The sequence below is a fragment of the Hordeum vulgare genome, chromosome 6H (genome assembly GCF_904849725.1).
Source record: "Hordeum vulgare subsp. vulgare chromosome 6H, MorexV3_pseudomolecules_assembly, whole genome shotgun sequence".
In the NCBI taxonomy this organism is placed as follows: domain Eukaryota; kingdom Viridiplantae; phylum Streptophyta; class Magnoliopsida; order Poales; family Poaceae; genus Hordeum; species Hordeum vulgare.
Window position 1 is genome coordinate 241,684,738 of NC_058523.1, and position 72,089 is coordinate 241,756,826.

The following is a 72,089-nucleotide window of genomic DNA, read 5'->3' on the forward strand; positions in this document are numbered from 1 at the left end:
ACGCAAGATATATCGCTAAGGTAAGACAAGACTAGCAGGACCTCCCGTCGTGTCGACGACCCCGATAAGAGCCGCGTATCTCAGTCTCAGGACACGACGGATGAGCGATGGTTACCACGCCAAAACACCGAGTTGCCCTGGGAGCGTAATAAGTTGCTCTGGGTTGGACCAACACTCATGAGGAGCACTGGCCCGGGTTGTTGATTAATTCTTCGGGGTAGCTATTCCCTATGCAGATTATTATTAAGTGATTAGCAGATTAAAACCAATGTTGGGTCCTGCCGGACAAGTCTTAACACTATACGATTTATCAAGGGGGTCCCCATAACAACCCCGGACGTGTTAGGAGCGAACAGTTATGGAATCAAACACCGGTAGCCGGAAACTATGGCGGCAATAACGGAACAAAACACCCGGCAAAAGGCTAGGCCTTCCGTTACTTACCAAGTATATAGGTGCATTAATTAAATAACAGATTTAACATAATGATATCAAACTCATGTTATCACATGAGACAATTGCACGTGCAACTAGCAACGCTAACACTAGAAGTTGAGCAAGCCTACTTAGCCATTCAATATTTGCTAGGAGGGGAAAGTGTTTGGGTTTCATGGCAATATCAGGAGGCAATTATTGAAGTGGTAGGCAGCGAGCATGTGACGAAGGGAACGTGAATCTAGGCACAACAAGACTTGAGATGGTATCAAGGTCATGTCATCTTGCATGTGATGTCTTCAGCTTGGAACTGCTCTTCTTCGTCCTGCAAGTACTCTCCCGGATCCACGTACTCGCTCTCCGATCCCGGTGCTACCCAACATAAAAAATAGCATCCAATGAACAACAACACCACGTGATGCATCAAACACATGATGCATGAGATGAGAATGAACATGCATCTCTATTCTAGTCACTTGCACATGCATGAGAAGAAACTACAACTTCTGGACAGAACTTCTCTCTAAGCTATCTTGATATGCATGAAGATGACATTAACAGGTCCATCACGCGAAAACGATGCAAAAACATAAAAAGAACGTTACGAACGAAGCTATGGATCAACCGGAAACTACGAAACAAGGTACGGAGTTTTACGGTTCAAATCCATCACCAACACACTCCAATGGCATACTTCTGGTATTCCCAGGTTGCCAAATGATCAAAAAACCAAACATAGATGGGGTGGTGCAAAGAAACTCACCACAACATCAACTATGCACTCACAAGCATCAAAACATCAAAACTATACATTCTATCCTAAACAGCAACATAGCAGTTTGAGAGCTACATGCAAAGCACCTACAGCCACCCAAATGTGCCAAATAAGATATGTGGCAGAAGCTATTCAAAAGCTCTACAAGCATGAGCAAAAAGATAATACAAACGAGTTACACACAGAAAGATCTACAGCTGCTAACTTGGACAAAACTATCAGTTTTCACGGACTTAGTGAAATTCTCAGATTCTCACTAGCTGTTTATGCTCTGAAGCATTTTGACAGCACCCAAAACAATATCTACAGGAAGTCAAATGGAATGAAAATTGACACAGAGCTAGACAAACACAAAAGCTCCAACTTCTCGGTTGATTGCACGGGCTCATTCTCAACACATGAACTTTTGCAAGCACAACTACAAGGGACGAAAATAACATCAGTTTCTTAGACTTGGTGAAAATCACAGATTTTCACTAAGCTGAAATTTCAGCCACATGCCTACTTTGACTAAGCACAACTTGCAGATGTAAACTCCTAAGCATGAAACAACAACACCATGTTGTAGAGGGGTTCACCCTCTACTGCCACAACAAAGAATCATCCTCTTGGGCTCATCACATCCCATGGAACCAAGCTCTAAACATTGAACAAAACAGAAATATGACATTCCTAGAAAGTGTTCCAAAGGTAAAACTGATTCCACCATTGGATTCCTGGGATGATTCTACCCCAAAAACATATATAATACCTAGGTACTTGCATAGAACAAATGGGCACAAAGCTAAGAAGAAAATATACATGGAATCACATTGAGGTAAATAGTGCTATATCACATGTGCTTCTCACTAAACCATCACCTACAGATGCATTAGCACACCCCCAAAAATCCAATGGTGACATGAGGGTTTAGACCTCATGTATGTGTGCCATAGCACATCACCATTCACACACACATGCCTCAAGCATACACACACTCACACACAAACACTCACATACATACACTCACATACTTTCAAGCTTGCACACAAGTGCTCACTAAGGCTATGCCATGCCTTGGGCATGTGGTGTCACACACAGACATGCACACACACACATCACACCACATGATCACCTACAACTACCACAAAGTATGTGGCGGAAGGAACCCACACACATACTCACTCACACACTTACACTACCTAGTGCATAAGCCCATTACTCATGCACATGAGTAACACACCACATATACATCACTACCCCAGTTCAATACACACATACTAACACACACACACACACACATATATATATGGTAGCTTGCTCACACATACACGCATGCACTCAAAGTCCCTACACATGCTAGCAACATAAACTAGAGACAGCCTGCTAGTATAAGAATATTAGGCCACAACTAGTGTTGTCCAAGCAAGCTGCAGCAACAATCTAGCAAGCAAAATAAAAATAGCAAAAGGAAATAGGCAAAAAAAAATAAAAGGTCTTGGGGGGAATCGATCCCAGATGCCCCTGGTTCACCACCAGAACTAGCACCACTGCACTACTGAGTAGATACTCGACAGAACTAAGGAAGGGAGCAGGGTAAGCTATTCCCTATGTGCCACTGTGCCTGAGAGATAAAATAGCAAAAGGGGGGCGATGCGGGACTCGAACCCACGACGTGCTAGTGGCAAAATCGCATGCTGCCACTCTGCTACTCTGCGGATCTTGGCCTAACAGGGGTATCTTACTAGGTAACACACACAAGGACCGCACTGCTCTGCTCTGCACAGAGAAACCGGCAGCAACGCTCACCTGAGCGTCGCCTTCTACCACTACTGCTGCGCTAGCGGGGATTATCTACGCTACCACTCCTGTCGCGTGGGAAGTCGCTGCCCTGAGCACCGACGAGCCCGAGCATACACATACACATCACATCACATGTACTGTCGTTCTCATCTCCGATCGGACAGGCACGGCAACGAGCACCTAGGCCGCATCTAAAGACGGGGAAGGGAGGAAGGAGCGAGGCTCACCGAGAGGAAGGAGAAGAGTAGGTCCCGATCGGAGGGAGACGCCTGAAGACAAACTGACGACGATCTGAAGGAGAACCGAAGCAGGGGTACGGGACCGCCGGGAACACGTCGGAGACGAGGTCCTGCCCGTCAGTGTAGTCGTGCCCCGACCTCACCGACGACGGGAATGGAACGCGAGGACTTCCCCCAAGCTCCCAGACATGCTTGCCGGCGCCGGAGGTGAGGGACGCGCGTTGGAGACGGCGGCGCTCTACTGCTACCCCCTCTGGTACCTACTCCTACAGATCTTACCTTGGGGAAGGGAGAGTGAGATGGAGGGGAGGTGGCGGCACTAGGAGGGGGACGCGGAACCCTAGGCGATAGGGCACGCACGCCAAGGATATATGGGCCGCGGATGGGACGCACGTCGTCAACCCTCTCGCTCTCTCTGTGCAGCTACTAACGGAAAGCAGCGCGGGGAAGACGCTGTCAGGAGGAAGGAGATGGAGCGCGCGATGGGGTGTCGCTGGGGAAAATAGAGAGGGAGAGATGGGCCTCGGGAGGGGAAATAGGCCCATGTTGGCGCCAGGTAAGGGAGAAAACCCCCTAGGGTTTTCTATTTAAAAACAACACCAGCAAAACAAATAGCTCCCACGGAAACCTGTGGCACCAAAAATTAGAACTAAAATGCCCCTGGTCATAAGGAATTATGACATATTTAAATAAAATGAAAAAGGAATTTTTGGAGCATTTAAATATTTACAAAACAGAATTAATCAATCTGTTTTGTGAATATTAACACCACTCAAACAAAGTTTCAAAACACTATAAACCTAGCATCACATCCACTACAAATCACTTTGAAATATGAACATTTTTTAAAGAGGGTTGAAGCAAGTGAATCTTGAGCTTTAAGAAAATAGAGAAGGGGGAGTTTTGAAATCTAGCATAGTTGCATCCTACTTACAAATGCACCACTCCACATAGAACCACACATATCATCACACAACATCACATGTCACACCACATACATGGATCACAAGAACAACAAATACAAAGAGGCATGGATGAATGGATGCAAGAATGCAAAGGAAACAAGGCATGCACATGAAATACCACATGGAATATAACTCTCATTGCACTAACATGATGGACCCACATACAAGAAGGTTCCAAATAAGGCAAGTTACACTCTGGGCCATTACACTAAGTGTGAAGAAATTAATGAAGAATTTGATTCTCAGGGTCCTACGACAATTGTACGCGTCACCTGAAATCATCATTCTTATACGGTGGGTCACGCCACCACCAAAATTTGAAATTCTTCAAAGTTGAAATTCTTCAAAACTGATACTTTTTGCAAATTCCTCAAATTTTCAGTCTTCAAAAGTTTTCAAAATCTTCAAAATTTTCTGTGATGATCTTCAATGATTATATATATATATATATATATATATATATATATATATAAGCTTTCAATGTCCTCAACAACATTCACTTATTGCTAAAGTCTTCAAGTTGGTTTTTCATCTAAGTGAATGTGATCGGACCCATCTCCCCTCTATGCTAAGATCAACCCAAACTATTCTCAATTATACATATGCATTATAATTGACACTTGTTCAAAGTCCTCGCTAAATCCTTGTTAGCTGAAGACTTTGCTACAAAATCCTCAAAAAATTCAAACTTAAATTTTTCAGTCGTTACCGCTCTAACTGCACCCACTACCCACGATAGGATAACCACGATCTCCACTATCTCCACCGCTTCGTACGTGGGTAACGTGTGTCAAGCGGAGAGGAAAGGGTAGGGGCAGTTCGGTCCAAAAGTTTCGCTCTGGACCATTTTCGCTTGAGCTATAAATAGCCCCCTACCTCCTTCCGTGAAATCTCTTCCTCTTGCTTTCATCTTCCCCGCTGGAGCTCTACCCTAGCACTGCCGCTGGAAATCTTCGTCGCCGGTGAGGAACAGCTTCGTTGCCTTGACCTCGCCATCGCCGGACTCATGTCGATTGCGGATCATCTCCTTCTGCCGTTGTCGTAGTTGTCTTCAGTCACCAAGTTAGGGCACTGGAGATCTGAACCAACGAGCTTCCGTTTTCATTTCCTCAGTTCGTCGTGTTCTTCACACAGGGTAATTAAAATATAATTTATTGCCCCTATTGATCCATATATTTTCATTAGATCTGTGAAAACTATTTTCCTGAGAAAATCCTTTAGATGAACACATCCATGCCTAGAACACCTGATGAATTTCTCTATGTTACTAAATTCTTCACGAGATTCCTCAATTGTGTAAATTTTCGAATGTGCACAACTCTGGAACCCAAGATCGGAATGCTTAGCGAAATTCATCAACAATGTATTAGTCAAACTCCTAACCTTGAGTCATTTTTAAAATTCCTCAAATCTGAGAACGCATATGACCTCTCCAAATTCTTCACACATATACTCTGTTCACACGTACAAAATGTCATCTCGTGAATCACTAGATTCTCATCAACTTAACTCATTTGCAGTGTTTCTTGAAAAAATTTGCCTGTGTCATTAGATTCCTCCAGAGTTCAAATTCCTCAGCAAAGTCCTCAACTGAAGAAAATGGAGGATGACAACAAACAGAAGGATGGCAAGAATCTAGAGCAAAACACTGCCTTTGAGATTCCCGGTGACATCTGTGTTGATTATTGCACACCTAGTGAAAAGATTTATGGGAAGGAAACCACTGCGAAGCGCACGATCAGGCTTGAGAGGATAGAAAGGAGATGGGCTCAAGAGTGCAAAAAATACAAGTATGTCACTCCCAAATATGCCAAGAAGTTTTCCTTCAAGCCTCCTTGCACCAGACCTCCTGTGGGAGATCAACAAAGTGCCCATCCCTCAAGCATGGTCACTATTGAAGACTATCCTAAGGAAAAAAGCTAAGTATTTGGCAAAAATGAAGAAAACTACCAAAGAAGTTGTGACGACCTTTAATGAGGAATCTATTGCTGCAGGTGTTGTTGCCTCCTCCTGTGCTGCTTAGGCTTCTATCACTGAACAACCTCCCAAGAAGGCACTGATGAAGAAATCAGATGCCAAGCCAAAGTCCTCAACATCACTATCCAAACAGCAAATTCCTCACACAGCACCAACTATTGCTGCAAAGTCCTCAACTACAGCAAAGTCTTCACTTCCTCTGCAGTCCCAGTCTAGTCAGCAACCAACACGGACCCCAATTCCCTCAAAACCATCTACCTCTGGCACGGAACACAAATCCTCAAGTGGCATAATAAAGACAAAGATGACTGATGGGCGAGGAACAAGGCCGAGTACAAACAGAGTTGTCCTCAATGTTCCCTCTGCATGAGAGGAAGATGGTGAATATGATGATGAAACTCTTCAATCCATCATCAAAAACAAACAAGAAAGGGTTGCACAATCTAAAGGTACCACAATTCCCCTCGCACTGGATCCGAAGGTGATACTGGATTTCATCGGTCTTTGGTATAAAGATCCCAACACACCCATTGATGATTTGAAGCTTCCTCCTCAACCTAGTCACATAGTGACATCATTCATCAATGAGGAAAAATGGAAGGCCCCGTAGGCCAAACAAGCTCAAAAAGAAAAGGTTCAAAAGGAGAAGTCTTGCAACAAAATCTTCCGACCTTGACGCCAGAGCAACTTGTCTCCACTCAAGCTGAGATAAAAACCCTGAGTGCCAAATTCACAAGCCTTCATGTTGACAGGAAGGGAGTCAAAGTAAGGTTCGTCAAGGCTATTACTGAAGCCATTGCAGAGTACTACAACAGGGTTGCAGCCCCAACACAACCATCTATTCCTCACGATAGCTACACTGTACACCTGGCTGATGAAAATGAAGAACCAGTTGCTGATGCACCTGCTGCTGATGAACCTACAGCTGATGAAACTGCTCATGAATCTGCCAGTCGTGTAAGTGAGTATGCAATGTGTGAAGAAAATGCTCCTTCACCAAAGTCTTCAATGGTGAAGAAAGTCACACTTCCTTCTGCATCAGAAGTGAAGAAAACAAAAGCAGCTGAAAAGGAAGCCAAGAAAAGAAAGGCATCAACAACTTGAGAGTCCTCAGAGACAAAACGCCTGAAGACTTTGACAACCTCTTCATCTGCTCCAATTGATGCAACACCGCTTAGTGTTGCACCTTCCTACATGATTGTACCCTTTGGTGAGGAGGATGTCATTCAAGAAAGGGATGGGGAAATGGAAGAAAATCGCTCTGCTGCTTCCACACCCATTGATGAGGAAATTGAAGCTGGTCAAATTCCTCAAGCCTCAACTCCTCCTCCTCAGAACCCTGAGATGACTGCTGAAGAAAAGGAGGACGATGTGGACATTGGCTGCAATACACCTGTGATATATGACGACTTTTGGGAAAAGACTCATCCAAACTCGTCAATGGTCCCCCCCCCAATTCCTCAAGTACATGAGTCCCCTGCATCCACTGAAGTTCTGACTAGCTTTGGAGAAAAGAGCTCTCCTGTGAAGTTTGCTCCAGAACAAGAATCAGCTGCATGAGGTGATGAAAATGCAAATGTTGAAGAAATTGTTGTGCCAGCAACTGATACACTGGCTCGGCATATTCCTCAGACTGAAGGACATGTGCCTGAAGACACTGCTCCGGCACAAAATGAAGAATCTGTTGGTGAACCACATGTTGCAAATCCTCACACGACAGTTGTGATGGCTAAAATTCCTCAAGATGGAAATACCCGAAGACTTCGAAGCTGCTTCAAGACAAATCTTCAACCTAAAGGTATTAAATCCTACAAAGTAAAATGGCCTAAGTTTGACATGGCCCAATTCTTTGATGAACATCATTACTTCATTGGCCCAGTCCATATATATGAATATCCTCAGTTCAAGCGCAACAGATTTTGGACTCACAGCCAGATAAACTACTACATCGATGTGATCTTCGATAAGGAAAAGGTCTTTCCTCACATGCACATTCCTCATGCAGATATGGAGGAATGTCCTTCCTACGAACCAGTTCTTAAGGTTCTTCACGATTCTGGACTGCTGCCTTTTTGCTATGACATCTATGACTGGAATGAAGAAATCATTCTTCAGTTCTATGCTACACTTCACCTTTCAGGAGATCCCAAAGATGGCAACACTTGGGTTCTGGACTGGATGACATAGGATACACACTTCAAAGCCCATGCAACTGAATTGCTTCGGGTTCTTCCTATGTCAATTCCCTCAGAAGGAGACAGATGTGTCTATGAGGAACATGAACTGTGTGATCATTATATGCAAGTCCTCATGAAGCCATTGGCACCTGGTCAGCCACCAAGGACCAAATTCCTCACAAAGGAATTGATCTATGTGCCAAGGACAGTCTATCGCATCTTGGCCAAAACCTTCTGTCCAATCAAGGGGCATGACTCAAATGATGAAGAAATTGTGGGCATCATGAAGAACTTGCTCTTTCACATCATACATGGAATCCCCATAAATGTTCATGATTTTTTCCTGAGGACCTTGTCCCACTCTGCTCTCTCACCATTTGATCTGAAAGCATACGCTCCATGGATCATGAGATTCATCAGAAAGAGGTCTGGAATTCCTTACAAGGCTGACATTCTGAATCGCCAGACTTATCTACCACCAATTGAAGTAGTCAAGAGCTCCTTTGATGAAATTGACGGCAAAGGAAAATCAATGATTGATGAAGGCACTCGGCCCCTTGATGGCCAATTTCGTAAAGCAACATCATACTCCACCAATGATGACACTGTATCACAAGAACCACCAAGCCCAACTGCACCGTGCGTGATGACTGACAGTGATCTACTACTAAGTATTCATCAAAAGGTTGATCGCAACCACAAATGGGTCAAGCGTTAGGTTGGAGAAATTATGAAAGACCTCAATGCAACCAGGAATGAAGTGAATAAAAATCACTATTATCTTCATGAGATCTTTGATCTCACATGGCCATTCTATCTCACCTAAAGACCCGTGAGGGACTCACTGAGATGGAGTTTCAGCAAGACTTTGACTGGTCCTAGCCTCCAAAGAAGAAGTTCAAGAAGATCCATGTTCCTCAACTAGTGGCCAGCTCATTTTCTTCAACCCGCACAACCAATGAAGCTGAAGACATTGATGACATTGCTGCGATGGCCGATCCCAACGCTCCTCCTCCAACACAGAAGTGAAATTTTTCAAAGGGAATTAGCCCTCATTTTTTGTCCCTTTTCGTCACTTGATGAAAAAAGGGGGGAAATCTAAGTTAGTCTTCAAGCGGGCTATTATAAACTTTATTAAGTTACAAACTCTCGTTCTTCAGAAGTTTTTGTTGTAATGAGTTGTAACTTAAGCCCGGTGGTGGTCTGGCACTTTTTGAATGTTTTTCCTCGCATGATTATTCCTCAAGTTGATTAAATGCATGCATGTTGAAATTCGTCAAACACCATTCTTCATCATGCATTTCAAATTCCTCATACTATATGTTAAATGCATGCATGAATTACAAGATATAGGGGGAGATATCCATGATATAAATCATAAATGTGCATTTGTAGTCCAGAGCAAATTCCTCAAATATGCACATCTTCAGGGGGAGTTTCTCTATATCTTGCAATCAAATTCCTCAAACTCTATACTTACACTTCATATATTTTATTCCCCTTGAAAACTTAACCTATTTGTCATCAACAACCAAAAAGGGGGAGATTGTAAGTGCATCTAGTGGCCCTTAGTGATTTTGGTAGATTGAAGACTTATAGGTTAAGAGACTGATATGTTTGTGAGTGTACACAGGCTCTATAAGTCGCTGAGGAGTTTGAGTTATTTGAAGAATATCGACCCCTAAAAATGTATGTCTTCGAATGAAGACTTTGGTCATTCCTTGAAGAATTTTATAGCGAAGAAATTTCTATTCCTCATGAAGACATTGAAGATGAGGAATTTGGTGTATCCCGAAGAAAATGCTCTGAAGAATTTGAAGCTTTAAGATTTACTCTTTCTGTTTCATTTTCTTCTTTTTTGAGTCATAGGAACATCGTACTGTTAAAGGGGGTCGACGTAATACTATGGAAAGATTTCCTCATGATGCTCAACTCAAACCTACACATACCAAATCCTTCACGTGAGGAACATGAGAGACATGAGGACTTTCATAGTTGAAAGTTCTCACCGTTGCCGCGCCGCGCGCCACCTGTCCCCAATCTAATCCACACATCGGTCATATCATTGGGGGCAATAATGTCATATCATGTCGGGATGCTCCCAGGCTATAAATACCCCCCCCAACCACTAGCTGGTTGGCTGCTCCGAGAGAAACTGACACTTGTCATTTAGAGCAACCCAATCCTCGAGGACTTTGAGCGAAAATCATCAAGTGAGGAAAAACCCCAAACACCCAAACCAAACCAAAACCCAAAGTGATTGAGCATCACTGAAGAGATTGTTCCTGTGTGGAACCGATGCTTGTTAGCTTCGAGGACTGTGCATCTTCCAGATAGTTAGGCATCATGGTCTAGAGCATCGAGCAGTCAATTGTGGATCGTTGGGTGACCGAGTTTGTGAGGGTTTGGAAGTCTGCCCTGAAGACTTACCACGAGTGTTGGGCGAGGATTGTGTGTCCTTAGCTCAAGGAGACTACGGTAGGGACTGTGTGTCCCGAGACTGTGTGTCCTTTGGTTTAAATACCAAGCCTCTCCAAACCACATGTACAACTGTCACAACAGTTGGAACTGGGTCATCAACCATTGTCTTCATCGAGCTACAGGTTCTCTTTCTTCAACTCTTTCATTTCCTCAATTGCATGTTGATGACTTTCATCTGTAGTGTTTGAAGAATTTTACTGAAGACTTTCTCTGAATTCCTCACCTCAAATTCTTCACCTGAGTTATTCATCACCTGCTTATCATGTTTACGTGACATGTGCAAACCGAAACCGTCAACTCACTCTGAGTACTTAGTTGTAGTTGCTTTTGCATATGTGTTTAAGTACTATTTTCGCTGCACTCAGTTCATGACTCAGGACTTTCCTCACTAGGCATTTCCTTAGTGATGAATTTGTAAAATTCGCCTATTCACCCCCTCCCCTCTAGTCGATATAATGCACTTTCAGCATATTTGCTCGTTTCATTGGGTTGATGACATACACGTGCATGCCTCTCACATGATTTGTTTTGATCATTGTATCTTGTCTCCATTAGTTGCCTCTCTCATAATCACTTGTAGTGAGTGCAACAATGATATGCTTATTGATTTTGGAGACTTGGACATCTTGTTTGCGATGCATGGTTGTTTTAGTGAGCTTAATGTCTTTGGTTGTCCTCGCATCTTATGCTTCCATACCATGCCACATCCCTTTGTAACTTCTTATGATAGGCATGATGAATACACTTGTTGGGTATCTCACCATATGAATGATAGGTTTGCATTCATGCTAAACTTGTTTGTTTTCCCAAGTGTTTGTCATTTTCTCTCAGTTAGAAGGATTCCTAGAGCGATGCCGTCATGGGTCATATTGGTCATGTGAAGACGTACACAATGCACGACAACAAGATTTTGAGGAGCCTTCCTACGGTGAGATCATTCCCTTTGGGTCATTTCTCCACGCATTTGTTGAATGGCCAATATTTCCATTGTTGTTTCCTCCTTGTGATTTACATGATACATGTCATGGATGGAGAAGCAACATATATTGTGCATATGATTAGCCTTGGGTACATTCACATGCATTTGGACACTTGTTCCAATAATTTTCATTTTGTTTTCCAACATGCTAAATGGAAACATTCTTTCCCCAACAAATTTGCTCAATATGAATGGTTTGACTCACATTATGAATGGCTTCATGCATCTTGTCTTTTCATGTCATCCATGATATATGAGCTTGTGCACTTTTTAGCAAGTTTGTTGTGATCTACCTTGATGGACTATTCATACATAATGACCACATTGCACACCATCGATTGCATGATAGTACATTCATTTGGAGTAATAATTGCAATGTTCATGCTATTGATAAACCTTCTCAATATGACATTATACTTCATAATGGTAGAATTTTCACTTCGTACATAATGAACTTGATCACATGAATACTTTGTATGTCACACTCTGTCACTCTACTAGGCTTCATGATACTTGTCATGAACAATCTTCTCGGGTGAACTCATGCTTAATCGATGTACATCTTATGTGCGCTAACCATCGTATTTCCAAGTGTACTTTGTGTTTGCTCGTTTTGCATGTACACCATCGCGGAGACATCTTGGAGTACTTTGATCGCACCATGACTTCAACTCCGTCCAACTACAAGCTCGTCCACATCTACAATTTCCATCGTGATGCGGGTTTTGATCCGAGGAGGGATCTTCCCCAATGGGGGAGGGGATGGTGTGGAGCATCCTACGGTCATCCCCATGGACTCTACATCAACTCCATAAGTATCACGAGGTCCAATGACAAGAGCCCGTGCAAGAGCCATCGAAATCGAGTTGAACTCTCTCCTTGTTGAACTTCCCTTCACCCCACTTGAGACACGGCTACTACCTCACACGAAGATACTTTGTTTGCTTAGGTACCAAGGAGAAGGAAAGGAGCAAGATGGACCCCAAAAACATGGAGAGGAATTGTACCCAGCGTGGGAACTGAAGTACAACCGGTCAACTACCGGTCCGCCGGTACAACCGGTCAACTACCGCTCCGACCTCGACAAACTTCTATTTTCAAGCGGTTCAAGGCCGGTACCGCCCCGAATCTTCCCACAGATCCAACCTGACTGGTACAACCGCTCCAACCATGGATCCAGACCGGTACCGCTTTTATCATTTGATTTCGTGTGTAGTCGGACCCTATTTTTATGTATGATGAGTGATATGGATGATTGTAATTGAGATGAACATGATTTAGCTTGCGGCGAGTGTAAGCCAATTTCATATATTCATCTCATTTTTACATGTACTTGTAACGATAACCATTTTTATAAAACGACAAGATGCGCTTCTATCCCTATCGAGACCATCGAACGAGGATGAGGATAATACTGCAATCTTGGGTGGACGAGGATAATATTGCATCTTGGGTGAGGACACCACCAGGTGGCCATGATGCATATGCGTGTATTAAATTTGATCTCAACTATAGGCTTGGCTAGTTTGCATAAATAGGCGTGTGATTGTATTTGTGTCTCCTACACTCTGAAAGGAGCATCTAAAGCTTCAAAAACTTCTTCTACTCCCAAGCTCAAATGCACATGTTACGAACATTGAAATGGGAAACAAGGAAATATAATTTTTCTTTGCAATAAACATTGCTTATTGATCGAAACATGCAATTTTTTGGGAAGCAAGAACACTCCTAACTCTCTGGACAAAAAAAAACAATGCTTCAAAATACTTCCAGAAATAGTTTTTTTGAGCATTGATTTTGTATTTTGCAGAGCATTAGGAATTCTTTTCATTCACAAAAATTTGCACATACAGACGTACAACAATGTTTATTGCCATAAAACGTAATCTTTTGTAAAATTAAAATACTGTTTAGCATTTTTAGCACAGGACATTTTCGTTTATAAAGGCGAAGACAATTCAACTTTTTTTTTGAGCCACGGTCCAATAAAACAGAGTCAAAAGTGTCAGGGGAGCTCCCCTTGCAATGATGTGGTGGAGGAGCAAAACCATAGCCTCAAAACGAAAAGGCTACTATATTGTCAAAAACTCTTTTATATTATGAGACAAAAGAAGTATTCTAAAGTGCTCTTATATTATGAGACGAAAGAAGTATTTTTCTATGATCACGAGAGTACATTGAGCTCAAGAGCTGAAACTCCATGTCTCTAAAGCTTTCAGTTATCTTTCTTCTTTTTACCAAGCAAGACTACTACAACATACAGCATAATTCGGGCATCGTTTCATATCTCCATGATAAATTTCACCCCCTTCATTTCAGTGTTTCAAGTTTTATAAAAAAAGTCTCACCTTCACGCACACGTCGGACACCCAACTTGCTCCACTATACACTTTCCAATCCTGCTATAGATTATTGAAGGCGTGAGGACGGCCAGACAGCTGGGGTTTGAATTAGCAATGGATACTGCACATGTTTTTTTTCTTTCTTTACATTAGTACAGCTAGGATCAGATTTTACAGTTTACAATATAGCTAGAGGAACCATGAAATCACATGCTCATGGCTCTTGACGAAGAAAGGTCAGGATCCCCGTCCACTTCACTTCCTGCTCCGTCTCCCATTACCTACAGCATTTTTAGCCCACAAAATATTACTCGCGGCGATGATTGAGCTTGGCAATATCACAAGGCAGACAATAAAGGCATGCTGATTGAGGTTAGCAATTCTGACCTTTATCTGAGATAGATAACGATCAAATGCACCATCGCCATAAAGGATTTTAGCTCCACAGCCAGGTTGGTCCACCAATCCTACTGCACCTTCATCTACAACCACCGCGTCAATCCGCTTCTCTCCAGATTTTGTATCTGGAATCTGCAAGGCAGTCATAAATTCATGAATATATGGTTTGAATGCCAGCTCCATTGAGTTTATGTGTAAGTTCAAGAAAAAGGAATACAAAGTTGCTATCGGACGAACCTCATACATGGAATCCATGAGAATATTCTCAAGGATAGTCCTTAAGCCCCGTGCACCTGTATTTTTGCACATTGCCTTCTGGGCAATTATTCTTAGTGCAGCATCCGTGAAGTGAAGCTTAACCTGAAAGCCAACAGTGAGAGAAACGCCAGATAACACTTTGCATGTTTCCAATGAAAATATACTCACATTATTCATGCTGAACAATTTCTTGAATTGTTTACCTAGAGCATTCTTTGGCTCTGTGAGAACCTAGCAGTACATTATTGTATTAGCCATCCATTATAAGTTCAATAACAATTATATAGAAATATGGTTTCCCCCTAATAGGATCTTTTTTCTCTTACAGATCTACCTGAACAAGTTGGTCCTCATTTAGTGCTGACAAGCTGACAAGGATAGGAAAACGTCCAATGAACTCCGGAATGAGTCCATATGCTATAAGATCACCACTCTCAACCTGAAACAAAACCAAATAAAAACACTTAAGCTTTTACAGAGCAAATGCATTCACATTCTCCCTGAAACAAAGGCTTCCAAAAATATCTGGCTCACTGATTCTAACAAGGACGACGTCACTTGAGCACTTGAAATACCACTAGTCCTCATGCTTGCACGGACAGGTGCCCCAAATCCAATAGAAGAATCCTGCCGCCTATTTACACAAAGGGGGCGGGATACACCTTAGATGAAGACTGACAGGAAACACCAAAGATAGCAACTTTGAAACAGGTAAAAACAATGTTACCTCTCTGATATAGTTTTCTCCAAGTCAATAAAAGCACCCCCGCATATAAACAGAATATCCTTTGTATCTATCTGTATGACATGCAGAATAGAGAATTAAAGCTCACCATGATTACATTGCCATAAACAAGGAAGGCCTTGAAAAGTTGATCATGGTTTAGATGGTAGAAGGCAATTAGGAAAATGAAGTTAATATGACATTTGTGGTGCAAAAAGTGGTGCGCTTGGAGCAAGCTGTGGGGTTCCAACCACACAGATTTTTGAACAAACCTAGTGTTACAAATAGCATCAGTCTCTAGAAGTTACTAACAGCACATGTCCTAGCTCCTGCCTCTTGACACAGCCACTGGGTGTAAAGAAACAGTACGACACATGTATAAAGCAGCATGGCATGGTATGCATCCATAACAAATAAGTTCTCTTTTCTACTAAGGACTAATATGATGATAAGGTCACATAATTCCATATTTTTCTCTATTTTCGCTACCATTCAGGACACAGGTACTCGCAGTGTGATACTGTATCTTCAGGCAAAATGCATACCATGCACGCTTTCTTGGGGAAGAAGGTCATATATACAAATTTTGTGCTGACGGTACCTGTATATTATCACCACGAGGATGCTTCCTTGCTCCTTTCTCAGGGACATTGACTATCTAAACATGACCACATTAGAAAAATATATCAAAAGACATCCATATGTAGAGACAATTATCAAGAAATGATCTTGTCTTTTACCAAGAATCATAGTATCCCAGAAAGATCACATGATATCATCATATCAATGAAGCAAATGAGTTCCTTTTTAGTGCATTGTAGGATTAACGTAAAACAAAAATATTTGATGCCTCAGACCATACATTTGCAAACCCAATAATAATATCACTATTAAAGCTCCAAAATAGAAGCTCACAAAACACAACAAAAGAAAGGAAATGCATGAATAGAACTAGGTATAGCATTCAGCTACCACTATAAATTTCAGTACGAAAGCAAACAGCATATACTAATCTACGAGTGATATACATTTTTATCCTAGTGGAAGCCAATATCTGCTTGCAAATTCAAACTTTCAATTTATTGTGTAACTGGGTACGCTAAGAGAAACATGCTGCTTCATCGGAAGGTCAATGAAGATGACTCACCGTGCCTTCCAGCATTTTCAACAAAGCCTGCTGAACACCTTCGCCTGATACATCTCTACTAATGTTAAGGCTCTCAGCCTACATGTTGAATGCACCCAACTGATTTACGATACCCATACCAAGGAAAAATGTTCAATATAAGTTAATTTGGACAGACCTTCTTAGTGATCTTATCAACTTCATCAATGTACACCATCCCTTGTTGTGCTGCTTGCACGTTAAAATCTGCCACCTAGTTAATGTTCAAATATAAGACCCAAAGTTCACTTTCAAAGACTCATAGTGAGATTTAAGACAACTGGTAGCTCCTATTCGTTTAAATATCTGTGCAATCAAAAACCATACCGAAAGTAACTTGTACAATATAGATTCTACATCTTCTCCTACATACCCTGCCTGCAGGAAGTTAGAAAATAAAGCCTTAGTGTCTGAACAAAGTAGAGAGAGAGAGAGAGAGAGAGAGAGATAGAGAGAGATGCCTAAAGGAATCAGGTCGCAGCATTTAATCATTTTTTATTAGTTGAATCACTCACAACGAAATGAAGTAGGCATCTTGAAATTCTTGATCAACAAGAGCCTCAAGTATGGAGTAGTAGACTTCAAGTAGAAAGGGGACCAGATTATCCTGGTCAAGCTCGTAGTTGGGGACTTAGTTCTCAATGTTATCAGCACGTATGCCCCGCAAGTAGGCCACAATAAGAATACCAAGAGGGAGTTCTGGGAAGCCTGGAGGACATGGTTAGGAGTGTACCTATTGGTGAGAAGCTCTTCATAGGAGGAGACCTAAATGGCCAAATGGGTTCATCTAACACAGGTTTTGAAGGGGTGCATGGGGGCTTTGGCTATGGCATCAGGAATCATGAAGGAGAAGATGTCTTTAAAAAGAGAGAATCCTATTCGGTGACTTTTAGTAGTGGTGAACACTCTAGCCAAATTGATTTCGTCCTCTCGAGAAAAGAAGACATGCATGCTTTACTAGATTGTAAGATGATACCTGGAGAGAGTGTTGTCCCTCAACATAAGCTTTAGGTGGCTGACTTCCGCTTTTGGATTCATGTCTAGCGAGATAAGTGCCCCAAGGTCGCTAGAACAAAGTGGTTGAAGCTCGGGGGGAGGCAGCTCAAGCTTTTAAGGAGAGGGTTATTAACGAGGGCCATTGGGAGGAAGGAGGTGATGCAAACAATATGTGGATGCATATGGCGACTTGCATTTGTAAGGTGGCTTCAGAGGAGTTTGGGGTGACCAGAGGAAATAGAAGTGAAGCTAAAGATACTTGGTGGTGGAAGGCTATCAAGGAGAAGAAAGACTGTTTCAGACGCCTACACCTGGATAGGAGTGCAGACAACATAGAGAATGAGAGCTCTACCATTGAGCTGGGTGAATCCTTTGATGATACGAGCAGGCGTTTTGTGTGACGAATCTAGGAGTGAATCCATGAGTCTGAGGTCGGTGAGACTCTAAAAAGGATGAAAGGAGGCAAGGCGATGGGCCATGATTGTATCCCCGTTTAGGTGCGGAGAGGCCTTGGAGACATGCAATAGTACCGTTAACTAAGCTTTTCAACTCATTTTTCAGGCAAACAAGATGCTAGAAGAATGAAGGTGGAGTATATTAGCACTAATCTTCAAAAACAAGGGGGATGTCCAAAGTTATACAAATTACCCTAAAATTAAGTTGATGAGTCATAATGAAGATATGGTAGAGAGTCATTGAGCACCGCTTAGGAGGAATGCCAAGCATGACCAAAATAAATTTGGTTTCATGCCAGGGAGGTCGACCATGGAAGCCATTTCCTTGGTCCGACAACTTATGGAGAGATATAGGGAGCAAAAGAAGGACATGCATATGGTGTTCATTGTCTTGGAGAAGGCCTACGATAAGATACCGCAAAATGTCATGTGATGGGCCTTGTAGAAACACAAAATCCCAACAAAGTCCGTTACCCTCATCAACAACATGTACGATAATGTTGTGATAAGTATTCGAACAAGTGATGGCAACACCAGTGACTTTTCGATTAAAATAGGACTGCACCAATGGTCAACTTTGAAACCTTGTGTTTTTGCCTTGGTGATGGATGAGGTCAAAAGAGATATACAAGGAGATATCCCATGGTGTTTTCTCTTTGCGGATGATGTGGTGCTAGTCGATGATGATTAGGCAGGGGTTAATAAGAAGTTAGAGCTATGGAGACAAACTTTGGAATCAAAAGGTTTTAGGCTTAGTAGAACTAAAACCAACTTATGAGGTGCGGTTTCAGTACTATCCATAATTATGCACTTGCAATATCCTCCAGAATGTAAACCATAGTGAATAGCGAAACACTTGCCTGGGTCAATGTTGTTGCATCAGCAATTACAAATGGCACATTCACAAACCGAGCTAATGTCTTTGCAAGCAAAGTTTTTCCTGTGAAAAATATGAAACATGCAAACAAAATACTACCGATGAGCACTCTCTTTATTATAGTTCGTCCAACATAGAAGAAACCAGAATTCGATTCATCCAATCACATCAACTGAGGATAGTTGCAGATGCTACCTGAACCAGTAGGCCCCATTAACAGTATATTGCTTTTCTCTAGTTCAACATTGTCTTCACCATCAGCTTCTCCATCAGAACAACCCAAATCTGCTCCAGACCTAAAGGTTTTAGCTTATACATCACATAATTAGTCGCTGAATGATATGCATGAGTTCTAATTTCTGTGGGTGCAGTAATAAATATCCTTACTCATTTCATAAACAAAACAAAAAGAATTGAGGTGGTAGAATGGAACTGACCCTTTCTGTAGAGACTGATGGTATATACGTTTATAGTGGTTGTACACTGCAACAGATAGCACCTACAATTTTAAATGGTAATATCATATCAGAAAATCAAAGCAGTACACAATACTAAGCAGGAGAACTTGAGCATATCATGCCGATTATAGTAAATCAATATTTAGGTGCCACCTTTGCCGCTCAAGGCTAATACAGTATATCTTACAATTGAGAAAAACCACCCGACAGTACAAATAGTTGATTGCCAAATCTCATCAACACTAGCTGTTCTATATTGTGTATGGAACATTGGAACTTGCACTAGATTTGGTTAGATAGCACAGATCAAGGAAAGGTGCACCCAGGTCAAGGTTGATTGAAGGTGAAATCACCAGCGTTCTTGGTCAGTTTTCCGTACAGCTTCTGTAGAAAGCTGTTGGAGGTGGCAGATCTGTGGTTGAGCAAATCCACCTGGGTCTATATCCATAGCAACAGCCAGAAACCGGTTCTCCATGAGCACTACCAAGCTCTTGGCAGCCACTGGACACAAAAAGATGAAGTGGTTGTCAATGCCGAGTTCATGCCTCCATGAGCAATCCTTGTCACTAGATTCTGACAAGGAAAGAAACTAATGCCAAGGCCTCCCTAAAAGGATAAAACCCTTCCTATCACCAAAGCATCCTTGCCGGTTTAGACCGCATTACTTTCGCCTCCAAGCTCTGCATCTCAACGGCTTGCTCAAGCTGTGCTCAAATAAAACCACATCTCACAACTCCAGGCATACATTGACCAAGTGGACAAGGATCTAGACGCCGCAAGCCTACCACACTAGTGACCTGCTCCGCGATGGGCACATTCCACACGCCCCATGGAATCGCGCACTGGCTGGGATCCACATAAGAGCCCTCTCGTAAGATAATAGTTGGCCATCAGCGTTAAGTAACAACTAGTGCTTTGTGAATTTGCATAAAAATAGTAGAAAACCATACAAACACTTTCATTAGATCAGCTGTGGGCTGTGGCTACGCAACATGTTTGGTTCCTTGTCATTGTTTCATGGTATTCTTTTACGTGACAGGGAGAGTGACAACTTATTCCCCTTTCTGTTTGTGAAACCCTGTTTATATCCTTTGAGCGCACTCCCATAACTAGTGATCACCTGGATCTCACCTGTGCTAGTGTGAATAGAAGCAGCACTAGCCATGAGACAAGTGTTTCAGATCACCTGGATCTCACCTGTGCTAGCGTGAATAGAAGCAGTACTAGCCATGATACAAGTGTTCTCAGATACCTTCAGGAGAAAGTTAAACTAAACCAACACTAAAAACTCGCTGATCAAAATCCATTTCCAATCAAATCATCTCAACTACATTAAGATTTACCTTTTTTTCCTCGAATACACAGGAGAGCTGTGTATCATTGCACTAAGAATAAATGCACGTAGAGTACACACACACAAGCCCCACTAAACAGCTAAAACTGACATGCCACAAGCAAGAAAAAGATGACCCGCACTAATACCATGACCACAACCAAGACTCTCCCGTGATCAGTCTAAGGACCAAAGTTGTGCTTCATCTTTAATGGCCAGTGGCACCCTTTGGACATTGGGAACTCCCATTGAAGACAGTCATTTCAATGTTTCCAAATCATCCAAGCACAAAGAGTGATTAAGGAGTTCCAACCACCCTGCATAGAACCTGTCACCGACTCACCGTCGAGATGGTTCTGGACCACCAATCAAAGAAATGAACAGAAGGTGATCGGGACGCCAAGTCAGGGAGGCCAAGATGTCTGAGCAGGAGGGACCAAGTCTTGCAAACACACAAGAGGCAAGGATGTGATGAATCGTTTCCTCTTCCTGCTCGCAAAATGGGCAACAATATGAATGTCGCAAACCCCTCCGTTAAAGGCAGACAGCCGTCCAGCACTTATTATGGGCAACCAACCACAGGAAGAAATGGCATTTCTTAGGGGCACATGGCTTCCAAATCAACCTCCAATGTCCTAGACCAGCTGAACCAATAAAGAACGCTTTGTAAGCCGTTTTCACCGAATACTAACCATCTCCAGCAAATCTCCAAGAATGATTATCTTGAATGTCATTCTGGATCTCCACTTCAGACACAAGATTCCATATATTTAAATATTCAGATAAGCAGCCACCAAGAGAGCGCCTTGAATATCCTGCCCCCAACAACATCCCACCAGTGCACCATGAACCATACGGCTATCAGCCCAATGCTTTAGGGACGAGGGCAAAAAGGTGCAGAGCAAGATCAACAATGGATTGCCCCTCCAACCACCCGTCCAGAAAAGAGTGTTACCCACCACCGAGATAATAGTGGCGGAGAAGAGAGCCTTGACACAAGGATGTACTAGTATAGTGTACCTGGTCCCAAGGTTTGTCTGGTTGGGTTTTATGCAGCCATAGCCATCGCATTCGTGCCCAACCACAAATTGTTAAATCAAGATTACCCAGACCTCCAAGCTCCTTGGAACGGCAAACCATCAGCCATGCTATCAAACAATGACCACCTCTTGCCTCCTTCCTTCCTCTCCACAAGTAACCCCTTCTGATTTATCAATTGCTCTCAAAGCCCGGGGTGGAAGATGCATGGCCATAGCCAAATACACCGACAAAGAGGTGAGAACGACCTTACCCGCTCAGCCAGCCCGTGTCATGACTTCAACCTTCCATCCCGAGGGTTGATCAGCAATTCTATCAATGGTAGGTTGAATTTGGGTTGTTGTTAACTTTTTGATGGACGAAAGCAGTCCAATATATTTGCAAGGAAGCTCTTTAACCTCAGAAGGCAAATGCTCCTGAACGACAGACGAGTCGTCGACAAAACATTGGATTGGTATAGCACTACTCTTCTGAATATTCGTCTTAAGACCAGATGCACCCCCAAGCACATGTAAAATATCCTTGATTAGCTCCAAATCTGAAGTTAAGAGAAACACGATGACGAAGTAGTCGACTAGATAGGGGCTGCAGCAGCCATCATCCCTGGCCTTTTGAATCAAGCTATTGAGAGCGTCCATGACAGGGATGAACAACATTGGGGACAGAGGATCCCCGTGACCAAGGCCTCTCATATGCTGAATCGCATTAAGATTTACATCTCATGCAGTGTGTTTGCACAAAAAAACTCTGATTAATTATACTAATAGCGTTCCCGCAAAAAATATACTAATAGGTGGGTAATCATCTGAAGTCCTCAATCAGGCCAAGCTGAGCCATTCAAAATAGGATTCTATTGTGTAAAGATTGGAGTTGGGTACCATATATAGTACAACTGAACACAATGCGTGTACCTGTATCGATCTCCTTGTATGCCTATCAGCACTAAGCTGTATAAAAAGCAACAGCTGACCAAGATTGATCTGTGCTGAATCAGGTCAATCTTTCTCTTCCTGTCCTCTATATATACGTGTAAAACGTGGCGAACTAATTCTGGTGTACATGTCGGGCTTCGGGCTGAGCTTGGCAACGCTGAGCTAGAGACTGGGGGCAAATTTATTGCCTCGTATTTAGAAGTAAAACGTGCAGTTGGGTGCATCCATCTGCCAATCAAGAGGGAACGGGCACCTTTTATGTACAGCGCTAGTTGGCCGTAAACAGTGCAATCAATGATGGCAACAGCAGCAGAATTTCTCAGGCATGTATGTGTGCCACATGGCTCTCCTTGAGGGTGCTGAGGTATATAGTTTATGACAGGAAGGAGACTGCATGTGTGTTGCCTAGGAAGACAGCACATAGGCTCTTGGTGACCGCATTATCCTAGCTCTGGTACCATGAAAGAAGAAGTATTCAGCTGAACTTGATGATTTGTATTTTTCCTCATGGGGTAGTCTATAGAGATTACAATAGAGCGAGGGGGAATACAGCAACAACAGTCTGTTGAGATCCTATTACAGTAGAGCTAGGATAATGCATCTATGTGCGAATGCAGCTGATGATCATGGGAAGCTGAAGACTAGGGCTGGGTTAGCTCATTACCGTTACTTGGTTAGTAATTTTCTTTCATTATCAAGCAATAGGTAAAATAGGTTAAATCCCTAAATTCAGATGGATTTTGGTGTAAAGGAGACACCCTCCTTGCATGCCATCATTTCATGGAGTTCAAATTTCCAAACTGCTTTTGCCATCACAAACCTCCCCTCTGTAAGCTTCTTACTACTCCCGCAGGTCAAAATAAGAAAAAAGTAGGAAAGAACATAATTGTGTTCCCACGTGAGAGCAATGCCCCAAATTTTATCACAGCACAACTGACACAAAAACTGTTGTGCTGAGCGTACTAAGAGGAGCGCACGGACTAGGCATTAAAGACCTAAGGGCGCCCCCGGTGATTTGCCGAATTTAGCTGGAAACTAAACCCTGTTGGCGGCTGGTTGTCCATCCCCCCACGCCGAGGCGCTCCCGCGGGCGCCCCAGGGAGGAACCCTACCCCCCCTCCCCTGTCCTCTGTCCCTCCCCCCTCGCCGCCGCCGGGGGCGTCGCCGGCCGAAGGCCGCATGGCGTTGGCGGCGACGGGGCAACTTTCTCGCGCGCGCAGATGGGGAGCTTCGTGGGGCGCCTCCCCTCTGCCCGGTGGCGTCGGGCGTCGGGCCAGCCCTGCCTCCCACCCTCCTCCCGGCGCCCGGTGGCCGTCGGCGCCGCCCCCTCCCCTCCATCCGGTGTGGCTCGGGGCTCCGGTGTCCTGGGGCGAGCTGGCGGCCGATCTGGCCTCCTGCCCTATTCTGCTTGGAGTTGGCGGGGGCTGCGGGTCTGGGATCCCCTGCTCAGATCCGGTGGATGGTGTTGGTAGGCGGTGGTTGGGGTGGCCGGCGGCCCTAATAAGGCGCCGGTGATGTGGCTGGTATCTACGCTACTCTGGTGCGGGATGGCGGAGCTTCGAGCGGATCTGGCCAGGGCGTGGAGGCACTGGCACTGTGGTGGTGGCGGTCTGTGTCGGCCTTCGACCCCTTCCCTTGTCGTCCGGCCGTTTCTTCCGTCGAAGGGCTGGCCCTCTCCCAGCTGCGGTCCATCGCTCGTCTCGCGCACCGTGCGGCTGGACCGACCTCGTCCCCCTCACGTTTCTGCAGGACCAAGCTCGTCCCGCGCTCCGGGCTGCAGGGCGGGTCGATGGAGGCCAGCTCTGGCCGACCTATTGGGTCTCGGCGCTGGGGGTCTCCCAGGGGTGCGAAAGGTGGGGCCTTTTTGCCCGTCTCTTTGGTTGGGAGTTGCGGCAGGTCTCGGGTGAGGTGGTGTCAAGGTCTTGATGTCGTGGCGGCGCCTCTGGTGACGCAGTGCTCTTGGGCGGAGGCCGTGGCTTGGTGCTGCCCAGTGGCCATGGTCGTGTGGGCGACATGGTAGCCGGGGTGTGGCGTTCGGTGGCGGTGACTGTCGTGGGTATAAGTCTGACAGTAGATGTGTAGGGTACGAAAGGATGGGCAGAGCCTTAGCTACGGCGAGGTTGTATGAGTTCAGGCCCCTCTACGGTGGAGGTAATAGCCCTACGTCTCAGTGCTCTGGGAGCTTGTTGTCGAGTGGAATATGGATTACAATGAATTGCGAACCCTTGCACCAGTGGGGGAGGGCGGCTTATATAGAGTGCACTACCCTCCACAACGGTTCGGTGCACAGGGGTGGAGTAGTGGCGAATAAATGCCTACGTTACAGGTAACGTATGTCTTAAATGCTAATAAAGGCACATGGAAACGTACGACCGTTTCCCTCCAGGGGGGTTACGATGCACAGAGTGGAATCCAGTTGGTTAGTTTGATACATTCCGAATGCTCATCTCCGACTGGATGGTGGAGGATTTGTTACCCACTGGATGATAGGAAGTCCATAAGTCAGTCGGAACTGACTAAGGGTCTTATCCCTTATGAAGGGTAGTCCTTGGGTAGGACTTATAGGGCAGGCCTATGACCCTACCCTAGGACTATAACCCCATCATTAGTCCCCGAATGGATTGGGGTTAGAACGACGAAGCGATGTTTGAAGTATGGATTCGACTGGTACGGATGCGACTTTGGCGTTGCTTGCCTCGATCCATTTTGTCTTCTTTGTCCAACGATCCGAGTGGAAGTATTTGTGAAACGAACTGTCGGGAACCGAGTGCTTCCGTGGTATCTTCCGACGTGACCAATCAACTGACAGCGGCGGATTTTCCGGGATCCCCAAATTTCGGTTGCCGCGCGCCCAGCGGGGATGACGACATCGCGCTCGAGTAGTACCTGACGCCTCGATTCCCGCGCCTTCATCTTCTCCACTGATATCGCCGCGACCGGTCGGGGGATAAGATTTCGGGGCCACTTGCCAGTGACCCAGTCGGAACCTTATTTAAACCTCAGCGGCGAGGGTTTTTTCGTTACACTCGCCGGATATCTTGCACTTGCCTGCCCCGCTTCTCTCGCCACCTCCTGCGCCTCCCAAGCTCCTTCCTTCTTCTTCTCCCTCGCGGATCCGCAGCCTCCGCCGTGACAAAGGGGCAGACTAGCAAGCTAGAGGCGAAGAAGAAAAAGGGGAAGGCGGCGGCTCCTGCCCAGCGGCGACAGCGAACGCTACCGGCGGGGTGGATCCAGGGGGATTTCCTCCCCTCCACGGTGACGGAGGAGAACCTGCTGGAGTTGGTGGAGCATGGGATGATTGCACACAAGTCGTGGAGGTTGCCGGCGGAAGGCGAGATCGAGCCAGCGCCCCGGGAGGGGGAGCGCGTCTTGCTGCTCAGCCATGTGTACAGAGGTTTCTCTCTGCCTCCTCACCCCTTCTTCAAAGGTATCATGAACCACTTCGGGGCGCAGCTCCACCATTTTCCTCCCAATGCCATAGTTCATCTCTCTGCCTTCGTTGTGCTGTGCGAGTGTTTCATCGGCTGTCCTCCCCATTGGGGGCTTTTCAAACATATCTTCTTTGCTAGATCCCAAACCATCAAACGGCTTAGCCAGTCGGATGACAAGACCCACCTTCTCCAGCTCTGCGGAGGCTTAGGCTTCCAAAAGAAAAGTAAAAGTAGCTATCCTGCTCTGCAGTTGAGTGAATTTGTTAGGAACTGACAGTCGACATGGTTCTACTGCCAGGACGTTGCTTGCCCGAATGCTACCACTGGACTCCCTCCTTTTAGCTTAGACCGGCCGGCTCCTCCTAGGCAGCTCGCGCTCATGAAGGCGGAGAAAACCCAGATCCAGCCTCTGGTCGATGCGCTTGTAGAGGTCGTCCGAAGGGGAGTCACTGGCATAGATTTGCTGGAGGTTTTCCTGGGTCGGCGTATCCAGCCTCTGCAAGCTCGAGACCACGCCATGTGGCATTACACAGGGCCTGAGGACTCCACTCGGACTAACGTCGAGTGCGTGACCGGGGAGATGGTGGCGTCGTGGGTCCTCAACATCACCGGTGCCTGCGAAAACCCTAGAGGAGCTCGGCGAGTGAAGGCCTTCCGGGCGGACAACCCTCCTCCAAACACAGTGAGTACAACTTGTCGAGTGCACACAACTGTCTTAGATTTATTGCTTTCTTGAATCACTGGCTGACGTCTGATGTCATTGACTGTATCTTGTGCAGGAGTGGACTAACTGGTTTTCTCCCGTCTCGAACGGGAATCCGGCCGAGGAGGAGGAAGGCAGCCAGGAGAGCAGCGTGGAGAGCGGCGAGTACGTCTCCGACAGTGGGGAGACGGAAGAGTAGTCCGCAGAAGAAGAATAGGCAGATGAGGAGCAGAACTCGCCACCTCCGCCGCCAGAGCCTCGGACTAAGCGCCGTCATGAACCTGTGGCTCCTTCAGCTCCACCAGCATCCTCGAGTGCGCCGCTAGCTCCGCCAGCTGCTCCTGTGGTACCGAGTGCTTCGCCAGCCGCTCTCGTGGCTCCGAGCGTTCGGAGCACAAAGAGGACCAGGGACTCTGCTGCTGAACCTGCGGGTCAGCCCTCTAAGGTGGCTAAACCGAGTGGATCTAAGCCTCGGAAGGCTCTGCCGCGGATGAGGGTCACAGTTCCCGTCACCTCAACGTAAGTGCATGGTTCTTCTATCTTCTTTCAGTATTTGATCGAATCTCTGCTTATTGGTCGAATGAATGGCACTCGATAGAGCTGCTACCTCTGCCACCTCTCCGGCACGCCAAGGGGACGATCCCATGGACATGGACAACGTTGTCACATCCCAGCCAGGTGCGTCGTGGCGATTCCGAGAGTTTATATTACTGCATCATGAATTCTGTCTTTGGTCTTGTCTTTTTCCTGTGGTCTCACGCCGTTCGGTCAGGTTTTCCTCAGAGGTGATCTATGTGGAGGAGGGCGACCAGAGGAGGTCCGAGCAAGTTGCGGTGCCTGTCCTTGAGGCTGTTCCACCGGTTACCACTCTTGCCATGGTCGCGCCGCCGACTGAAACGGCGCCGATCGTTGCTGAACCGACTGGAGCAAGCCTTGGGATGCCCCAGGAGCCTCCTACGATGCCAGGCCCGTCGACTGTCGAGTACAACGTCCAGCGCCTCCCGGAAGATCAGGTGGGAGCTGCCAAGGGGGCCATGGTGCAGGCGGAGCTGATGGCTGGAGAGGCCAAGAGGCGTACGACTCCATCGCGTCCTTGTACAAGCGAAGCTTAGAACTGCTGGACGATATCCGAGTAAGTGGGCTAGTAAGTATTTACTTTCCTCTTGTAACCCACTGGGTGTGCTCGGATAGCGTATGATTTTTTGCAATGGGTTCACTCGTAGTGAACCCAGTGGGTGTAGTCCCCGAGACTTCTGTCGAGTGCTTGCACTGGCAGTTGTCTTTATACACATTTTCTTTAACTTGATCAGATCAAAAATTAATCTATTCGAATGTTAACAGTTGGGGCACTCGGAGTGCACCTACTGGATGAGTCCCCGAGAGTAATTTTACTCAGGTCGGGTAGTAGTAGCCTCATAGGCTTATTTGTTATCATGTAGCTCAATAGGGCGGACCTGTTTGAGTTTCATGCCAGTGGGGTCACTCTTAGTGAACCCACTGGGTGTAGTCTCCGAGACCGCTGTCGACTGCTTGCGTCGGCAGGGGTCTGAAGAACTTAGAATTTTTATTGTTGTCCCTTGGCGCTGACTTGCAAAAAACTTGCGAGATGGGTACAGCGTACGAGACTCGTCTTCAGGCCAAAGCTCCTTGTCGATTCTTCGATTCGAAGACTTCATGGAGACCTTCCTTGAGAGCGCCACCCGCATCGCCGACGGGATCGACCTCGACACGTTCGTAGAGCCTGCCAGCCCCAGCGCCAGTCCTGACGACGTTTGAGAAAACTTTTACCTCGGTATACCGAGTGTTGGTTGTAAGAAACTTTGGCCACTCTGTTGGCTGTCACATTCTTGGTTCGGTGTGGATAAGCTTGATCTACACCGAGCCAACTATCCTTAGGTGAACTTTGAATTCGAATCGAATCTTTTGCTCTTCTTTTGCCAAAGAGTTGTTGATACGATTTTGGCTCGTGTTTTTTGTTTGACGTTTCTTGGTGAAGCCAATGGCAAACTTGATGGCTGTTAGGGCGTCGAGCTTCTTGATGGGCTTGGCTTCAATCCATTTTATGAACTTGTCGACTGCCACCAACAGATGTGTGTATCCCCCTTGGCCTGTCCTGAATGGACCGACTGTATCTAATCCCCATACTGCAAACGGCCAAACAAGAGGGATTGTCTTCAACACAGATGTTGGCTTGTGGGACTTGTTGGAGTAGAACTGACAGCCTTCACATCGGTCGACCATATCTTTAGCCATTTCGTTCGCCTGCAGCCAGAAGAAGCCAGCTCTGAATGCTTTGGCGACGATTGCCCTTGAAGAGGCGTGATGACCGCAGGTTCCCGAGTGAATTTCTTCCAGGATTAACTGTCCCTCCTCTGGAAGATACATCGTTGAAAAACGCCTGAAACGCTTTCCTTGTACAACTGGCCATCAATGACAGTGAACGATTTTAACCTGCAGACGATCTGCCTGGCTTGGACTTCGTCTTCTGGTAATTCCTGCCTCAGGATGTATGCAATGATCGGCACAGTCCAATCGGGGATGACAGCAAGAATCTCCATGATCAAATCAACCACAGCAGGTACGTCGACTTCAGTCGGATCTGTCGAGCTCTTTGGTTGTACTGGTTCCTCTGTGAAAGGATCTTCTTTAACTGAGGGAAGGTGGAGGTGCTCGAGGCAGACGTCACTCGGGACTGGTCTCCGAGTGGATCCGAGTTTTGCCAACTCATCAGCTGCTTGGTTCTTCAGTCGTGGAACATGGTGGAGTTCTAAACCTTCAAACTTCTTCTCGAGCTTCGTCACTGCATTGCAGTATGTGCTCATGGTGGGGTTCCTGACGTCCCACTCTTTGATCACTTGATTAACCACCAAATCCGAATCGCCATAGACCATCAAGCGACGGACGCCGAGTGCGATGGCCATGCGCAGTCCATAAAGGAGAGCTTCATACTCTGCCTCATTGTTGGAGGAATCAAAGTGTATCTGCAGCACATACTTGAGTTTGTCGCCCTTTGGCGATACGATCACAACGCCAGCGCCGGAGCCATTCAACATCTTGGACCCATCGAAGAACATTGTCCAATGGGCCGAGTAGATGTGGGTCGGTTGCTGTTGTTCTACCCATTCTGCTATGAAGTCAGCCAGAGCTTGAGACTTTATAGCTTTCTTGGCCTCGAACTTGATGTCGCAGTACAACATCTCTATTGCCCACTTCGCCACTCGGCCCGATGCGTCCCGATTGTGTAGGATTTCCGACAACGGAGCATCAGAAACGACAGACACCGAGTGGTCTTGGAAATAATGAGCCACCTTCTTCGCAGTCATGTAAATCCCGTAGATAAGTTTTTGATAGTGGGGATACCTCTGCTTGGAATGAGTCAGGACTTCAGAGACGTAATACACTGGCCGCTGAACTTTGTATGCTTTGCCTTTTTCTTCTCGTTCGACTATGAGAACAGTGCTGACGACTTGATTTGTAGCCGCGATGTACAGAAGAAGGGGCTCTTTACTGAGCGGAGCAGTAAGAACCGGCTGGGTGGAAAGTAGGACTTTGAGGTCGTCGAATGCAACTTGGGCTTCATCTCTCCACTCGAAAGTATCTGATTTTTTCATGAGTCGGTACAGAGGAAGTGCTTTCTCGCCGAGTCGACTGATAAACCTGCTCAAAGCCGCTAGGCAACCTATGAGCTGTTGAACATCGTGTATTCTGACCGGCCGCTCCATTCGGACGATGGTCCCGATCTTTTCGGGGTTGACATCGATCCCTCGTTCGGAAACGAAGAAACCGAGTAACTTTCCGCTGGGAACGCCGAATGAACACTTGGCGGGGTTGAGCTTGATATCGTACCTACGAAGGTTGGCGAATGTTTCTACCAAGTCAGTCAGCAGGTCGGAACCTTTGCGTGAGTTGACTACGATATCATCCATATATGCCTCCACATTCCGACCGATCTGGTCGAGGAGGCATTTTTGGATCATGCGCATAAAGGTTGCTCCTGCATTCTTCAAACCAAATGGCATAGTGATGTAGCAGAAGCACCCGAATGGGGTGATGAAGGCGGTTTTTAATTCATCGGGGCCATACAGACGGATCTGATGATAGCCCGAGTAGGCATCAAGAAATGACAAACGCTCGCAACCCGCAGTCGAATCAACAATTTAATCGATGCGGGGGAGCGGAAAACGGTCTTTCGGGCAGACCTTATTGAGATGCTTGAAGTCGATGCACATTCGGAGCGACTTATCCTTCTTGGGCACCATGACAACATTGGCGAGCTACTCGGAGTGGTGTACCTCGCGAATGAAGTTGGCTACCAAAAGCTTGGCCACTTCTTCTCCGATTGCCTTCCTCTTGTGCGCGGCGGACCGACGCAGGCGTTCTCGGACAGGCCGAGCGGTGGGATCCACATGCAGTCGGTTCTCAGCCAACTCCCTGTGTACACCTGGCATGTCAAAGGGCTTCCATGCGAAGATGTCCCAGTTCTCACGGAGGAATTGGGTGAGCTCGGCTTCCTATTTGGGATCGAGGGTGATGGAGATGTTCGTCGGGGCAGCGGTGTCGTCCGTCGGGTGGATGCTGACCTTCTTCGTCTCTCCTGCCGACTGGAATGCAGACTCCGGAGCTGGCTTCTTCGCACGCATCAAGTCAGCGGGGTCGACTGTTTTCTTATACTCGTCAAGCTCGAGGACAGCCATCTGCTGATCGGCGATCCTTGATCCCTGCTGCAGACACTTTTCGGCCCGTTGTCGATTGCCTGTGATAGTGATCACACCTTTCGGGCCTGGCATCTTTAGCTTCAGATACACGTAACATGGACGGGCCATGAAACGCGCATACGCCGGGCGGCCCAGAATTGCGTGATACGCGCTCTGGAAGTCCACCACCTCGAACGTCAGCTTTTCCTTGCGGAAGTTCTTGTCGTAGCCGAAAACGACGTCCAACGCGATCTGGCCGAGTGACTTGGCCTTTCGTCTAGGGACGACTCCATGTAACTGCATGCTGCTCTCGCTGAGTTTGGACATCGGAATGCCCATCCCCTTGAGAATGTCGGCGTACATGATGTTCAAACCACTGCCGCCGTCCATGAGGACTTTGCGCAGTCGGACTCCTTCCACCACCGGATCGACGACCAGAGCCTGTCTCCCTGGGTGGGTACGTGTGCTGGATGATCCGACTGGTCAAAGGTGATCACAGTCTGATACCATTTGAGGAACTTGGGATTGGTAGGCGTGGCCATGTTCACCTCCCTGTTCACCAGCTTCAGTCGACTCTTGCTCACAACGTCATCAAAAATCATCAGTGTTGCATGGACTTGGGGGAACGGATCCTCCTCATCCTGTTCATTGCCTTTTTCACTCGGTTGCCCTTCGCCGAACCCCTGAATCAGGAGGCGACATTGCCGAGTGGTATGCTTCACATATATGGCGTTGCCCTCTTCATCCATCTTCGTGTGGATCGGACATGGCTGGTCCAGGATGGGGTTGTTGAACTGCTTCTTCTTGGAGGTGAACTGAGCCTTCCCTTTGCCCTTGAACTTGGCATCGGTAACAGCTGCAGTTTCTGTCTGCGGAGTGGACGGAGCTTTCTGCTTCTGCTTCCGAGTGTTATTCCCATCTCCATCGGCGACTGTTTTGTGCTTGCCGCTACGGATGCGGTCTTCTTCTTCGCCATTTGCATAGCGTGCCGCTATCTCCATCATCTTGCTCATGGAGATGTCGCCTGCTCGACCGAACTTCAGGTACAGATCCCTGTACCGCACGCCTGCCTTGAAGGCACAAGACTGCTTGGTGCTCTGTGACGTTCTCCACCGTGTGGTAGAGGGTTGTCCAACGCTGAATGAAATCGCGCAGGGGCTTATTCTGCTTCTGGACACAGTGATGGAGCTCCACGAGGCCAGCAGGGCGCTTGCAACGTCCCTTCGAAGGTCCTGACGAACAATCGGGCCAGATCTGCCCAGCTATAGATGCTTGAGGGAGCCAATTGGTTCAGCCACGCTCGCGCCGAGCCGTCGAGCATCAGAGGGAGGTGCTTCATGGCGACGTTGTCGTCCCCTCCTTCGATCTGGACTGCCACTCGATAGTCATCCAGCCACGTTTCTGGCTTTGACTCTCTTGTAAACTTGTTGATCACTGTCGCCAATCGGAAGTTGGGAGGGATGTCAGCCGAACGGATGGCTCGACTGAAACACTCGGGACCAGAAACGATGGTCCTGCTTCCACTCGGACGGTCAATGTCGTGACCATCGCGGTGGGCTCGGCCCCTGTCGACTCTCCGCTGGATGATATGCCCTCTCGCGTCGGGCCTTGGGTCGTAAGTGTCACCGACTGAACGCCGATCCACCCCGCGGAGGGGTGCGTGAACGGCGACGATCTTCGGGATTTATGGAACGGCTGCCTCCCCTATGTCGCTGATGAGAACCAGGGTTGTGAACTGACCGATGCGTGTTCGCATGAACAGAACTATTATGGATCCTGTTGTGCGACTGGGAGACCGCCGAATTTTGCTGTCGCGCCGTGTGCAGCAGTGCGCGGATTTGCTCGATCCCCCTGCCAGCCTCTGAATCAGTCAGCTGAAGGGAATCGGCTATCTTGGCAGCGACAACCAAGTTGAAGATGGGCGTGCGGAACAACTCCACATTGCTTCGCCGAGTGTGCCAACTGGCAGAACGGCGAGGTGGACGGCGAGCGCCGGATGTTTCGCCGATCTCGTGCTCGTTCCAGCCAGTTTGGCGGAGACTTTCGTGGGAGTTGGCCATGTGTACTTCTGCTGCAGGCCCGCGACCCAAGTACTCGGAAGGAAACTTAGTCGGAACCCTTGCACCAATGGGGAGGGCGGCTTATATAGAGTGCGCTACCCTCCACAACGGTTCGGTGCATAGGGGTGGAGTAGTGGCGAATAAATGCCTACGTTACAGGTAACGTATGTCTTAAATGCTAATAAAGGCACATGGAAACGTACGACCGTTTCCCTCCAGAGGGGTTACGATGCACAGAGTGGAATCCAGTCGGTTAGTTTGATACATTCCGAATGCTCATCTCCGACTGAATGGTGGAGGATTTGTTACCAACTGGATGATAGGAAGTCCATAAGTCAGTCGGAACTGACTGAGGGTCTTATCCCTTATGAAGGGTAGTCCTTGGGTAGGACTTATAGGGCAGGCCTATGACCCTACCCTAGGACTATAACCCCATCAGTGACTGTTGGCCGGGGTGAAAACCTATTCTATCTTCGATGGACCGGCGGCGGCAAAGATCGTTCCCTTCTTGAAGGTGTCGTCGCAGCTATCATTGCCCATCGTGTGGCTCGAGGGGAAACTCTGGTTCTTGAATCGGGCGGCGGCGGCGTTACGGCATCGTAACCTTCCTGAAGGCACCGCGTTGGAGCCCACGGTTCGGCGTAGGCGGCTTCATCTCTTCATGATGGCATGTTCACGGTTGAAGTCCCCGGTTACTCTCGTAGTGCTAGGGTGATGTTGCTGCGCTCAGCGCCTTTGTATCCTGCCTTGGGTGTGTGTGTTGTGGTGGCGTGCGTTTGTACCGGGCTGATGATGGTCGTTGTTTTATATATAAAGCGGGGCGAAAGCCTTTTTGCAGTAAGACCTAAGGGCAACTCCAATGCACAACCCCAAACGGACGTCCGTTTTGTCCGGATTTCACCCGTTTGGGGTGGCAATGGGGCCATGTCCACCAGGATATGCGTTTGCGCCGGCCAGGCGCCCAACGCGCAACCGCATCTTCTGCCCCATCTCGTCCGCCCGAGGCCAAGTACAATAAAATCAAGCATAGCAAAAGTAGTTCAAACCAAACATAACAAATAGTTCCATGTTCGAAATAGTCTTTTAATAGACCACAGCTGCATATGAGTGTTCCGATCATGCATCTCACAATGAAATTGGACAAAGCTGCCTATGAGTGTTCCGATCATGCATCTCACGATGAAATTGGACAAACTGTTCCAAGGTTGCAGGAGGTGGGTGCTCAGGCTCAACATTCTCACCCTGGAAATCAAACCCTTGGTCGTAGATTTTGCCATCACGCTCATCCAAAACAATCATGTTGTGCATGATCACACAAGCAGTCATCACCTCCCAAAGCTTCTGAGTGCTTCATGCCAATGCAAGGTTTTGAACGATACCCTGTCGAGACTGAAGCACACCAAATGCACGCTCCACATCTTTCCCAACACTCTCCTGCATTTGTGCAAACCTCTGACTCTTCTCTCCTTGCGGATTGGGTATGGTCTTCATAAGAGTGGACCACTGGGGACAGATACCATCAGCTAGGTAATATCCCTTGTTGTAATGGTGGCCATTGGTCTTAAAGTTGACCTTCGGGCCAGGGGCGGGCCCGCTTCAATTCAAGGGTATTCACTTGAATACCCATTATTTTTGTCCAAATACTATGTATATGAAGTGTATAGTATACATACATGTAGAGAAAACGGAAGCTGACCAGAAACCTGATGTCGTGCACAGATTCAGCCCAATACAAGGACAACCCAGCTCTGATGTTCTTCCTTTCCACCCCACATGGCCATAGGCCCATAATTTCCTCTTTTCCAAGCCCAATATGAGAATAACCGGTTAGCCTTAGCCCAGCCACATGGCATGATCGATCGCTCACACGACGCAGAGAACCAGCGCATCGCCACCCCAAATTCCATCGCCGATGTTAGGAATATGCAACTTGTATTCCCATGAGGCCATAGGCCGATATTTATACATGTACAGGTTTGGACTATATGCAGAAAACCCCTTATACAATGGGATAAATACGAAGGGGTACATGGCTATATTATATATACTCCCCCCCCCAAACTCATGGTGGATGAACAACACCGAGTTTGGAGAGATAGAAGCCATGTTGCGCTCTAGTCTGTGCCTTCGTCAGGAAATCCGGCAATGTTATGACCGGTAGAACGTACCAACGGAGGAGGCCCAATGGGCAGGGTTAGTTACGGGCTTAGCCCTAGTTATCTTAGGTATATTAGAGTCTAAGTTATATTAGAAGTCCAAGTTATATTACAGTCCAAGTTATATTAGAGTCCAAGTTATCTAGGGTTTAGTGGAGGTTGTCCTCCTATATAAACACATGTACCCCTTCGATATTAAGCAGACAATAAACAGTATTCTGTTGTCGTCTCCCTCAGGAGACGGGAGCCCCAAACCCTAGCCGTCTCTCTCTCTCTCTCTCACGTCCCCAACCTCGGAGCCCGCACTTCCACCCCTACAACCTACGTCCGAGACCTGGTAGAACCCTAGCCTCTACCAATTTAGTATCAGGTAGCTTGGGTTCGATGAATTTGTCGGACCTTCCCACCACCACCGCCGCCGCCACCACTGCCTTCCCCGCCACCTCGCAGCAGCAGCCGCCGCCGCACCAGCCGCCGCCGGCGGCCACCTCAGGTCCGGCTACCTCTGGTACCGTGGCCTTGGCGGCCGAAGCCGCCCCCGTCCTCTCTCCTCTCCCCGGCGGAGATGTTCTCGGCGATCCGCGACCTCACCCTGGCGGTCTCGAACCTCCAGACTTTCCTCCAGGCTCCGTACGCAACCCCGCCACCACCGCCTCCGCCGGCGGCGCCCTTCGCGCCACCGCCCCCGGCCACCGTCGCGCTGCAGGGCCTGCCGATCACCCAGGTCCTGTGGCCGCCGTCGCCGTCCCCGCTACCGACGTGGAGCGACACGCCGACCTACACGACGGCGCCGCTACAGCCGACGGTGTTGCAGCCACCCGCCACCACCTTCGGGGGTTCGGCGGGTCCACTGACCCGTACGTCGGGCGCTCCGTGGTGCCGCAACACTCTCCTTCTGCCGCCCTGGGTCGTCACGAGGGCGCCTACGCGGCCTCGCCACACGTGCAGCAGCCACCCCGCTTCACCAAGCTGGAGTTCGCCACCTACGACGGCACCGTCGACCCCCTGAACTGGCTCAATCAGTGCGACCAATTTTTCAGGGGGCAGCGGACCATGGCGTCCGACCGCACGTGGATCGCCTCCTACCACCTCCGTGGCGCCGCCCAGACGTGGTACTACGCCCTCGAGCAGGACGAGGGCGGGATGCCTCCGTGGGAGCGCTTTCGCGACCTGTGTCTCCTCCGGTTCGGCCTCCCCATACGTGGGAGCCGCCTGGCCTAGCTCGGTCGCCTTCCCTTCACCACCTCGGTGCAGGACTTCGCCGACCGCTTCCAGACGTTGGCCTGCCATGCGCCTGACGTCACGGCTCGCCAACGCGCCGAGCTCTTCGTCGGCGGCCTTCCCGACCACATCCGCATCGACGTTGAGATGCGCGACCCCCGGGACCTGCAGACGGCCATGTATTACGCACGCGCGTACGAGCAGCGCGCCAACGCCCTGCAGCAGGCGTTCCGGGCCGCGGCACGCGTCCCCCGACCAGCCCCTCCCCGGCGGCCGCCACCCCGAAACGCCCCGCCCTGCCGGCCACTACTGCGACTGCCCCCGCGCCGACACGCACCTTTCGGCGCTTGACGTCGGCCAAGCAGCTCAAGCGGCGCCGCAAGGGCCTGTGCTTCAACTGCGACGAGCCGTATACGCCGGGTCATACGTGCGCCCGCCTGTTCTACTTGGAGACCGTCGACGACGCAGAGGTGGAGGCCCTCACCGCGGAGCTCGACGCCACCACACTCTCCGAGGCCGGCGTCACGACCTACGGGCCGGTCGATGCGACCGCCTTCGTCGTCTCGCTTCATGCCATGGCTGGCATCAAGACGGCAAAGACGATGCTGCTTCCGGTGACGATCAACGGGGAGCGTCTCACCGCGCTCGTAGACACGGGTTCAACGCACAACTTCCTGTCCGGGGACGCCATGCGCCGCCTCGCACTCCAACCGCGGGCTCGGAGAAGTTCAGCGTCACCGTCGCCAACGGGGACCGCCTTGCTTGCCAGGGGGTGGCGCGGCAGGTTCCCGTCCTCATCAACGACGAGCCGTTCTCCATCAACTGCGTCGGCATCAACCTGGGCTGCTACGACTTCATCCTCGGCATCAACTTCCTGTCCACTCTCGGCCCCATCCTTTGGGACCTCGATGTGATGTCCCTCATCTTCTGGCGCGAGGGCGGCCGTCGCGTTCAGTGGACAGGCATCGGCGGCTCCGGCGCCGCGACTCCGCAACTCCAGTTGATGGCGGTCGCACTGGACGAGGCGCATCCCCTCCTGGCCGACCTCCTGCAGCAGCACAGCGACATCTTTGACGAGCCACAGGGCCTCCCTCCCGCGCGGCCCTGTGACCATCGCATCCACCTGCTGCCGGACACGGCACCTGTCGTCGTGCGCCCGTACCGGTACCCTCAGCTGCAGAAAGACGAGCTCGACCGTCAGGTGGCGGTCAAGCTCGCGCAGGGCATCATCCGGATTTCGACATGGCCGTTCTCCGCCCCGGTGCTCCTTGTGCGCAAGCCCAACGGCACATGGCGCTTCTGCATCGACTACCGCACCCTCAACGCCCTGACGTCCAAGGACAAGTTCCCCATCCCCGTCGTGGACGAGCTACACGGAGCGTGGTTCTTCACCAAGCTCGACCTTTGCTCGGGCTACCATCAGGTGCGCATGCACCCTGACGACATCGAGAAGACGGCGTTCCGCACTCACCATGGCCACTTTGAGTTCCTGGTGATGCCGTTCGGCCTCTCCAACGCGCCGGCGACCTTCCAGGCCCTGATGAACGACGTGCTCAGCCCATACTTGCGCCGCTTTGCGCTTGTTTTCTTTGATGACATTCTTATCTACAGTGCATCTTGGGCGGAGCACCTACAGCACGTGGCCATCATCTTCAACGAGCTTCGAGCGCATCGTCTTCACCTCAAGCGCTCGAAGTGCTCGTTCGGCACGACCTCCGTCGCGTACCTGGGGCACGTCATCTCGGCGGATGGGGTAGCGATGGACGCGGACAAGGTCGCCGCCGTCGCCGCGTGATCGACCCCGCGATCACCGCGGGCGCTCCGTGGCTTCTTGGGCCTCGCCGGCTACTACCGGAAGTACATCCGGGACTTCGGCCTCATCGCCGCGCCATTGACGCGTCTCCTTCGACGCGACGCCTTCTCTTGGGACGAGGAGGCGACTACGGCATTCGAGGCTCTCCAGCGGGCGCTAAAGACGAGACCCGTCCTCCAGATACCGGACTTTGATAGGCCGTCCGTGGTCGACTGCGAATCCTCTGGCATCGGCTTCGGCGCCGTCCTCCACCAGGGCGAGAGACCGCTCGCTTTCTTCAGCCGCCCCTTCGCCGCTCGCCATCACAAGCTCGCGGCCTACGAGCGCGAGCTTATTGGGCTGGTTCAGGCGGTGCGCCACTGGCCGCCTTATCTTTGGGGCCGGTCATTCCGTGTGCGCACGGACCACTACAACCTCAAGTTCTTGCTGGACGAGCGCCTCTCCACCGTTCCGCAGCACCAGTGGATCAGCGAGCTCTTCGGCTTCGACTTCACCGTCGAGTACCGCCCCGGCCGTCTCAACACGGTCGCCGACGCCTTGTCCCGCCGCGACACTGAGGATGTCGCGGACGACGTCGCCATGGCTGGCACTATCATGTGCATCCGCTCCGGGCCATCTTTCGTCTTCAGCGACGACATTCGCCGGGCAACTTCGACGGTCGCGGACGTGCAGGGCCTACGCCAGCGCCTTGACACCGGCGAGCTGGACGCGCCCTGACGCTTGGACGGCACCCAACCACCGGCGCCGGCGTCCCCAACCTTGCAGCCCGCACTTCCACCCCTACAACCTACGTCCAAGACCTGGTAGAACCCTAGCCTCTACCAGCCAACTGTAACTCGGAAGGCACATACTGAAGAGCAATAACCTGATCCTGCACACTAGCACGCACATAAAAAGCATCAACACCAATGTGCTTGGTGAGCTCATGCTTCACAGGATCGCGCGCAATGCTGATAGCACCTGTACTGTCAGATAAGAGCAGAGTAGGTGTAGTGGCAGAAACACCAAAATCCTAAAGTAACCACCGTAACCAAGTCACCTCTGCCGTCAAAAGAGTCATCGCTCGCAATTCAGCCTCTGCACTCGAACGTGAAACTGCGGTCTGTTTCTTCGTCTTCCAGGCAATAAGAGAACCACCAAGAAAAACACAGTAAGCAGAAAGTGAACGGCGATCTGAAGGATCACTAGCCCACGTAGCATCCGTATAGGCCTGATGTTGTAAAGAACTGGAGCGAGGAAAGAATAGACGGTGAGAGATCGTGCCCCGAAGATATCGGAGAACACGAAGGAGGTGACTATAGTGAACCGAGGTGGGAGCGGAGACAAACTGACTCAGAATATGAACCGTATAAGAGATATCCGGACGAGTGACAGCTAGATAGACAAGACTGCCAACAAGATGACGATAACGCATCGGGTCAGGCAGGGGGTCACCATCAGTACCACGAAGGTGAACATTGAGCTCCATGGGAGTCTCAACAATGCACTCGTCAATAAGAGCTGCACGAGCAAGAAGATCCTGGATATACTTTTCCTGGGATATAAAAAAGGCATCAGAGGTAGAAGAGACTTCAATCCCAATAAAGTAACGAAGAGGTCCAAAATCAGACATAAGAAACTGCTCACTAAGACGGGCCTTTACAAAGACAATATACTCGGGGTGATCACCAATGATGATCATGTCATCAACATAGAGAAGAAGAAGAGTCTGACCACAAGGAGAAAGGTGGACAAATAATGCTGGATCATGAGCACTGGCTGAAAACCAGCAACAGTTACCACAGAGGCAAATCGCTCAAACCAGGCGTTGGGGGCTCGCTTAAGGCCATAGAGAGAGCGACGAAGACGACAGACCATGCCATCAGGAACGGAATACCCAGGTGGTGGCTGCATGTACACCTCCTCACGCAGCTCACCATTAAGAAAGGCATTCTTAACATCAAGCTAAGATACAGACCAATGGCGTGCAGAGGCCACGGCAAGAAGTGTACGAATAGTGATCATATGGGCCACAGGAGCAAAAGTCTCGTCGTAATCACGACCATGCTCCTGCTGAAATCCACGAGCCACAAGACGAGCTTTATAACGCTCAAGAGAACCATCGGAGCGAGTCTTAACCTTGTAGACCCACTTATAAGTGATGGGACGAACACCGGGGGGAAGGGAAACAAGATCCCATGTACCAGTGCGTTCAACAGCAGCAATCTCCTCTGCCATCGCAAACTGCCATTCAGGATGAACAACAGCCTGACGATAGGAAGTCGGCTCAAGAACAGCAGCACCAGCGGTGGGAAATCCAAGGCGATCAACAGGCGGACGAGGGCGAGAACGCAAGGCACAGGGAGGCTGAGACGAGGATGACGACACATCCGCAGAGGCATCCACATGACGTGAACGACGAGTGTAACACTGAGGAAAAGAGGGAACAATGCAAGGAGGGATCGCCAAGGTAGAATCGGGGCGTGAAGAGGAAGAAGTCACCGGAGATGAAGGTGTAGAATCCGGTGACATGCTAGGGGAGGAAACCGTGGGAGATGGTGGTGGCAAATCGGCAAGAGGTGGAGAAGCAGAGGGAGTAGAACGAATAGACAAAGGCTCGATGGGGTTGAGAGGTGTATCAGGAAAAGTAAGGAAAGAGATATCCTCCACTGAAAGGTCGAGGAAGATGGGCGTGGGTAGAAGGGACGAGACTCATCAAAAGTCACATCCCGAGAGATACGCATCCGACGACGATAGGATCCCAACAACGATAGCCCTTATGCTCATCACTATAGCCTAAGAAGACACACTCAACAGACTGAGCGGTCAGTTTGGTGCGTTCGCGAGGGGCAAGAAGAACATAGCAAACACAACCAAACAAGCGAAGCATCGAATAATCTGGAGAACGATCAAAAAGACGCTCGAAATGAACACCACCCTGTAGAGCAGCAGAAGGTTGTAGATTGATGAGATAGGTGAAAGTGGAGACGGCCTCAGCCCAAAAATGAGGCGGGAGAGAGGCAGCAATCATCAATGCACGAGCCGTCTCAAGAAGATGACATGCTTTCGCTCAGCCACGCCATTCTGAGCGTGAGCACCAGGACAAGAGAAATGAGAAAGAGTCCCTTGCTCAGCAAGAACACCACGCAACATCCTAGAAATATACTCGCCAGTGGAGTCAGCATGAAACACACGAATGGGCGAAGAGAACCGAGTGTGAACCATGGCAGCAAAACGCTTATAAATAGACAACACCTCACTACGAGAAGTCATGGAATAAAGCCATGTGTAACGAGAGAAATCATCTATGAAAATAATATAGTATTTATGACCCCCTTTCGAAGCGAAGGGAGACGAACCCCATACATCAGAATGGACTAAATCAAAAGGACGCTTAGACACTGACTCACTATGCGAATATGGTAACTGAATCTGCTTGCCAAGACGACAACCCTCACTATGCGAATATGGTAACTGAATCTACTTGCCAAGACGACAACCCTGACATTCTAAAGAGACATCTCCTAAGACAGACCCCAAAATACCTCGACGAACTAAAGACGACAAACGAGAACCACAAAGATGACCAAGTCGATGATGCCACTGCTGGAAGGAACTGGTAGCAGAGGCGACCGAAGCAGAAGAACTGGCGATAGTGGCGACAACGGAAGGAACATGAAGCTAGTCTAACTCCCAAAAACCCTGAGAATCACGGCGGCGAGGGCCAACCCCAACCAGAGTGTGCGTGCGACGGTCCTGGACAGAACAAGAGTCAACGTCAAGGATGACGCGACAACCAGAATCAGTAAGTTGACCAGCAGAAAACAGATTCAAGGTAAGTCTAGGAACATGAGCAACATCAGGGACAGAATAAGGAGTGGTAAGATTGCCTCTACTAACGACAGAAAGAGGAGTACCATCAGCAGTGAGGACATGAACAGGAGAATCAAGCGATCGAAGAGAGGACAGAGTGGAAGAATGAGAAGACATATGAAAAGAAGCTCCAGAGTCCAGAACCCATGGGGATGTACCTGACTGTGTAGAAGGTGGTTGCTCAGTGCGAGAAGCATCAGTCACAGAACCAGCAGTACCCGTCGAGGAAGAACCTGAAGCAGCAAGTACACGCTTAAGTCTCAGAATATCCTGCTCAGTCAAAGCGGTGGCTGAAGATGTCGAGATAGTAGATGAAGTCCCTGAAGATGATGATCGCGCCTAACACAGGTGTTTCTTTTTCCGGAAGCACTGAGACTCAACATGACCATCCAGGTTGAAGTAGCCGGAATGTAGACGAGGGCGGCCCGATCCGGCAGGAGGAGTGAGAAAAAGTGGTGGAGTACTCGAGCGAGGAGTCGGTGCAGCATGTGGCGTAGTGGGAGCTCGAGCAGCGAGCACAGAGGGAACCTCTAATAGACCAGCGCCACGTAAGCGACTCTCCTCAGCACGAATCTCAGAAAGCGCCTCCATGAGAGAGTACGACCACGAGCAAACAACTGAGCACGCCGGGGCTCAAACTCCTTACGAAGCCGAGACAAGAACTCGTAGACACGATGAAACTCCAAATTGACCAGCACAGCCTGGCAACACGGGCAAGTACGACAACCAGCACTGCGGAGAGAATCAAGTTGGCGCCAGATAGCAGAACTCTGTGCATAGAAATCGTCAACAGTGAAGTCACCCTGCTGAAGAGCATGCTCCTGACGGACCACAGAGAGGTATAAGGCATCACCAGAGGGCTCATAGCGCTGACGAAGGCACGTCCACATCTCAAATACAGCAGGAAGGCCCAGAAACTCTGAGGCAAACTGAGACAGAACACTAGCAGTGAGAACAGCTGCAGCACGAGCATCATCATCAAGCCACTGGGTGTAAACAGATAGAGCACCATGATATGCCTGGAGAGCCTCCTCATAAGTCAAAACCTGCTCATCATAAGTACGAACAGCGACCTCATCAACAAGCTTAGTTGCATCCTTCGCAGCCTGATTAGCATCCGCAGGAAGAACCGATGGCGTCAGCGGAGTGGGGGCACAGGAGGAACCGGACGTGGCAGACAACGGACCTCGCCAGAAAGAATGCCCCGTAGACGGATGCCACACATGTGAATGCGCATGAAGCCAATGAAATCGGTGTAGTTAGTGCCATCAAAAATCACCGGACAACGAGGAACAGCAATGTAGCCCGATGCAGCAGACTTTTTTTTGGAAATAGGCAGCAAACAGAGACACCAGCAGTTGACCAGCCAGCAGCACAGACAGCCACGAGATCAGGCAACAGCAGAGGCGGCCACGGAATCAGACAGCAACTGGTATCCGGCGAGACTGCGACTGGATCTGGCAAGACAGCGGCGGGATCCGGCAGTCGGGGGCGAGGAGACAACGACGGAATCCGGTGGCGTGGCGAGCTCTGGCGAGACAGCGGCGGGATCCGACAGATTAGGGCGAGGATCCGGCGAGACGGCGGCGGGATCCGACGGTCGGGGTCGAGGAGACGGCAGACGGCGGCGGGATCCGAGGGCGTGGCGAGCCGGATGGGTTGCGGGATCCAATCGGAGGAGAGCCAGCTACCGGCGGCTCTAGATCGGGACGGGAGATCGGCTGCTCGAAATGGCTTCGTCAGGAACGCACCAGCAACCAGCCCGACGAGCCTGGGCCAGGAGGAGGAAGCGCAAGAGGACCAGAGGAAAACACCGCGGCGGCGGTGACGAGAAGAGGATCAAGCACGAGTTGCGCGTGCTAAAAAAACCTAGGCTCTAATACCATGTTAGAAATATGCAACTTGTATTCCCATGAGGCCATAAACCGATGAGGCCATAAACCGATATATATACATGTACAGGTTTGGACTATATGCAGAAAACCCCTTATACAATGGGATGAATACGAAGGGGTACATGGCTATATTATATATACTCTAACAGCCGCAAACTCAAGGTAAGCTTGTGCAACACGCCAGCATGGGCGCACGGCGGCTGCGGCAAGCAGGGGCGACGGACGATAGTGCGGAGGGTCTGGTACACGCGGGCGTCCGAGTGTATCAAAAAACGTCTTGCGTCGTTTTCTTTGGTTGTTCTTCAGACTACCGCCGTGCTTCTTCTGTTGTAAAAGAGTGAGTTAATCTGACTAACTGGCTTCCTATTTTGGTATAAGATTACCTTATTGTATATATATTCTGAAATCTAAGGCTTCTTTGAGATTTGACACTTCCTATTTCAGTACCGTATAAGATATTAAAATTTCAAAATTGTTGTAGTGATTGACAAGAATGAATTGTGAAGACGCGAGAATCATTTAGTGTGTGTTTGGTAGCCTGCACCAAGGGTGCATGAGGGCAGCAGTTCCCTTCTCAACCCACTTTTGTCTGTATGGTAGGGTGTATGAGCTCTACTCAGCATGGTCCATCTGATGCAAAAAGGCCCACTAGCATGGCTCCCGAGCGAACGGACGATCAAGTTTTCGCTGCTCAGCGTGGCTCCTGAGACCCATCCCACCTATACCCAAACTGACCTAATCCAGCCTCTCGTCCCTCTCCCTGCTCCCGCGACGACGCACCTGTTCCCGCGACGCGCCGCCGCCCTGCTTGCCCTCTCATCGTTCGCCGCACCTGTTCCCACGACGCGCCGTCGCCCTCTCGTCGTTCGCCTAACCTGTTCCCGCGACGCGCCGCCGCCCTGCTCGCCCCCGGCCGCCGCCTCTCTGCTCGCCCTCGGCCGCGACGCGGTTCCTGCTCGGCCCCGACCAAGCCCGAGGTAGCTCCGCCGCCGTCCTGCCTCCTCTTTGCTCCGATCTCCCTCCCTCTCCTCTCCTCTGTTCAGGTGCAGCCTACCAAACAAAGTCTCACCTGAGCATGTATCAACACATACATTACTACCAAACAACAACATGTTTACACTGACCATGTATTAGGTGGGAACAGCCATGCTAGGTAGGGAATGCAACCAAACACACCCTTAGGGTTACTAAGTAGTACTCCCTTCATAAGAACGTTTTTTTACACCACCATGGACTGTCAAATCATCTTATAAAATGTTACAGAGTAAGTATAATGCAATAATACTATTTGCAATTTGTGATGTAATTTCCAATAGTAATATTATTGAGTAGTATAGTACAATATAGTGTTAATCGGCTATACAATGTGTGTGGGTGCACTCAGAGCGTAGCCGCACCTTTCCCAAAAACAAGGGCTCTAGGCTTTCCAAAGAAATTAGCCTTCGAAATTTTGAATACACAATCTTCAAATCCTCGGCCCGTCCCTGCTTCGAGCAGTGGCTTTCTGCAAGCCTTCAATAGTAATATTATTAAGTAGTATAGTACAATATAGTGTTAATCGGCTATACGACGTGTGTGTGTGCACTCAGAGCATAGCCGCACCTTCCCGAAAAACAAGGGCTCTAGGCTTTCCAAAGAAATTAGCCTTTGAAATTTTGAATACACAATTTTCAAATCCTGGGTCCGTCCCTGCTTCGGGCAGTGGACTTCTACAAGTCTTGTAAACACTGGAGAGTGCTGAACAACGCTAATATCATTATGAGAACCAGCCATGACAAAGAAAGAATGTCATATCCATAGATCTTGTGAAGCCAGGGCTTCAAGTATGACAGTGGCACCTTTCACATGTCCCTTGTACTGCCCCTGCCAAGCAAATGGACAGTTCTTCCACTTCCAGTGCATACAATCGATACTATCAAGCATGCCCGGAAAGCCCCTCTCGGCATTGATCGTCAACAACCTCTCTGTATCAACGGCATTTGGTTCTCTCAGGTATTTAGGACCAAACACGGCCACCACGGCCTTGCAGAAATTGTACATTGACTGGAGACACGTGGACTCACTCATACGAACATACTAATCCACAAGGTCACCAGGAATTCCATATGCAAGCATGCAAATAGTCGCGGTGCACTTCTGGCAAGAAGAGAAGCCAAGCTTGCCAAGGGCATCCTCTTTGCATTCAAAGTATGGGTCATATGCAACCACTCCTTTCCGAATACGATTGAACACATGCCTCCTCATTCGCAAGCGGCGACGAAATTGATGCGGTTTGTGGAGTGCAGTTCTCTCAAAGTAATCAGAGTACAGGAGGTCGTGCCCTTTCTCCCTATTACGGTTCAAGGCCGGAGCATGGCCAGGGATTGATCCCCTGAACTGAGGCCGCATCCTACTGATGTGGTCATGGATGACAAATGTTGCCACCACCATGTCCTCATCGTCTGAAGACGAATCATCCAATGAACAAATGAAGTTGTGAAAGAAGTACTCATCCCCGCTATCCATGATAGCTTGCGAGCAAAGCGTCGAACACCTTGCGGCCGTGGTGGAGACGCGGCCGAAAAGGGCACATCGAGCCCCTTCGCAGGCAACAAAGTGGACAACTGCGGGCGGAAGGCGGAGCAACGACGGGGGAGGAAGAAAAGGGGTCGTTCCACCAACGGGCAAAGCAAGGTGGACGACGAGCATGACGATGGCGATGGCGAGGGGCCGAGGGAGGAGCGGGGAAAGGGAAGGAAGAAAAAGGGTCGTGTCATCGACGGACGGGCCAAGGGCGGACAAGGGCTCGTGTAGCGCCCGTCCACGCGTGTTTGTTTGGCCGCTTTGCGGCCCAAACTTGGGCCAGGAATGGATCGAAAGCGGACCGAAAACGGACATTTTTTCGTTTGCTCCCACACGTTGGGCCACGGTTTGTGTCTGTTTACCCTCAAACGGACGCGAACGGACGATTTGGGGTCATGCATTGGAGTTACCCTAACATTTGGATTCAGCATTAAGAACCCAATATTTCCCACGGGCGGACGAAAAACAGCGCAAAATGCCCTCTCTAATATGAACAGTAACTAAAACAAATGAACGGGACCATGACTACAGCAAAGAGTTGTATAGAATCCTCACCTTCTTGGCTCGGTCTTGCCCAATCACATACTTATCGAGGCCCTTCGAAATCTCCTTAGGCGTCGGAAAATCCTTCCCAAGGTTCGACCCGCCCCATCCGTCCTTTCCCCCTCCCTCCTCGGCCCCACCGCCAGCAGCTCCTCCCCCGCCACCGCCTCCGGCTACGCGGACTACGTTAAGGCTAGGGTGGAACGGTGGCCCGGGCGGCACATGCACGGCCACGCCACTACCATCCCCATCGTCGCGCGAAGACGAACTCGCACGGATGGCTTTCCAGGAGGACGGGTCCCTGACACCGTCCGGGGGCAGGTCAGCCCGGACACGGCCGATCTCGACGAAGGTGCCCTGAAGTGGCTCGAGGTGGTTGGGATGGAAGAAGTAGGCGGTGCGGCAGTTGGGACAGAGGTTGAGCGTCTGATAGCCGCCGGCAGCGGCGGGGGCTGAGCGGGGAGCGGCGCGGTGGGAGAAGAGGATGTCCATGTGCTTGGAGCAGCGCGGACAGTGGGCCTCCGCGCGGATGCGCCGCGGCTCCGGCTCGTCGTTAGAGGAGGACGAGGAGGAGCCGCCCCCGGAGGAGGACGAGGGGCCCTCCCACTTGCGCCGATCCTGGAGGAGCCGGTGCGGTGGCGGGACCGCCGCGATGGCAGGGGAGCATTCGGCTGCGGTCAGGGTGGAGGCGGCGCGCGTGGCTGCGGCGGCGAGGCGCCTCCACCGGAGGAGGCCAGACATGGCGGAGGCGAGAAGCGCGTGCGGAGCGGCGGATTGGGGGTGGGGGGGAGTCGACGGAGAGAGAGAGCGAGAATGGGTCGTGTTTCCTGTGGTAGCGGGTGTGGTTATTCCTGCGCTGTTTCCTCGCGTGTTTGTGAGCTTTTTACGTGGTGGGGGCCTGTACATACGTGGACTCCGGCACGGCGAGTCCAGAATCTTACAACCGGATAAGGCTAGTTGTAACGGAGGGTATAATGTAATCTCGTTCCAAAATATAATATAAGACCTTTTAAAAATTTCACTAGGAGACTACATACGAAACAAAATGAGTGAATCTATACTTTAAAATATGTCTATATACATTTGTATATAGTTTATAATGCAATCTCTAAAAGGTCTTATATTTAGGAACGGAGAGAGTACACTATATGATATTATTGTATGATAATGTATCATAATATGATACTCCCTCCGTTTCTAAATATAAGTTTTTATAGAGATTTCACTAGTAAATTACATACGGATGTATATAGACATACTTTAGAATGTATATTCAGTCATTTTGCTTCGTACATAGACCATTAGTGAAATTGCTTAAAAGACTTATATTTAAGAACGGAGGGAGTATTAAATTCTTTCTTTCTTTATTTTATTTTATGTTACCTCATTAAATATGCCTAGTTGGCATGTATAATATTCCCTCCGTTCTTAAATACTCCCTCCGTTTCTAAATATAAGTCTTTAAAGAGATTTCATTAACGGATTACATACGAATGTATATAGACATACTTTAGAGTGTAGATTCACTCATTTTGCTTCGTATGTAGACTCCTAATAAAATATCTTAAAAGACTTATATTTAGGAACGGATGGAGTATAAGTCTTTTTAGAGGTACACTAAAATCTACATACGGATGTATATAGACATCCTTTAGAGTGTATGTTCACTTATTTTATTCCGTGTGTAGTTCATTAGTGAAATCTCTTAAAAGACTTATATTTAGAATTGAGAGAGTACTACTTAGGATGGCCATAGTGGGAGTAACATAGGTAGTATCATGTATTTGGGACTAGCAAACATGCTGATGTGGCAAATAATTAAAAAAAAGAGATGGTTAGAGTAACATTGGTAGATATCATAACATGTAAAATGTTATGTTATTTTGTGTCATGCATGTCAATAAATAAGGTTATATATGATACTAGTTTATGATACTATGCATTATGAAGGTAGTATCATACAATAGTATCATATGCATTGTACTACTTTATGATACCCCCACTATGATCAGCCTTATGATACTCCCATTACGATCAGGCTAAGGTGAGTGATACGTCTCCAACGTATCTACTTTTCCAAACTCTTGTACCCTTGTTTTGGACTATATTTTGCATGATTTGAATGGAACTAACCTGGACTGACGCTGTTTTCAGCAGAATTGCCTTGGTGTTATTTTTGTGCATAAATCAAAGTTCTCCAAACGCCCTGAAAATTTACGGGGAGCAGTTTTGGAAAATATCAAAAATACCTGCGCGAGAATCCACCTTAGGCGGTGGGCCAGTGGGCCACAAGCCCTTGCTCCGCCACCACCCCCTAGTGGCGGTGGGCAGGCTTGTGGGGCCCACAGGCACCTGCCGCCCCCAACTCCAGCTCTATAAGTTGTCTTTCGTCCCAGAAAAAATAAAAAGAGCAGTTTTCGTCGCGTTTTCGATACGGAGGCGCCGCCACGACCTGTTCTTCATCTGGAGGGCAGATCTGGAGTCCGTCTTGGGCTTCGGAGAGGGGAAATCGTCGCCATCGTCATCATCAACCTTCTTCCCTCTCCAATTTCATGAAGCTCTCCATCGTTCGTGAGTAATCTATTCGTAGGCTCGCTGGGCGGTGATGAGTAGGATGAGATCTATCATGTAATCGAGTTAGTTTTGATGGGATTGATCCCTAGTATCCATTATGTTCTGAGATTTGATGTTGCTACTACTTTGCCATGCTTAATGCTTGTCACTAGGGCCCGAGTGCCATGATTTCAGATCTGAAATTATTATGTTGTCACCAATATATGTGTGTTTTAGATCCGATCTTGCAAGTTGTAGTTACCTACTATGTGTTATGATCCGGCAACCCCGGAGTGACAATAACCGGAACCACTCCCGGTGATGACCATAGTTTGAGGAGTTCATGTCTTCACCAAGTGATAATGTGTTGGTCCGGTTCTTTATTAAAAGGAGAACCTTAATATCCCGTAGTTTCCGTTTGGACCCCGCTGCCACGGGAGGGATGGACAATAGATGTCATGCAAATTCTTTTCCCTAAGCACGTATGACGACACACGGAATGCATGCCTACATCACATTGACGAACGGGGAGCTAGCCACATATCTCTCCGTGTTATAGCTGTTGCATGATGAATATCATCCAAACAAATCACCGACCCATTACCTACGAGTTTGTCCTACTGTTGCATCCAAACAAATCACCGACCCATTGCCTACGAGTTTGTCCTACTGTTGTTGTTACTTCTCTTGCTCTGCTGCTGCTACTACTGTTGCTACTGCTGTTACTTGTCTTGCTCTGCTGCTACTACTAATGTTGCTACTGTTGTTACTTGTCTTGCTCTGCTGCTACTACTGTCGCTTGCTACTATTGCTACTTGCTACTGTTGTCACAACTGTTGTCACTATTGTTGTTCCTTGCCACTGCTATTGCTCGTTACACTGCCGTTACTTGCTACTTTGCTGTTACTAATGTGCTTGCAGATACTAATCTTTCAGGTGTGGTTGAATCTGACAAATTCAGCTGCTAATACTTGAGAGTATACTCTCACCTCCCGACTGGTAAACCAACAAATTGGGTCGAATACTCTACCCTTGAAAACTGCTGCGAACCCACGCGCTGGTGGGCCATCAACAACATTCTTCCAGTTTCATTGCGGGAGAGTGCTTTCAGCATTCTTCTGGTGCCGTTGCAGGAGAAGGTTAGTTGTTATAAGCATTCGTCTAGCTAACACTAGAGGTTGCAGGATCAGCACTTTTCTGGAGCCACTGCCAGGGAAGCACAGCTGACGTCAGCATTTTTCTGGCGCCATTGCCGGGGAGGTATTGCTATATTCTCTGAGTCACTTGGGATTTATATCTGCTGATCATTATGAAGAATCTAAAGGATCCGAAGACCAAAGTCTTGCCCTCAACTACGAGCAGGGTAAGGAATTGCCATCTAGCTCTACACTTGATTCACCTTCAGTTATGAGTAAGTTTGCGATATCACCTCCTGCTAGAATTCTTGATATGTCGCCTGTGCTTGATGATGCTATGCTTGATACTATGCCTGATACTATGCCTGATACTGCTAGAGATGTTATGCTTGATACTGCTAGAGATGCTATGCCTGATACTGCTTTGCCTAATGATGCTAGAGATGCTACTATGCCTGATGATGCTATGCTTGATACTGCTAGAGATACTCCTTTGCCTCATGTTCCACTGGAAGCGTTCCTTGATGCTCATATTGCTAGAGTTACTACCAATGCTCGTGATGCTTCTAAAACTGCCGATGCTATTGAGATAGAACCTGCTTTTGCTCCTGTTAGATCTAGCTCTCCTAGATATGAATTGCCTGATATACCTGAGGGTTACGTTATGGAGGGAGAGATAGCTGAGGATTTTCTTGCGTGTAAGGATGCCTATGACGCTGAGAAATTAGTTCTCAAGTGGAAGGAAAAATCTCGGGAAGTTAGGATGAAAAATGATCCAAAGTTTGCCACTTCGTCTATCTTTGTCACCGATAAGGATTATGAATTCTCTGTCGACCCTGAGATAATCTCTCTAGTCGAATCTGATCCTTTTCACGGTTATGAGTCTGAGACGGTCATAGCCCATCTTGCCAAACTATCCAAAATAGCCAACCTTTTCACTAATGAGGAGAAGATCCGCCACTACTATATCCTTAAGTTGTTTCCTTTCTCTCTAAAGGATGATGCTAAAGCCTGGTTCACCTCTCTTGCTCCTGGACGTGTGCGGAGTCCCCATGAGATGCTCTATTACTTCTGTGAGAAATATTTCCCTGCCCATGAGAAGCAAGTTGCCTTGCAGGAAATATACAACTTTGCTCAACTCCAAGAAGAGAGTCTTCCACAAGCTTGGGGGAGGCTCGTCCAGCTATAGAATGCTTTGCCTGATCACCCTCTTAAGAAGAACGAGATACTTGATATCCTCTATAACGGACTTACCGATGCCTCTAGAGACTACCTAGATAGTTGTGTCGGTTGTGTTTTTAGGGAACGAACTGTAGAACAAGCTGAGACCCTACTGAATAACCTCTTGATCAACGATAATGCTTGGACTATTCCCGAACCACCTCCTAAGCCAACTCCTAAGAAAAGAGGTATTATATTTCTCAATCCCGAAGATATGCAATAAGCCAAGAAATCTATTGTCGGGACCCCGATCCTAGGCCATAGGAATCCAGCCTGTAACACATCGCATCCCTTTGCGGTCACACGCACGGTTAACTCCACGGCTGCAGCCTTACCTTAGTCGGGACCGTTTGCGTCTTTTGACTCACGTATGCAATAGTGTCGCTAGCATTCCAATGTCAAAGAACCCGGATCGACAAGTCTAGTCATAAACCAAAGTGGCAGCACCGCACAAGGGCAAGCATACATGACCCAACAAAGCAGGTGTCGGTCACCAGCGAGTGTAGACGAGTCGTAGCAAGCTACCAGGACTCCATTACATCGCGTGACATTTCCCCAAAGGGGACAGACACAGCAGCTAAGAAGGACACATGCCGGTCAACCAATGTGTCCGGAGCAGTAGCGAGCTACCATGGCTCGTTGGATCACAAAGGGGCATTTCCCTGTAAGGAGTGCTACTAAAATTCACGACTAGGTAATCAAACCCCATACATATCAAGTACGACACACGTACACATGGCATACCAATATGTATAGATACATCGATGGCATCACAACATAACCATAACATACAAGCTTTATTTAAGAGGCTCGGAAGAGCCACACACATAATATTACACAGTAAGGGTCTCACGACCCATAATAGCAGTCATTCAGTTACAAGCCAGCGGAAGAGTTTAACACTGTTTGAGTACAGACATGTGCAACTAAAAGGCACATGGCCTGACTATACTGCAGACCCAACATAGGGCCAAATCGTAGCTGGGACACCAGCTACTCGTCGTCGTCGATGTCTATGAAGAACCCTCCGTTAGGGTCATTAGCAACCTGTGCAACATTTATTAAACAAACATGAGTACGGAGGTACTCAGCAAGACTTTAGGATAACTAACTACTCATGCAATGTATCAACAAGGTATGGTGGGGTTTTATGCGGAAAGCCAGCATTTGACTCGTGGCTAGACAACTTGCATTTTTAAAGTAATTTTGACAACTTGATTTCTCGCACACGAGTCCACTAACACCACAATCAATACACCATGGTGGAATCATTCCGTCTCCATACGGAATTGCCGTCCACGACACTCACGCTTATCTTGACAATTTTATGAGTAGCCATTGAAGTTATCTATGAACAACATATGTCTCCAAGTAGTCCATATCCGCGGACACGACTATTCGAATAGATCATAACCCTGCAGGGGTGTACTTCGTCACACACGCTCTCGCCACTTATCACCATGTGCACGTCATGCACCTCGGCAACCTTCAAGCGGAAGCCTAGCGAGGGAGTCGGCCACGACCGTTAACCACACTAGTACCTAGTCCAGGTTTATCGCCTATCTGAGGGTAACCCGCACGGAAGTCCGGCCGAGGTTTCCGCCACGGCCCCAAACGATGTGCGCAGGGTTCCCAAGCCCACCATCCGGGTGCCACTTGGTACACCATGCCACTGCCTACCGCATCACAGCCCACCTCTCAGGTCAGCGCTATGCACGGCCTCCAGCATGACTATAAACACCAAAAACTACTTGCAACTCTTGGACCGAGTACTAAGCGATTAATAAGTCGAGAGGGTCAATTAAGTATCCCAACGTGTGGTAGTATCTAGTCTTGGATTACATACACGGAACTCAGTTCCTAAGGACGGTTCCAATGAAACAACCCGCCATGTACTCCTACACAGCCTTTCACCGGTACCTTTATCAAATCAGGTTCAACACACAACCTTTGCTTACCGAACACATTCTCACAATTCTGTTCATCTCCCAGATGACAGACCATACACAACTCTAAGCATAGCATGCATAGCAGGATAAGGCACATCACGGCTCAAGCAACTACCAGGTATGCTAGGTTGCAAGGTTCAGCTATTTACTGTGACAAGGATAGGTCATGCAAAGGAAGTGGGTTCAACTAACGTGGCAAAAGCATTTGAAGCATTTGATCCTAATGCAATAAGTAAGTGCAGGAGCAAGAACATGGGATTTATCGGAATGATCAAAATGGTTTCTTGCCTTGTTGCTAAGAGGAGTGACAATATCCGTCAGACGGATATTCGGTGGAATCCGGGGGAGCGGAGCCTACCGAAAGGAATGACATCAATCAATATCAAGCATATGCAATCAAGATGATGCATGAGCATGGCATGAGAATGCAAGGTGATATACTATTATAACTAACATGTATTAGGTTTGAAGTTGATTTGAATCAAATTCAAATATCACTTCAAACGAGGTATTCTCGGATACCATTTTAATTGATTCGACCTGATGCTCAGATCAACTTGATGTTAACATGCATGGAATGACATGTTAGGTTGCTGGTTTGTAATTAGGACAGTATTTGATCATGTCAAACATAGTGAAATTTAAATATTTTCCATAATCCATTTATAAAGTATTTATAAGAATTGACTTATTCATTAATCTACATGTTTGAGTTTTGTAACATTTTCAAACATGTTTGAAAATGACATATTGAGATTCCTTGAATTTTTCTGATACTTTTTCATATATAAATTATTTTCATTGGAGTTACAGATTAATTTCTATGAATTTTTGAAGTTTTAAACATTTCTGGAATTATTCTTATACTAGAAAATCCCTTTACTGCATCAACATGACATCAGCAGGTCCAACTGGCCATTGAAAGTCAAACCTGACCAGTGGGACCCACTGGTCAGTGTCTCTGGTCAGTTTTAGATTAAAATTAAACTTAATTAGCTAATTAATCTCACTGGACCCACATGTCAGTGACTTATCAAATTATTTGATTTTATCTTTATTATTTCTAAACTCCCAGAGGCTGGCCCCACACGTCAGTGGCTCAGGCCAGCTGAGATCCACCGGCGGCGAGGTCGTCCTCGCCGGCGGGGAGCCTCCGGCGAGCACCAGTACGCCAGAGGGGCTCGGAAACGGCGCACAGGGGGCCAAACTCGGTGCGGAGAGCACCAGAGGAACGAGACTTCTCCCGCGGGTTCATTTTTGCACTTGGCTGGGGCTGATCTAGCCGGAGATGACGCCGGCGACGAGCTTGGCGGCGGCCAAGGTTCGGGCGTCATCGGGGTCTTCGATACAGAGGGAGTTACGCACGGGACTTAGCTCCTACGGCATCTACGCGGCGGCCTGAAGCTGCTGGTGGCCTCAGAAGGACGAGCTGATCACCGGAGGGCTACCGGCGACGAGCTCCCGCGGCAGATCTCGTCGGGCTCCGATGGAACTAGGCCTAGAGGAGGGGATCGACGGGGAGATCTTAGGGGAAAGATGCGCAAGCTCACGAGGAGTGCAGCGGTGGCACTAGCTTGCTCGGGGACGGCCTGGAGAGGAAGAACGCCAGCGACGAGCTTCGGCGACCCGAGGAAGAAGATGACTGCGTCTCGTCGTTTCACTGCGTCTCGGCGTCGCTCGTGGCTAGAAAGCTTCAGGGAGTTGCGGCGGACCTATTGCGCGGCTCGGGAGGGAGAAGGGTAGGCTAGAACGACGGCGAGCTCGAGCTTTGCTCGGGCTCCAATGGCGGCAGAAAGAAACGAGGCAGAGGGGGAGAATGAGCTGGGGAACGGATAGCTATGAGCTCGGGGAGGTTATCCCCGTGCTTGCCAGCGCGAAGCGGGGCCAGGCAGCCAGGGAGCTGCGTGGAGGCGTGCGGCGACGCGGCGGCCACCTCCTGCTCCTACTGACGAGGAGGAAGACGACAGGAGCAGATGGGCCGGGCCAGGTGAGCGTCAGGTAAGGTTTTTCTCATTTTCTTTCTGATTTGTTTCTGTTTTGTTATTTCATTTACTTGCTATTTATTTCAGCTCCCAAATAGTTTGCAAAAACTATTTTAAACACATCAGAATATTTGTTGGAATATTTCCAACCATTCCCAAAGTTTTCAACATTTTTGAAAGTTTAAAGTTTCTGATTTCAAATTTAAAACTTGAAACCAGTAGCTTTTTGCATTTATTTAAAATGCTTAAAGTGTCAAGAAAAAGGTTTTCTTCATTGCTTATTTACTTTCATGATTTATCAAAAAGATTGAACTTCTCTTGAGGCCATTTTGGGTTCATTGATTTTAACTAGTTTGAATTTCCTTTAATTTGAGAAGTGGCTAGGGTTTGTTGAATTTTCCTTCACCACTTACTTTGTTCTTGTTGAGAATTTCCTAGATGCAATGCAAAGAAAACATGAGCACAAAGCTAACTTGCTTAAGGGGTCAGGGATGTGACATCTATGCAAGAGAAAGGCATTAGATCTGAAGATGTCAAAAATCTACCACCTACCGAAGAGATCCATGGTCTTGATAACCCGATACAGGTAGTGGAAGTGAATTCTCTGCGTAGGTTTGATGAGAGTGACATTCCTTTTGATAAACCTGCTAGGCTATGCTCTGATGAATTTGACAACTTTGTTGCCAAACAACAGAGTTTCAATAATTATGTTAGCAAACATTTGGAACAAAGTACTCGTATGCTTAGCCATCTAAGTGCTTGTGTAGACAGAAATGTCAATGCTCTGAAGCTTGTGAGTAAACATGTCTCTATGATTACTACTCAGGTAGAACAAGTACTTAAAGCTCAGAATGACCTGCTCAATGAATTAAATGACAACTCTGTCAGAGTCATTACTGGAGGAGGCAAAATGACTCAGGAACCTTTGTATCCTGAAGGTCATCCTAAGAGAATTGATCAAGATTCTCAAGGAATCACTGCTAATACACCTAGTCATCCTAAGGAGAAGAAGAAGGATGATAGAAACTTGCACGCCAGTTCACCAAATACTATCACACCTGAAGAACCTCATGATATTTCTGCGTCTGATGCAGAAACACAATCGGGTGATGAACATGAATCTGGTGACAATATGGATAGTGATGTTCATAATAATGCTCAACCTAGCCATGATGAGGATGTGGAGATTGAGCCTACGGTTAACCGTGATAATCCACAACCTAAGAGATACGACAAGAATGACTTCACTGCTAGGAAGCATGGTAAAGAAAGAGAGACATGGATTCAGAGACCTATGCCCTTTCCTCCTAAGCCATCCAAGAAAAAGGAAGATGAGGATTTTGAGCGCTTTGTTGAGATGATAAGACCCGTCTTTTTGCAGATGCGGTTAAATGATATGCTCAAGATGTCTCCGTATGCCAAGTACATGAAATATATCATGACTAATAAACGGAAGATACCAGATCTTGAGATCTCCACCATGCTTGCCAATAACACTTTCAAAGGTGGAACTCCTAAGAAACTTGGCGATCCCGGAGTGCCCACTATACCTTGCTCTATTAAAGGAAACTACGTAAGAACTGCCTTATGTGACCTTGGAGCCGGTGTTAGTGTTATGCCGCTCTCTCTTTATCGTAGACTTGAGTTGGATAAGTTGACACCCACTAAAATTTCTCTGCAAATGGCCGATAAATCAACTGCTTTTCCTATCGGCGTTTGCGAGGATGTGCGTGTTGTGGTTGCTAATACCACTATCTTAACAGACTTTGTTATCTTGGATATTCCCGAGGATGATGCCATGGCTATCATCCTCGGAAGACCCTTTTTAAACACTGCATGGGCTGTTATAGATTGCAACAAAGGCAATGTCACTTTCCACGTCAACGGTAATGAGCACACAATGCACTTTCCAAAGAAACGATATCCAGTACATTGCATCAATGCTATCGAAAAGACTTCATCGATTCTTATTGGGAGCTTTGAATGCCCTATTCCTCGTGTCAAGATGAAGTATGATTTGCTTGTTGGGGAGATACATATCCCCATTGAGGTGACTTAGTGGCTATTCGAAAATTCTCCGTCCTCTCTTGCGATTCGAGAAGGTTTTGTCATAAGGACTTGATCAATCCCGTTGACGGATTTCTTTCGATGACCATGAAACGGATGAATCAAGGAGTCACATCTCTCTGTTTTGAGTCTTCATTTTATTTTGCTTAGAAGAAAAATGATAGAATTAGTTTAGCTTTTCCTGTTTTCTGTTTTAGCATCCCGGAGAAAAATACCTCGAAAATAAAAGTGCTCCGATGGTCCTGAAAATTTAGTATGATTTTTTCTGGAATTTTTGAAAATTTCTGGGCCTGACCAGTGGGCCACAAGCCCCCCCACCGCCACCTACCCCTCTGGTGGTGGGGGTGCAAGCTTGTGGGGCCCACAGGCATCCCCTCCACTCATTCCAGCTCCCAGCCTCTTCTTCCACCTCGAGAAAAAAATGTTTCGCAGCTCAAACCCGTGTTCTTGCTCATTTGGCTGTGATTTTCGATCTCCTTGCTCAAAGCACATTCTCCGAACTGTTTTGGGGAAATTACTCCTTGGTAAGTGACTCCTCCATTGGTCAAATTAGTTTTTGCTCTAGTGCTTTATCCTTCGCGTATTCTTGCTACCTTGGTGACCCTGTTCTTGAGCTAGAAAAGTTGATTTTAGCTGGTCCCAAGTAGTTTTAGCGTGTGATACGGTCTCTAGGCACTAGTAGGAGTAGTTGCTACAAGGTGTGGTGGGTCTTTATTCACTTTTCTCTTGAACTTCAAAATTTTTAGCAAAAGGAAATTATGTTCAGGAGGAAGTTTCATGGTGGTTCCTCAAGTAAGAAGGGTACCCATCTCTCTTTTCGGGAGCCCGAACCTTTTCAACTAAGGGACGCACCGGTGCAACCATGTGAATGGCCTTCCGATGAGTTCATGATCGAAGCAGGCTTCAAGGATGAGTTTGATGCACTTGTCCGCAATGCCAGGTTAGAAGAATTCCTCTCAGATAAATGTGACCAGTATGCTATGCTCAATGCCTCTTTCATGCGTAGATTTAAATTTTTAGCTGGCCATGAGTCATCCATACTGTTTGATCTGTATGATAAATCCTATACCGTGGGTGTGGAGGATTTCAATAGGATTTGCAAGATACCCGATGGAGGTAGTGTTAATGATCCTCCTAAGTGTTCGGTCAGAGTCTTTGTCTCCAGTATAACTGTTGGAGAAACCAGAGATATCACGCAAGCCACCATAGGAAGCATCCATTTCCCTGCCTTGCACTACCTTGCCCTCTTCATAGGTAGGTGCATTAACAGCGAGGATGCGCATTGTCACCTATGCGCTTCTGTGACACCCCGATGTCGACGTTCCAGAAGATTCCCCCTTTATTCCGTTTTCGTCGTGTGTCTATTTCCTTTTGTCGCATCATCATCGCATCATGCGCATCATCTGCATTGCATCGGCATCCCGTTGCCGCCAGTTTTCAAAACTTGCATCCGTTGTTAGTTGCCGGCTCGCGTCGTTGTCCGTTCCGAGCCCGACCGCTCACGCACACGCCCGCGGCACCGTCATAACCCTGTTTTTAAAGTGTGCGTAAAACTTTCTGTGATCGGGGTGAAACTTGGCATGCGGTCGTAAGTAGTTATAGCTAGGCCGCGTGTCGAATTTCGTCGCGATCGGAGTTCGTTTGGTACCTGAACGGTCGACCTTAGCGGCACCGTATTCGGTCTACCGTCGGTCGTTTGTTGGTGTTTTAAAATTCGTTGCCGCGCCGCCCGTTTTCCCTCTCGTCTCCGGATAACCACTCTACACAGCCCACTAGTTCCACCTAACCACTTCCTCCGTTCATGGTCATCGGATCGCGATCAGACGGACGAGGTCCACCCCACCTTAGACCAACCCTATATAAGCTCCACCCCCTAGAGAGACCTCTCTCACTTCACTAGGGTTCTCCCTAGTCGTTTTTGCAGCCAAGCCCCCTAGAAATCCCCACCTGCTAGCCCCCACCCTTCAAATCCCACAGCCCAAGCTCCATAGCCTTTCTCAGCCTTCGGATCTGAGATATGGGGCTCAGATTCGCCCAAATCCCCACCTACCGGACATGTCCTGGTCAAATCGGACATGTCCGGGCGACCACAGGAGATCCATGCCATGGCCAGCTCCTCCCGAGCTCCGCCCATGGCAGCAGCCACTCGATGCCCTCGCTCCTGCGCCCAGAGCTGGCCTCTCCCACCGCCGTGTTGTGCCCGCCGGCCATGGCCGCCGCCTCGCCGCCAGCGCCTCGCCCGCCGCAGTTCTCGTTGCTGCCAGAGCCGTGAAGCGCCGCCCGCACCAAGCCTCGCGGCGTCGCCTCTCCAGCCGCCGGCCCGATGCCAGATCCGCCTCCAGTGACCCATCCCGCTCCTGCCGCCGCCTCTCCATCCCCGGATGCGCCTCCCCGCGCCGGCCGATCCTGCCACCGCCAAGTTCCTCGCTCGATATGGATCGGCGCCAGATCGGGGAGCGCCCCCCCGCTGCGGTTCCTCGGAGCGCCAGAAGCTCGGCCTCTCCAGCAGGCCCCAGGCCCAGGCGCTCGGCCTCCCCCGCCGGCCCAATCCTCCAACTGGCCCAAGGTGAGGCTGGCCATCCCCCGCCTTGCATTTTTTTCTGTTTCTCTTGCGCCCCTGTCGGCCCATTTAGTATTTTAGGTTTTTATTTTGGTTTAGATAATTCTAGTAAATAAGTGTATATTTAAACGCGCGTATCTTTTATTTCGTAAATTGGATCACGACATGTAGCATATGGTTTTCGTGTAGTTTTGCGTGTAGAATACGTTGGAGCAACTTGCACATTTGTTTGACGTCGTTTAGCGTGCCTAACGCCTAATTTAGCGTGTTGTCCTAATATGTTTTGCCCGTAGTTTATTTTTCGCGCGTGTTCGGCTTGCTCGTATGCCTTAGATAAAATGTTCATGCTCTAGGGACCTATATTCCATGTATTTTAGAGCAGTCATTTGTATTTTTGCGTGTAGGGATTTGCGCTAGATTATTTTCCCGTGTATAGGTTATTTTTCTCGCATTTTCGTGTGGCATTATTTTGTTGTGCAACCCCACATATTTTATACATTTTCGGGGTAGAAATTAGTTTTAGCTTTTGAGTAAGATAGTTCGCACGATAGTTTGCCGTGATGCCCTTTTGTTTAATTCGTAGGATTTATTCTGTGCTTCGTTTGACGGAGTTGTCAACTAGGGAGTTGTTCTTGGGTGTTTAGACTAGCCCCTGGTATTTTTGGTTGCAATAGAAATGCATGTTTAGGTGTGGTTTGATTGCCCTCAAGTTGCTAGAAATAGTGTTGATTTGGAGGTGCTGAAATATTTCTAAGTGTGGAATCTGTTATATTTTGTTGCTGTCTTGTCTTGCTTGTATCTTTTGATCTGTAGCTCTTTTGAGGTTGGTCCAATGGAGTTAGTTGTAGCCCTTGTGTTTCTCTCGCGTGTTGTGAATTTTCACGCCATTTGGAGACCTATAGCTTATCGTTTTGCTGCTGTCAATATGGCTTCAGATCAAAAACTGCACTTTCATGAGGTGTAAGTTTCAGTAAGTCTGAAATAGTGTGTGAGAAGCCATTTTGTGACTTCTTTTCCTAGTGTTCCATGATCCCATGCTAGTTGTTGTTAGTTGTTTGTAGTAGTGCTTCTTGCCCTCTTTCGTGCCATGCCTTGCTTGAGTTTATTTGAGTTGAGTAGCTCGTAGTTGTGGGGCGTAGAAAATGCTATGTGGCTAATTTTGGCAGATTGTAGTGATTTCTTGTTTTGCTCGTAGTTGTTGAACCGTAGCTCCGTTTTGATAGTGTCCTACATGAAACTTGCTTAGAATCTCGTGTAGTTTCATTTTCTCTTGCTGTTTGTATGTTTTGAAGTGCTCGTGACCGTCGTTGCACCCATATTGCATTCATGCCATCATATCTTGCGGTGCTTGTATCTTTTGATCTGTAGCTCCGTTGGAGATGTTCTCTATGTGTAAATTGCTTGCCATGACGCGTAGAATCACGTGAACCTTTTTGTTTTGCTGTTTAACAACTAATTAAATATTTTAGTTCAGATCTGGTCAGATTTGTAAATTAACATATGAGGTCGTCTCGGAGATGCTATATGTCATTTCCGACCTCATTTAAAATGCCTAGATAGGTAGTTTAATTACGCTTCACCTCTTGCCATGTTTAACCACATTTAATATTGCCGTGTATCTAATCAGGATAGAACTAAATAAATAAACGTGGAGTTTCGTCAATATGCAACTCGTTGCGTATTGAACTTCACTTAATGTGTAGTGTTTGATTGTGTGAATTGTCTTGCGTGACTTGTTTGCATTCATCCTGTCCATGCATCATATGTGTTGTGCATCATGTGGTGCATATCGTGTGTTGATGCTTGTTTCCGGTTTTCCCCGTCTCGATAGAGTTCCGCAAGCGTGTCAGATGTGAGGACCCGTTCGACTATGTCGGTTCGTCTGCTTCACGGAGGCATTCTTCTTCCAAGCGGGATCTCAGGCAAGATGACCATTTCCCCAGATACCATTACTATCATTGCCATGCTAGTTAACCGCTTCTTCGATTATGTCTCGTTGCCTACCACATGTTAAATATCAACCTCTCATCAATGCCATGTTAACCTTCAACCTGTTCGACCTAGCAAACCACTGTTTTGGCTATGTTACCGCTTGCTTAACCTTGTGTTAGAGTTGCTAGTTGCAGGTGCAGTTGCTTCCATGTGAAAGCATGGGTTCCTTCTTATATCACCTCACTAATGCTATTTAATTTAATGCACCTATATACTTGGTAAAAGGTGGAAGGCTCGGCCTTTCTAGCCTGGTGTTTTGTTCCACCTTTGCCCCCTTAGTTTCGGCTACCGGTGTTATGTTCCATAATTGAGCGCTCCTAACATGATCGGGGTTGTTATGGGGACCCCCTTGATAATTCGTTTTAGATTAAAGCTGGTCTGGCAAGGCCCAACATTGGTACTATTTGCCCAACATAATAACTTGATAATATTGAAATGCATAGGGAGTTAGCGCTACCCGAGGAGTAATTCCACATAATACAGGGGGCCAGTGCTGTTGGTGCTGGTCCAAAACTAGAGCCGTTTGCGGGGCCAACCCGGGGCAACTCGGGAGATTTCTATCAGGCCACCGTACGCTGTGCTTATCCGTCGTGTCCTGAGAACGAGATACGCGGCTCCTATCGGGATCGTCGACACGTCGGGCGGCCTTGCTGGATTAGTTTTACCTTTGACGAGATATCTTGTGCATCGGGATTCCGGCTGATGCTTTGGGTAATCTCAGAGTTGAGGTTTTCCACTAAGGAATCCGACGAGATCGCGAGTGTCGTGATCGAGGATTTCTATGCGGCTTGTGGTAATTTGTGATGGACTAGTTGGAGCACCCCTGCAGGGTTAAATCTTTCGAAAAGCCGTGCCCGCGGTTATGTGGCAACGTGGAAACTTTGTTTAACGCTGGTTCTAGATAACTTGAAGTTAACTTAATTAAAATATGCCAACTGTGTGCGTAATCGTGATTGTCTCTTTCGTGAGTTCTTTGTCCGATCGAGGACACGGTGGGGTTATGTCTGACGTAGGTAGGTGTTCAGGATCATTCATTTGATCAACAGTACTCCACGTCCGTTATGCGTAGATCATCCCCCTCTTATTTCTTGTACTCGTAAGTTTAGCCACCAAATATATGCTTAGCCGCTGCTGCAACCTCACCACTTAACCATACCTCACCCATTAAGCTTTGCTAGTCTTGATACCTTTGGAAATGAGATTGCTGAGTCCCCTGTGGCTCACAGATTACTACAACACCAGTTGCAGGTACATGTAAAGGTTACTTGACGCGAGCGCGTTGATTGTTCATTTGGAGTTGCTTCTTCTTCTTCTCCTTCATCGATCTAGGATCGGTTCCAGGCCGGCAGCCTGGGATAGCAAGGATGGACGTCGTTCTACTTTTGTCGTTTGTTTTCTTCCGTAGTCGGGCCCTGCTCTTACTCTTGATGATTATGTATTGTACTGCTGTGACTCTCATGTAGCTTGTGGCGAGTGTAAGCCAATTCTATATATATCTCTTCTTTTCAGTACATGTACTTGTAACGATATCCATTCTTGCGACACGACGAGATGCGCTTCTATCCCTGACGAGGCCTTCGTGCCAAATTGAGGATAGGGTCGCATCTTGGGCGTGACAAGTTGGTATCAGAGCAGTACCGACCTAGGAGCCCCCTTGATTGATCGAACTTGGCCGAGTCGAGTCTAGTGAAAAACTGCTTTGAGTCTAGTTATATATCGGAGTGTAGGATTATTTTTTCTCCTCTTCTATGCTCTGGTGAGGAATCTTGACGTAGTAATTTAATTCTACTCCTCTTCTCACTCAAAAAAAATTTAGGTTCACGCGGATATTTTTGGAATCTATATGATGTCGATGTGACGGAGTTCTGGCTTGGTGCCTCCTATCTGCTTTGAGTTTCAGGGGATTCTTGAGCACATCGTTATCATTCAGATTTCTTAGTATCTCAGAACGAAGGATGTTCGTAATTGCTTCAATACTAGTAGTGGCGAGATAACCCCGATGTCCCCAGTACTGGTGCAGATTGTTCGGGAGTACTGCCATACTTTGTATCGTTGTGATCACGAGGGTCTGTTGTAGATGAAGGTCCGAGATTCTGGTTGTGTGTTGACGGATGTGATACATGTGACGGGTTAGTATAGGAGTTGTGTGATATTACTCCTTGTATCCGTGTACCAGATTGCATGACCAGATATTTCGGGAATTCATAGGTGGGAATTCAAGTAGTTGCTTATAGGACAATCTTCCAACAAATCCTCACCCTTTGTTTTGTTGAAATATGGTAATTCAAGTTGCTTCAATGTCAAGTGGTGATTTCAGATCTTTTCTAAGAGATATTCTCATATTTTATGAGAGTATTAATTCTTTTGCTCTATCAATTGTCTTATCAATTCCTTTCAACCGGAGTCATCGTATCAATTCCATTCAACCGGCGTGCTTCTCTGCAACTGAATTCAATCTTCTCCAGTTTTTGCAGATCATTCTCTCAATTCTTACCAGAGTTCATCTCATCCGTCCCAAGTTGTCTTTGTTTTTCCCCACCTTCCCGCCCTTTTTCTTCAGTGATTCAATTTTCATCCAAGTGCCTTCATATTCAGTGATGCTTCCGCTATCTCTTCTTCCTTTTCTAGCCGGTGATTCGTTGTGAAGATTCTCAGGAGCTTAGTGTTCATATTTGTTCATTCTTGTCATCCTTACCGGTGAATTTAATTCAGTTCTCCGTGTTCATCGTATTCCTTTCGTCCTTGTAATTCTTTCATATGTTGGAAATTCTTATCAGCCTATGTTGTTTATTTACTCCTCTCCTTTCGATCCGGAGCGTTGAAGTTATCTCAGTAGTTCTTGTTTTCAATCTTTTCATTATTTCGAGGTGCCAACCTCATCTAGTCTTCATTTGTACCGGTGCAATATCAATCTTTCTAGCAATCTTTTCCAACGGTGTTTTCCTTGAGTGGGCCCATAACCCACAAGTTCTTTCCCAGGGTCTTTCCTGGCTCTTATAATTTTTTTCCCGCAGATCTCTAATTCTTTTCAACTATGACGTAAGGATGATTTCCATCAGTCATATTACTTCTTCAAGATCTATTTGAATTATTTCTCGTCTTTGGCTCAACCTTGCATTTTTCTTTATTCCGGAGTGTCTCAGTTATTCGTGGTGTTGTTTCTTGTCATCATTCTCAGCTTGCTATTCGAAGGAGTGTTTTTCTCAATATTGGTCCCTTCTGGCATCGTCTTGAATTATTCCCAATCATGGGTATCCCTTTATTGCTATCCGGTGCATTTCTGAGTTGTTTTTATTTCTCGTTCCTCCGAAGGCCATCATTTCAGAAGATTCTTTGTTCTCAGCTTTCAGCTTTCATCCTCAATTCTTCTCAATTGTTGTCTCTTCGTTCGTCTCTCGTTTATCCGGTGCCTTGTTCTAGTTATCTCTCAGGTGGCTTATGATGTCTTCATTATCATGTGTCTCCATGCTTCCTTGGTATTCCCATTCAATTGTGATTTCTTACCGGTGCTTCCTTCAATTATGCTTCAAGTGGTGCTTATCTCCCTATCTCTTCAAGATTCTTTCAAAAGGAATAAGTGGTATGCTAAATCCGTTGCTTGTAAGCATAACATAATTCTTATTCTTGTTCATAGTAATCTGAATTCTTATTCCGGAGTGGCTGATGATATCAATTCTTTTCTCAAGTGCCTATCTTTATTTTCCGGAGTTTCAACTTTTCTTAAGTTTCTCTCTCTGAGGCTTCATCTAAATCTTGGCAAGGTCATAATCTTATTCTTTTCTACCTTCATATCGTTGCATCATTCATTTGTATACGGAGTTCCTTCATGGTGGTTCATCAAGGTTTCAATCCATTCTCAAGTGTTCTTCAAGATTCTTGTTGGAGAACCTCAAGTATCCTTTCTCTTGCATTTCTATGTGCAATTGTTCTTCCTTATCCTTTGAGGTGGTATTATAGCATTCTTGTAGTGTAGGAGCCTCGAAGAGATTTCCTTTCAAGAATAAGATAATTAAATCCACCAATTCTATGATCATGAGATATTTTCAACCCATGAGTTCTTCGTTGAGCTATCTTGGTTTGGACTTCACCTAAAGCTTTTCCTATGGATTGTTGCTATCATGGTGCTTGTCATTAATCCAAGTTTTCAATGTATCCTCTTGGTGTAAGAATTGTTCATATCTTGTTTCTCCCAATCTATCCTTGTTTCTTTTAGTGGTTGGTTGTCACCTCATATTTGTTGAGATGATTTTCACAAGCCCACTACTATCTTGTTCTTTTCGTTGTTGGTTTTCCAACTACTAAGTCAATTCTCTGTCCGGAGGCTCTTCAATTCTATTGTGATGATAGTTGTCATTCTTTTGTCTTCATTCTCTTCTTCCGTATGAGCTAGTTCCTATTCTATTGCTCCGGAGGCATTGTGATGTTGCTCATTTGGGTCTATTATGTTGTTCTACCAAGATCATGGTGTTCCCTTGTTCTATTTAGTTGTTTGTTATGAATATTGTCTATTTCTTCTACCTTTTTGAATTTTTTTGTCCCATTTTCCTACCGAAGTGCTGCCGAAATTTTCCGTGAATTCTTGCTTCTCTCCCATATCATTCCTCATCTCTTTGCAACTTTCAAGGATCGTTGGTTTCACTCGTTTGTCAAAGAAGCGACTAAGTTTGTACCTCTTGTTCTTTCTCATCCTCTCCCCCTTTCATTCTTGGATCTCAGGGCGAGATCCTCTTGTAGTGTAGGAGAGTTGTGACACCCCGATGCCAACGTTCCAGAAGATTCCCCCTTTATTCCGTTTTCGTCGTGTGTCTATTTCCTTTTGTTGCATCATCATCGCATCATGCGCATCATCTGCATTGCATCGGCATCCCGTTGCCGCCAGTTTTCAAAACTTGCATCCGTTGTTAGTTGTTGGCTCGCGTCGTTGTCCGTTCCGAGCCCGACCGCTCACGCACGCGCCCGCGGCACCATCGTAACCCTGTTTTTAAAGTGTGCGTAAAACTTTCTGTGATCGGGGTGAAACTTGGCATGCGGTCGTAAGTAGTTATAGCTAGGCCGCGTGTCGAATTTCGTCGCGATCGGAGTTCGTTTGGTACCCGAACGGTCGACCTTAGCGGCACCGTCTTCGGTCTACCGTCGGTCGTTTGTTGGTGTTTTAAAATTCGTTGCCGCGCCGCCCGTTTTCCCTCTCGTCTCCGGATAACCACTCTACACAGCCCACTAGTTCCACCTAACCACTTCCTCCATTCGTGGTCATCGGATCGCGATCAGACGGACGAGGTCCACCCCACCTTAGACCAACCCTATATAAGCTTCACCCCCTAGAGAGACCTCTCTCACTTCACTAGGGTTCTCTCTAGTCGTTTTTGCAGCCAACCCCCCTAGAAATCCCCACCTGCTAGCCCACACCCTTCAAATCCCGCAGCCCAAGCTCCATAGCCTTTCTCAGCCTTCGGATCTGAGATATGGGGCTCAGATTCGCCCAAATCCCCACCTACCGGACATGTCCTGGTCAAATCGGACATGTCCGGGCGACCACAGGAGATCCATGCCATGGCCAGCTCCTCCCGAGCTCCTCCCATGGCAGCAGCCACTCGATGCCCTCGCTCCTGCGCCCGGAGCTGGCCTCGCCCACCGCCGTGCTGTGCCCGCCGACCATGGCCGCCAGCGCCTCGCCCACCGCAGTTCTCGATGCTGCCAGAGCCGTGAAGCGCCGCCCGCACCAAGCCTCGCGGCGTCGCCTCTCCAGCCGCCGGCCCGATGCCAGATCCGCCTCCAGTGACCCATCCCGCTCCTGCCGCCGCCTCTCCATCCCCGGATGCGCCTCCCCGCGCCGGCCGATCCGGCCACCGCCAAGTTCCTCGCTCGATCTGGATCGGCGCCAGATCGGGGAGCGCCCCCCCGCTGCGGTTCCTCCGAGCGCTAGAAGCTCGGCCTCTCCAGCAGGCCCCAGGCGCAGGCGCTCGGCCTCCCCCGCCGGCCCAATCCTCCAACTGGCCCAAGGTGAGGCTGGCCATCCCCCGCCTTGCATTTTTTTTCTGTTTATCTTGCGCCCCCGTCGGCCCATTTAGTATTTTAGGTTTTTATTTCGGTTTAGATAATTCCAGTAAATAACTGTATATTTAAACGCGCGTATCTTTTATTCCGTAAATTGGATCGCGACATGTAGCATATGGTTTTCGTGTAGTTTTGCGCGTAGAATACGTTGGAGCAACTTGCACATTTGTTTGACGTCGTTTAGCGTGCCTAACGCCTAATTTAGCGTGTTGTCCTAATATGTTTTGCCCGTAGTTTATTTTTCGCGCGTGTTCGGCTTGCTCGTATACCTTAGATAAAATGTTCATGCTCTAGGGACCTATTTTCCATGTAATTTAGAGCAGTCATTTGTATTTTTGCGTGTAGGGATTTGCGCTAGATTATTTTCCCGTGTATAGGTTATTTTTCTCGCATTTTCGTGTGGCATTATTTTGTTGTGCAACCCCACATATTTTATACGTTTTCGGGGTAGAAATTAGATTTAGCTTTTGAGTAAGTTAGTTCGCACGATATTTTGCCGTGATGCCCTTTTGTTTAATTCGTAGGATTTATTCCGTGCTTCTTTTGACGGAGTTGTCAACTAGGGAGTTGTTCTTGGGTGTTTAGACTAGCCCCTGGTATTTTTGGTTGCAATAGAAATGCATGTTTAGGTGTGGTTTGATTGCCCTCAAGTTGCTAGAAATAGTGTTGATTTGGACGTGCTGAAATATTTCTAAGTGTGGAATCTGTTATATTTTGTTGTTGTCTTGTCTTGCTTGTATCTTTTGATCTGTAGCTCTTTTGAGGTTGGTCCAATGGAGTTAGTTGTAGCCCTTGTGTTTCTCTAGCATGCTGTGAATTTTCATGACATTTGGAGACCTGTAGCTTATGTTTTTGTTGCTGTCAATATGGCTTCAGATCGAAAACTGCACTTTCATGAGGTGTAAGTTTCACTAAGTCTGAAATAGTGTGTGAGAAGCCATTTTGTGACTTCTTTTCCTAGTGTTCCATGATCCCATGCTAGTTGTTGTTAGTTGTTTGTAGTAGTGCTTATTGCCCTCTTTCGTGCCATGCCTTGCTTGAGTTTATTTGAGTTGAGTAGCTCGTAGTTGTGGGGCGTAGAAAATGCTATGTGGCTAATTTTGGCAGATTGTAGTGATTTCTTGTTTTGCTCGTAGTTGTTGAACCGTAGCTCCGTTTTGATAGTATCCTACATGAAACTTGCTTAGAATCTCGTGTAGTTTCTTTTTCTCTTGCTGTTTGTATGTTTTGAAGTACTCGTGACCGTCGTTGCACCCATATTGCATTCATGCCATCATATCTTGCGGTGCTTGTATCTTTTGATCCGTAGCTCCGTTGGAGATGTTCTCTATGTGTAAATTGCTTGCCATGACGCGTAGAGTCGCGTGAACCTTTTTGTTTTGCTGTTTAACAACTAATTAAATGTGTTAGTTCAGATCTGGTCAGATTTGTAAATTAACATATGAGGTCGTCTCGGAGATGCTATATGTCATTTCCGACCTCATTTAAAATGCCTAGATAGGTAGTTTAATTACGCTTCACCTCTTGCCATGTTTACCCACATTTAATATTGCCGTTTATCTAATCAGGATAGAACTAAATAAATAAACGTGGAGTTTCGTCAATATGCAACTCGTTGCGTATTGAACTTCACTTAATGTGTAGTGTTTGATTGTGTGAATTGTCTTGCGTTACTTGTTTGCATTCAGCCTGTTCATGCATCATATGTGTTGTGCATCGTGTGGTGCATATCGTGTGTTGATGCTTGTTTCCGGTTTTCCCCGTCTCGATAGAGTTCCGCAAGCGTGTCAGATGTGAGGACCCGTTCGACTACGTCGGTTCGTCTGCTTCACGGAGGCATTCTTCTTCCAAGCGGGATCTCAGGCAAGATGACCATTTCCCCAGATACCATTACTATCATTGCCATGCTAGTTAACCGCTTCTTCGATTATGTCTCGTTGCCTACCACATGTTAAATATCAGCCTCTCATCAATGCCATGTTAATCTTCAACCTGTTCGACCTAGCAAACCACTGTTTTGGCTATGTTACCGCTTGCTTATCCTTGTGTTAGAGTTGCTAGTTGCAGGTGCAGTTGCTTCCATGTGAAAGCATGGGTTCCTTGTTATATCACCTCATTAAATGCTATTTAATTTAATGCACCTATATACTTGGTAAAAGGTGGAAGGCTCGGCCTTTCTAGCCTGGTGTTTTGTTCCACCTTTGCCCCCTTAGTTTCGGCTACCGGTGTTATGTTCCATAATTGAGCGCTCCTAACATGATCGGGGTTGTTATGGGGACCCCCTTGATAATTCGTTTTAGATTAAAGCTGGTCTGGCAAGGCCCAACATTGGTACTATTTGCCCAACATAATAACTTGATAATATTGAAATGCATAGGGAGTTAGCGCTACCCGAGGAGTAATTCCACATAATACAGGGGGCCAGTGCTATTGGTGCTAGTTCTAGATAACTTGAAGTTAACTTAATTAAAATATGCCAACTATGTGCGTAACCGTGACTGTCTCTTTCGTGAGTTCTTTCTCCGATCGAGGACACGGTGGGGTTATGTCTGACGTAGGTAGGTGTTCAGGATCATTCATTTGATCAACAATACTCCACGTCCGTTATGCGTAGATCATCCCCCTCTTATTTCTTGTACTCGTAAGTTTAGCCACCAAATATATGCTTAGCCGCTGCTGCAACCTCACCACTTAACCATACCTCACCCATTAAGCTTTGCTAGTCTTGATACCGTTGGAAATGAGATTGCTGAGTCCCTTGTGGCTCACAGATTACTACAACACCAGTTGTAGGTACAGGTAAAGGTTACTTGACGCGAGCGCGTTGATTGTTCATTTGGAGTTGCTTCTTCTTCTTC

General features: G+C 47.6%; 1 protein-coding gene across 2 annotated transcripts; it reads right to left on the reverse strand.

Moving 5' to 3' along the window:
- Positions 1-14,096: 14,096 nt before the first annotated feature.
- Positions 14,097-48,567, reverse strand: LOC123406188 (CLP protease regulatory subunit CLPX1, mitochondrial-like). Of its 2 annotated transcripts, XM_045099660.1 has the most exons (15): positions 47,730-48,567; positions 19,464-19,525; positions 19,222-19,322; positions 19,010-19,089; positions 17,026-17,076; positions 16,838-16,912; positions 16,681-16,758; positions 16,135-16,191; positions 15,537-15,607; positions 15,344-15,443; positions 15,144-15,248; positions 14,978-15,040; positions 14,789-14,911; positions 14,540-14,683; positions 14,097-14,433 (listed from the first exon to the last, which is right to left on the reverse strand). In XM_045099660.1, exons 1-15 carry the CDS (start codon positions 48,456-48,458, stop codon positions 14,359-14,361), a joined length of 1,914 nt encoding a protein of 637 aa, XP_044955595.1. In that variant the 5' UTR covers positions 48,459-48,567; the 3' UTR covers positions 14,097-14,358. The 2 variants fall into 2 exon arrangements, with proteins under 2 accessions (XP_044955595.1, XP_044955596.1); XM_045099661.1 differs by lacking the exon at positions 17,026-17,076.
- Positions 48,568-72,089: the final 23,522 nt, after the last annotated feature.

Bases quoted from the DNA above. Each gene is read 5' to 3' on its own strand.
- LOC123406188 (XM_045099660.1), bottom strand. From the start codon at position 48,458: ATGTCTGGCCTCCTCCGGTGGAGGCGCCTCGCCGCCGCAGCCACGCGC. The intron at 16,759-16,837 runs GTCTGTCCAAAT...TTCAACATGTAG, and splicing joins TTGATAAGATCACTAAGAAG to GCTGAGAGCCTTAACATTAG. The intron at 14,434-14,539 runs GTCAGAATTGCT...AAAATGCTGTAG, and splicing joins GTTATCTATCTCAGATAAAG to GTAATGGGAGACGGAGCAGG.